At 34.0% G+C, this 70,818-nt stretch overlaps 3 pseudogenes; all 3 read right to left on the bottom strand.

Annotated features, from left to right (window-relative positions):
* Positions 1-14,152: 14,152 nt before the first annotated feature.
* On the bottom strand, positions 14,153-29,848 carry LOC149536140 (potassium channel KAT3-like; annotated as a pseudogene).
* Positions 29,849-35,777: 5,929 nt separating this feature from the next.
* Positions 35,778-40,517, bottom strand: LOC149536139 (potassium channel KAT3-like; annotated as a pseudogene).
* A 2,487-nt stretch (positions 40,518-43,004) lies between these two features.
* On the bottom strand, positions 43,005-47,710 carry LOC149536138 (potassium channel KAT3-like; annotated as a pseudogene).
* Between the last annotated feature and the right edge of the window lie 23,108 nt (positions 47,711-70,818).

The following is a 70,818-nucleotide window of genomic DNA, read 5'->3' as shown; positions in this document are numbered from 1 at the left end:
CTTTCACAGGCACACACTTCCATCCCCCCCTCTCTCTAGATCTCTCACACACACTCCCATCGCCATGTCTCTCCCCCTCTCCCACCACCTACTCTCTCTCAATCTCTCTCTTCCTCTCTATTCTCTCTCTCATCCCCTACTCTCTCTCTTTGCCACCCATATTCTCTCTCACAATCTCTCTCATACCCTACTTTCTCTCTTACACACACTCCCATCCCCCCTCTCTCTATCTCCCTCTCCCACTCCCTCTCCCTCTTCCTACTCTCTCTTAGGCTACTCTCCCACTCTCCCCTCTCCCATCCCCTACTCTCTCTCTTTCACACACACCCACACACACTCCCATCCCCCCCTCTCTCTCCCCTCTCCCATACCCTACTCTCTCTCTCTCTCTCTCACACACACACACACACACACACACACTCCTCTCTCTCATTCTCCCTCTCCCACTTTGTCTCCCACTGCCTACTCTCTCTCTCTCTCTCTCCCCCATCCCCTACTTTTAATCCCTTTCTCCCATCCCGTACTCTCTCTTTGCCACCCTTACTCTCTCTCTCACTTCTTCTCTCTCCTATCCCCTACTCTCTCTCTCTCTCTCCCCTCCCATCCCCTACTTTCTTTTTCTGCCACCCCTACTCTCTCACACACTCTCTCCCATGCCCTACTCTCTCTCTCTCTCACACACACACTCCCATCCTCCTCCTCCTCCTCCTCCTCCTCTCTCTCTCTCTCTCTCTCTGCCTCTCTTGCTCCCTCTCCCACTACCTACTCTCTCTCTCTCTCTGCCATCCCCTACTCTCAATATCTCTCTCCCATCTCATACTCTCTCTTTGCCACCCCTACTCTCTCTCCCATCCCCTACTCTCTATCTCTCTCTCCCATATCGTACTCTCTCTTTTCCACCCCTACTCTCTCACACTTCCTCTCTTTCACTCTCCCATTCCATACTCTCTCTGCCACCCCTAATCTCTCTCACTTCCTCTCTCTCCCATCCCCTACTCTCTCTCTCTCTCTCTCTCTCTCTCTCTCTCTCTCTCTCTCTCTCTCTCTCACACACACACACACACACACACACACACACACACACACACCCCTCTCTCTGTCACTCTCACTCTACCTCTCTTCTTCCCTCTCTATGTACTATTTAGCTCTCAATAGTGCATGCAAACTAAAGTGCGCACATGCTATTAAGAATCAAATTTAAAAAGATTTAAATAGCACATGCACGCTATAGCATGCACATGCTATAGGGAACACATACTATTCAAACCTTTGCATTCTACCAAGCTTAAGGCTTGGTTTTGCCTTGGGGATCCAACCCAAAGGTTTGGAGTCTATAAAATGGTTTGAGACATGTTTTGCTGCAAACATACAAAAAATGATTGATTTTTCTTATGTGCTCTCCTTCAACATTCCTTGTGGTTGAGCATCGATAAGATCAAGTTACATGACATGGTAAGTCTTTGTGTTAGCTATATAACCATATGATTTATTTTTTATTTGAACTATTTCAAGCCTTTCATCTATAATTTCTTTTGAATGTATTTCCATTTTTTTGTCAAAAACCAACATGTACTAATTGGGCTATAGATTTTAGCTTGTTCATTGAATTTTGCAACAACTTAATTTTTTAGAAACTAGACTCCATTCTACACACTTTGAAAGAAAGAAGTTTTGATTTTAGATTAGTTTTCAATCATTTATAGGGGGAGCACATAGATATTTGACATTTTTGGGATGTGTCTAGTTAGAAAATTCATATAAAAAAATACACATTATAAAATTATCCGAAAAATATAGGATAAACTACATAGTGTTAAGTAACTTTTGACCAGAGCGATTAAAGAATTTCAAAAAAAAAAGTTAAAATTTTAGGGGGGCCACACTTTGTACTATGTTATGTTTTTTTGGAATAAATAGAACCACTTTCTATGGCCCCCTTTTTAGAGGACCTTAAACTAAACCATTTAAAAAAAATTTAGTAGTTTAGAAACTAGATTCAAAAGACTACTACTTTTGTTTTTGTCGTATCTTAAAATTTTGAGCATAACTATCTTCAAATTCTTGTTGAAGTTCAGAAATTGCTGATTACAAAAAAAAGGTGTCCACTTATACCCCCTTTTTGGCACCACAACTTGGTGCACTTACCCATCATATGTTCTTGAGTCACCTACCCATTGTATAGTCATGCTTGTATATTTTTGAGTCTTATCACAAAACCCCGCATCACTAGCCAGTCTTCTATAGGAAAGTATCATTGCCCATTTTGTCATTATCCTCAACGTACTGTCACTAAGTCCTTATCATATGCTTCCTTCCTTGTACCTATATTTGGCTCATTAGTATCTAGTTATTTTGATCTCTTTAGCAAAAGGTTATTTAATCATATATTTGTTCTTTCTTCTGATCTTTAGTTTTCTCTTGTATATTTTGGAAGTTCATTTCTAGGTGATTTTAGTTGTTCCTTCCCCATGGTTGCCATGGTTTTCCATATCATTGTGTGCTTTGACTAGGGCAACTCAAGAGCATGGTTTTGACCATGATCTTTTTCTGCTTGTGATTCAGTTAGATATCACCCATGCATATTCCAAACATGTTTTCATTTATGAACACATGATTTAGTTGGGAAGTATCATTTCCACACTGATTTTTCTGAGACTCATGTGTGATTCTGGGGTAGTCCTCTTGTGCTTGTTTGAGTCATTCCTATGTAATATTGGGGAAAATGCATTGATATTCTTAGTAACCTTGGAGGATCCCTAATATTCCTATATCAAATAAAGTGCTCACACTACATGGTGGTACTTCTTCGTGAAGTACCCCACTCTCAAGCTTTCGGTACTAAAGTACTCAATAATCAAATAAATAGTGAAACATATGTATACATGTATGTCATCAAGGTACTAAAATACACATATGTGTATGTGAACTGTCTCCAATATATAAATGCATCAAAAAATATATAAAGATTTACTACTAGAGGGACCCCTCAAGACGCATACGAATAGAACAACCCTCTGATCGAGTCTCCTGTACATCCTCTTGCCGAGGTGCATCAACTGAGCCCTGCAAATATATATATACATATACATACATTAGAGTTCTATCTAAACATATATATACATGTACATGTACATTCAAATTAAATACAAACTTGCATGCATATATATATATATATATCTAATTTGAAACATTTAAATAACTTTAAACAAACTATTTAAAACTCAAGTACCTAAGCACTACCAGGTGCCTCAATAGAATCATCTCTCTTACATACATGACGCCCTGAGCCAACACTACATGTAACCATGTGCTCAACGACCTGTGCCTGCATGATTTATTATAGTTATTTTGATTACATTATATATATATATATCTAAAATAATTTTTTTAATAAATTCATTTTTTTTTAAATTTCATATATATTTAAAATTAAAAATAAAATATATATGTACTTGGGTCTTCAGAGGTGGGGGATGATCAATAGATCCCATAATATCATCTACCGATGCACTTGAGCCTAAAACTCTGACACCTACTGAACCACCCTCAACACCATGTCCAACTTCTAGTAAATCTGAGTGAAGTGGACTGTGTAACCTACTGGACCTCGATATATCCACTCATTCTCACCATTTTGTCCCATAACGAAGAATTACATGTTCATGTCTCCCCTACACACATCCATACTCACTCCTCTCCTACACAATCTCTTAGTCTCCTATCCCCTCTACCCCTGCTCCCTCACAAACCTTATCCCCCATGACCTCACCTTTCCACATCGTCCCAATCCCCTATTCAATCCTCTACACATGTCTTGTTTAAAGTTGTGCATATTGTTCCTACCCTCGTGACTGATCGGTGGTATGCGATACCCTTCTCCTACACCCAACATCTATTTCACTATCACTCTACTTCCCTTCCCTCTTGTCACCAACCGTCATCCCTACACCCCCTTTAAAATCCTTTTCTAGATTTTTTACTTTCCTATGCTCCCCTCTTCCTTTAAATCACCTATCTTTCTCACCCTTTCGATTCTTCCATCATTAGAATCTTTTCATTCAATCTCCTTATCCTCACAAATTGAGTTATCTTCATTATCACACTCTTATGAATTCTCAAATCCATAGGCTCAGGTTTCATCACCATCACTTATGTTCTTTAACATAGACTCAACATCCTAGCCCTTAGTCCACCTATCCTATTCCATATCATCCTGGCTACGAGTTTGTTGGTCCATCATTTTCCAATATCATCCTCTTAAGAGTCAATATCTCCTATGTTTTAAGTTCATTCTTTATCATAAATAATTATCCTCGATTAAGTTTTGTCTATCCTATCCCACCATCATGAATTTTCTTGTATTTTATTTTTATCATCATTGATTATGTCTATTTGTTATCTCCTAGCATCCTAGTGTTCAAAATTATTTACCATGTTGTATTATCATAGATTATGTTCCTTTACCATTATCATAATTTGGATTTATCTTATCATCTTTCCCCATCATAGAATCAGTTAATTCATCACATGTTAGATATGTTTCTCATGTTTTGTCATCATAATCTTTAGCTCACTTATCATATGTTCTCATCCTAACATAATCTTTAGCTCACTTATCACATGTTCTCATCCTAACTTTGAGTTCATTTATCCCATTTTTGGTGTTCATTTTAATTATGTACCATCACCACAAAAATCACATTCATTTTATCTTCATTTGTATTCATTTAAAATAAGTCAATATCCTAGTTTATGATCATTCTATCATCCTTTTCACATAGTTGAAAGTCTCTTTTTTAGGTTTGCATCCATTTTTCCCCATTTTTTATATATTCATATTTCATCTCTTAGGTTATGTTCTTTATACACATTTATTTCTATTTATCTTTTTCACAAGTTCATACATCTCGCATCCCTCCCCATTTTTTAGGTTCACCCTTAAATATTTTCCCTTGTTATCATAAATGTCATCATAAAAATAGTCTATCCAAATAAATCCCATCATCTAAAATCACATCACAACAAAATCTCATCATCAAAGCACATCATCCTACATCACAAATCATCAGCAATATCATATCTCTCATAATACATCACATCCCCCATTACAAATTGTCAGTAATATCATATCTCTCATAACACATTACATCCTGCATCACAAACTGTTAGCAATATCATATCCCTCATAACACATCACTTCCTGCATACAAACACATTAGTCTCTCATCTACATATAAATATATATAAACATCCACATCATAAATATAATCATGACATCATAAGTCCATACATCCATATTCCACCCCCAAAGAATGATCTAATATATATATATATATATATCATCCACAAAGAATAAATTAATAAATCACCCCCTACAAATATACCATAGTCCATCATAGTCCAGATATCTAGTATCCATATCATACATATACATACATTGGGTATGTGCCCACAAAATACATCTATAGATACATCCAAAAAATAATGAATCATAAACAATATACCAAAAATATCACTAGTCTCCCTCATTAGTTGCCTCCTCATCCCGGCCCTCATCCGTGTCCCTCTCTGCCCCTAGCACTGCTGGTGGTGGCCTCATTTATCCTCCTTCCGTACCTAAGCTCTTTGCCTCATCCCTCCTCTAACCTATCCCCTTGTCCTACCTCTGGCTCTATCTTGTCCCGTGGCTCTGACTTGTGCACTGAGACCCACTTGTCCTCTCCAATCCTCGATACTCCATCCACTCTCTCCCCCTCCTCCTTGCATACCAGTGTGGGTCCCAGATGTCCTTGACCGTGTCAGCCACCTATAATGCTCAATCTAATCCATTGGGACCGCTGCATAATACCTCCCCTGATAAAACCCTACTCTCTCTCTCTCTCTCAACTCCTTCATCTCTCCCCGCAACCTTCTCAACTCCTCCATCCCTCCGTTGACCGCCAACTATGCTCTCTAGGTTGCCACCTCCACCCTCAGTCTATCTTGCTCCTACTGCATGGCATCCATCTTGCCTCTCCAAGCTCACCACATCTAACCTCCCCTCCACCTATCCAACCTCCACTTGTAGTGTCCCCACCTCTATCCTTGCACTACATTGCACTCCTCTCGTAGTTGATCCTACTCTATCTTGAGCTGATCTCTCTCTTACTAAGTGTCTCATAGCAACTAGTTGGTAGCATCATGTGTCTACTATAGGGACACATATCAGGCTATCCATCCATCATCCCCTCTCCCTATGGATGAGTCCCATCCACCACTCCCATCTCCCCAACCTACAGGCCTCTATGTCCTTTGCTCCTCCTCCGCCCCCTGTCCCCTCTCCACCACTGGCCTCTCCTCCTACCTATCCTCTCTCCTCTACCTCTACCTAGCTAGACCCTCCTCCTGTGCCACGGTGTTTGCCCACTGCCATAGCCCTCTCACTACATATCTACCATGTTTGGCTGCTCAGGCTATCTTCCCTACCACCATGGTCGCCTTGGTCACCTTCACTCAGCCTACCAGTCTTGACTACCAGAAATAGTCTTGGTACTCCTATGTGGAGCCCACATCTGCTTCCTTATTGAACCAATCCCACTACTGTGGCTCTAACTCCTACCGGGCCTAAAGTAACCCCTCTCTCTACAGTGCTAGCCCATAATTTGATACTGGCTCATGTGTAACCGATGATACATGTTAGACTCACTTGGAGCCACCTAAACCCATCCAAACTGACACAAGGCTCTATCTGAGTAGTACTACTCAACAATGTACTCCCACCTCGAAAAAATGAAGCATTGTGATATGGTGTAGCGAAGATACTGTCCCTCCTCTGCCCATGGCCCCAACCCCATATATGGTATCTACACCACTATCCCGATCTCATCTATCTAGACTCACTAGTAGTCCACATCCTTTGTATGATGATATGTCAAGGGCTGTCCTTAGCTATAAGCCATTGGCTCCTCTGCCTGCCTATCCCTCCATCCAATTGGCTTGAATGCTGCGATGTGCTCCCATGCCCAAACTTGTAGTAATGTAGGGAAGCCTATGCTCCTCCCCTACCATTCGATTCCTTGATACACAATGTGATGTAGACCATGATATAACCCGCTTTCCCTGTACATCAAAGACCCCCACATTGTCGGTACTCCCATTTGCACTATTTACATGATCATTGGTATCAGTGCCAAAGTGACTCCTATCCCACCTGTACCCAGATCAATATACCCCAATACTAGATTGCATACATAAAAATAGATCTACCTCATTGTGACTACCTATTCCAAATGCTCATCCAATGCAAATTGCCCTTGATATATTTGATATGCTACTCTTGACCCCATCAGCCTCTATACTATTTCCTTCCTAATCATCACCCTAGTCGTCATCATGGGCATCCCTCACATAGGTAATTTAAAGATCCTATAAACATCCTCTAATGTAACTATAATATCCCTTGTTAGTAGGTGAAATGTCCTAGTCTCACTGCGCCACTACTCACACAAGGTGGTCACTGTCGCCATGTAGGTACATGTGTGGGCTAGTCTTGCTAGGTACCCCAGGTCGATGACATCTACACTCTCTTAGTCCACTGGTGTAAGCTGCTCTCTAGTGTGTAGTGCGATCACCCACCGCTTGCATGACACTAATGCATCTAGAGACCATTGCACATAAACCAGTGACATGTCAATTTTTGTTTCCATCTTTTCCTTACATATCTTCTAATCAACCCCCTCCCTCTCATCCCTCTATCCAATACCCCCTTTCCCTATGCCTCTTTCCCTGACTCCGCGTTCCTACTAATGCATTCCCGTGAGCCAATGAAACTTGCAATCCCACTGATACATGTTCCCACGGGGTCACTAGTTGACACTTTGACCCACTCAAAACCATAATGGCATTCCTGCTGACGTGTTCTTGCGAACCTCTAAAACTTGTGATCCCGCTAAAACAAGTTGTTGCAGGATCACTGTTTAACCCTTAACCTCTGAGAAACCTAAACTCGCGTCCCTGTAGCCGCATTCTCACATGACATAAACCTTGAAAAACTACTGATACATCTTATGCAAGATCACTTGACTTAGCCCTCCTAGTCAAACCCCTACCCCATTCCCATGTTGAGCCATTTCCTACTGCGAGATCATATCCCTGCTAAGATAAGCGCCTTTTTCTTAGTGGGATCTTGATCCTGCTACACTACCCTCATTCTCACAATAAATTTTTACCTGAATTCACGATCTCGTGAAGCATGCTTGTTTAGCCTATTTTCAACCTTGTCCCAAGCCATTTTTGTGGGATTGTGATCTCACCTATCCCGCTAGTGATCCTGCCAGAACTGAGTCCACGAGATCAATCTTTTGCCATTTTGGGAATGCTAAAAAAGACATAAAATAATATCTAACAAGTTGGTTTTTCAACCCTACCGATCGATCTAGTGTCTGCCACACCTATACTCATTGTACCACATCTACTCGATGCTTTGGTCGTCCAAGTGCAGCCATCATATCATCCCACTGAGAGCTCCTAGCAGAAATATCTCCTCATCTGTTTGAAAGCACATGACCCTTTTTAACCCCCCTCAAGCCACTTATAGACCCCCTCAAGTGCCTTAATTCACCTCTTTGCCCCCTCCATATCCTCTTTTTCGCTAGCCTTCTTTCTGCTATTCCTTTTATTCCCCTTTCCATCCCCTTTTTTATTCTTCCAAGTCCTCCTGCTTGCCCTAACTAACTACCACTTTTCAAGAAGTCACCGAGCCTCGTGTTCTTTCCCTACCACCTTCTTGAGGGAGCATCACATAGTCCATTATCTCCTTTTCTACTCAAAACTAGGGCAACCATGTTGCTTCAAAAAGTCTTCTTCATGTCGTTTATATTCAAACTTTTTTGAAATAGTGGTGTTTCAGCATTATGTCAAAGAGGGGCAAAATGTAGACTTCTAAATCTGATTACACAAACAGGTAATCATATTTACTCATCTCCTAGGAAATTACTAATTAAATATTTATTATTTCATTAATTAATCATCATCCCCTAGTTAATTAATTCATTTAATTAACTATAGTCCAATTGATAAAATCAAATGACAACCCAAAATCAACTTATCAATTAAATCCTTATTCTTCTATTAAGTTAAATAAATTCTCAAATCTATCTAATCTAATCCCATATCCCTTATTTATTAAATAAATCATTTAATAAAATATCCAAACCCCTAAAAACATCCCTAAAACCTACCTTTATCCCTTATCCAACCCATATACCCATACTAACCTCACTTAACCTCCTAACTAACCCATCTCATCAAAGCTAAGCCCCTTGCCTCCTAACCCCCTTCCTAAGATAAGTCTAATCCCCCTCCTAAACATGTGCACAAATTTAAGCAAGTGTTAAGACTTGCTAACCCAAGCCAAAGTCAACAAGTCTCCCTTATCCTCTTTCATCCCTATCCAAGAGCATTAAGGGCTCTTACATACCTCTTTATGACTCTTACATCCCTGTTACACACCCAACCTCCCTCATTACTCCGTTTGACCAATCCTTATCCCATCTCCTCACACTCATCCTCCTTGTGACAAGTGTCACCCCTACTCCAAACAAGCACAATCCATGTGCTCCTCTTTGAAAGCATCATATCCCTCCCTCACCATTCTTCCATCCTTGCATCTTGACCATCCATCTCTCTACCCTTTAGCCTATAAATAAAGCCATCCCCTCTCACAATCCATCAACCACCTTCATGCAAACTTATAATTCTATTTTGAGAGCCTAAAAACTACCAAAATACAATCATAATGCTGAAATCCCTCCATACCTCCATTGTTGAAAACTTCATCCTTATACACACTTGGTAAAAACTTCCATCCTTTAGAAGCTTGAGCCCAACGTGAGCATACATCTGCTATCCATCAGGGACATAGCTTCGTCATCATAGGTTATGCCCAAGGAGCTTACCTTTTGGTGATAACCTCGTTCTATGATAAGCGTTTACTTATTTGGTTATTGTGAATGCTTTTGTTAGTAATAGTATTCCTTTTACACTAACTAGGTTAAGGTGATACACATAGTAGTTTAAGAATTGTGTCTAATGATAATTTGGCTCTGAACATATTATGATTTTTGTTGTTTGAAGTTGGTATAGGTTAGATAACTGGGAGGTAACCTTTGGCTGAATTCTTAGCCTTTTTGTACTCTGGGGCTAGTTTGCCATCTTTTTGGCTACTATCAACTACTTCAAAAATAATAGTTTCACAATTTTGTACTTTTCTCATTATTAGGGCCTAAAATTGACCTCCAAAAAGTGAGTCTCCTTCCTCTACAAAATATCAAATTGGACTATAGATAAGGTCATCCTTAAACATTGCACACTAAGGGAGAAATTAAGCTTGGAAAAATAAGTCAACTTCAAGACTGTTTAACACTTCTAGCCTAGGAATCAAGCCTTAGTGTGATGTTTATACTATGAGATAGAGGAGTCATCAAACTAGTTCGCTTGTTATCTCTTGTTCATTACTTTGGGCCAAATCTTTTAGAGTTGAATAGCGTCAAAGTGACAATAGATTATTGTCTTATCAAACCAAAAAAGAACCTCAAGGAAATCATGTTTCTTAGAGCTATTTTGAAAATTGATCACACAATAAACATTGATTATAAGTGATTTTAGGATTTAATTGTGTATATCTAACATTTTTTGTTTTAAGAATTAATTGTGCAAATCTTTTTACATAGGAGTTTTAAATTATATTCTATGATCTATCAAATATAAGACGATATCTCTCTTTGTGTCATAAATTAAATTTTCAAGATTGGTAAAAATAAAAATTATCTTAGAATTGCCATACTTCAATTTCTCTTGAACATTACGATTCAAAGGTATTTACTTCTATTCTTTAAAATATCAAAGTGAAGGACATGTTCACTATTTCTATGGATCATGACAATACAACCCTATTGTCTCTATGAGTTACATTTTGATATGTAGTTTGTGGTTTAAATAATTTGTGAAGATTAAAATTTATGTTGGACACTATACTCATAGACTTTGCTTACTCTTAAACTTACATGTTTGAACAAGTAAAGTGTGAAGATAAGATCACCTGTTCTGATTCATAATTCTGAATAAAAAATGCTTCACCTATAGTATATCAAGATAAATATCAAACATTTAGATATTGAAATCAATATTTATTTAAACAAAGTTGACAGATAAACAAATTATGTAACCTGATTCATAATTCTGAATAAAAAATGCTCCACCTACAGTATATGAAGATAAATATCAAACATTTAAATATTAAAACAAATAGTTATTTAAACAAAATTGACAGATAAACAAATAAATAAATGAAAGATATTGAAAGATTAACTCTTGAACGACACATGACTTCTTGGTTCATTATCAACACACCGGCTGTTTCCAAATAATATTATCTTCTGGCAACCAGAAAAATTAATAATTTGCTATATCTTTCATTATTGCAGTCAACACATTGTCTGTATATACCAAACACTCTCTGTCACTTAACTCAAAATCTATATATAATTTGATGCATCGTTGGTTTCTTGTACATTAGAATATATTTTATAGTCCAATTTCACGTTCTGCCATCCAACGTGCACAGTTGTGCTAGTATAGAAAAAGACTCCTCTTAAAAATTATACAGGGATGACGTCATACTTGGGACCTCCGCATATTCCTCTGCATTTTAAAAACTGGCTGTGGATCCCTCTTGTCATTTCAAAAAGTGAAAGGGCATTGAAGTTTATAAACACGTTGTCTTATCCGTTCATGTGATGCATGCACTTCCATCTACATGATTCTTATCAAACCTTGTTGGCATTATAGATTTGGATATTATAGAAAACACTTCACAAGTGCGGAAGAAAAGGAATCACTTCACAAATATTTGTTTTCGTTTCTTTGGTAAAGATATCACAGATAGATATATTTCTTTATTGGTGAAGGCTCCATAATAGTTTCTGTTGAACTAAAACGAGCTATACATTCATCTGTTTGTTTAAGGATTGTTTGGTCTCCATATTCTTTCAATCGTGTATTTAGGATACATGTTCTAATTAAGTAAATTAGGAATGGTTCAAACTCTTAAATCAAATCAACATATTAAAAGTGAATTGATAAAGATTAAATATAAAATTCTAACAATTAAAACGATAAATAAATTAGTCAAAAGATATGAGAGCTCCACAAAAGAAAAAAATACAAAGCTTCGAAGACTAAAGAGAAGAGTTCATAGCCTCCTTCCAATCTTAATTTAATTTCTCTAGAAGTTTAATGAAGTAAGAAGTAACCTTTCTTAAGTGTTCATTGCTCGAAGCCAAACTAGGATTTTCAATTCCTCTCATGGACACCATTTCTTTTATTTTCCTTTCAGCCCATCTATGTTCAAGCCGCAAAATTTGGAGAGAGTCTGAAGTCATATCGATCATTTCCTTGTTGAAATTGACAATCTTTTCTAGCTTCCTATAACTCGATCTTGATTATTTTAACATTGACAATAGGAAACTATATTTATTTCTTTTCTTCTTTTGTCAGATTCAAATCAAGATGTTGTCTAACCTACTCCTCAATAAAGTCCCAATTTTTTTTTTTATTTCAATCCGCGTGCAGACAAGTTTCTTTTTTCTAAGCCAGGAGGTGTTTACGGTGGGCGGCTATATCTGGTGTAGACAACAAATAACGCGTATTCCCAAGGATTCCTATTATTTTTATTTTTATAATTTCGATTCAAGATTGATATCTATGTTTAGTTGATTTTCCGCGGGGCCTATTTTATTTATTCTCTTGTTAAACAATTTATCTATTCGCAATCGATGGATAGTTAGATAGGCAATAGTTCTGGTTCAGTCTCGATTGGATTTTATTAAAAAACATTACCGATTTCAAATTTATCATGTGCTGGAGAATCTTTGACATTTGTACAGCGTTGACCTAATATTATCTTATTAAATTTTAATTAGTATAGAGCAATAGTGTGGTCTTAGAGATCTATATCTAGCTGTTGAAATTTAATGTGGGAGATAATTTCATGATTGTGCGAAGGTGGGCTATGGATTTTTATTATGTATTAAATATTGTATTGTGTATTATAGTCTAAGATGCTACTTCTTTTGTAGCTATTAGATTTCCACAGTTCATATTGATGTCATTATGAATTTTTAGATTTAATTGTTTTCTTTTTTCTATGAACATTTTTTTATCATTTTTTATGATTCATTATTAGGATGGCGAGTTAAAGAATAAAGTAAGTGAGAAATGCAGATCAAAAGTCTTATAAATAAAGGAAAATGGCATAGCTAACAAGATAAATAAAAAGAAAGAATTATAAACATCAATAAAAATAAAAAGAGGTGAAAATCAAGATTACAATATTTCTTTAATCATGTTTATTAAATTTTATATACATAACTCCTTGGATTAGATCTAAAAAGGGAGAGGAAAATTTTACAGTAAGATTTAGTGTATGTAACAGAGATAAATATTCAATATGCTAATGTATTTTTGTACAATATTCAATGTTGAGTAGTTTAGTTAGGTACTAAAATAAATTTAATATGATCTATAAATTTTTCTTCCATTATAATGCTAGTCTTATTAGTATAGTAATTTTGAAGTATGAAAATTAAATTATTATATCCCCTTCTATCTAAAAATATGAGTACATAGCTGTCACTTTTTGTGTTTGCAAGATATATTGGTTGGAGCTGCCTACTATAGAATATGTACTATATGTAATGCTGTGCCATCATGCTATATTTTGGTAATTACAGTACTATTTAGATGACTAAGGACTTGGTCATTATGAGTAGGAATAAGCATAGAGAGATCTAATACGATTACATTAATGAGTTAGTTCATGAAGACTTGGTTCAGCTTATATATTATTTCATAAAGATTCATGTCGCTACTATCTTTATGAAGTCCTTTCTCCTGTTTGATTTTGGACATTTGGATTCCCTTTTTGATTTGTAAATTTTACACCTAGCAAAAACTTGATCTCTGATGACCTCTTTAAGTCCTTTCAACTTCACCAATAAACCAAAAACATATTGACAATTTAATTTAATTTTTTTATTTATCCTTAAGTTACCCAAATACAATTTTGCTTATAGACTTCCAAACCTCCTTCAAAGGTAAGATCAAAGTTACAAATCTATAGTAAAATGCCATAAATCGGGCAAGCAAACTTCTCTATAACATTAAATTTGAAGCAATTGGGGATTTCTTTCATGTCTAAGACAAAAAAAAGATTATCATTGTCTCTGATTACATCCACGTCTTCAATGTGAGAACCATCGATGTCCATAACCAGACTACACTGCTTCCCAAATTTTCTACCTGCATGAGATGCAATCATTTTCATTATAACTTGACATAAAATGTTAAAATTTTCTTTGTAAGCCACAAACTCGAAGGATTTCAAAATTAAATTAAAGTACACACGAAGTAAAATCTCTTACTAGCTATGTTGAGCAGATCCTCTAGTGTATTGGGCAAAAGAAGCAACTTCCCAAGCCTCTCCTCTGCATGTTCTTGTCGATGTTCCTTGGGATGATAATTATATATTATTACTCATTTTGGGTATTTGCCATATTTAATTGTTTCAATTCCTTGCGTTGAAACATTATTTTGTTCTACCATGAATGGGCTTTTGTGCAAGCCACTATATGGAGATTGATATTCACAATTGATTTCATCAGTGCAATGGGGAGCGTTGCTAGGTCTTAAATTATCATTGCTTACCGAGTTATCAATTTCGTGCCCATCTGAATTTTTCTCTGCAAATGGCAAATCTACTATAGAAGATATTTCTTCAACCATTGATTTTTTAAGTTCCTTTAAATGCTGCAATCATACGAAGAAATTGGGTTATCCTTTCTTGAATAAAATCACTTTCAATATTTCATGTCTGATTCATGTTGTTTATTAACCCCTACCTTGAGAGAATTCTTTTCAATGATTTTACCATCTTCTATATCTATTTGCACGATTCTAGTAAAATCATGGTGACCCAATCGAAGAAGCTGGCTAAGTCTTGTAGTTCTCGCTATAAATGGCTGTGGGATGTCTAAAAGTATAGCAAGCTCCCCAATCAAATTTGGAGTTCCTTGTTTCTCTAGAAGCTGTAAAACAATTATGGAATATTATTAATTTTTTTCAATTTTCTCTTATGTCCATGAATTTGAAATAACCATAATTGAAATCTCATACTGAATCAAAATTTTAATTCACAGATAATACAATTAGAGCTGTTTGTGCTAAGAAAAGAAAATTACTTTCTTGGATGTTAATGAATGCATAGTGCCCAGTTCAATTAATGAACTATTCATGATATTTAATGTTTATACTCTCTTAAATTGTTATTAATATTCAAAATTAGTGAGGACTATTTAATTGAAAACAGTACTAGCCTGTTCGGTTCCATTTGCATGTGTGAATATATCCTGCAAATAGACAGTGAGATGGGAATTTAATGTAGATGTTGATAAGTGTTTAGATGGGTATGGTGCTAAGAAAATTAGAAGTGGATCGCTAAAGATAGAAATGTAGATAAGTGATAAGATTTTTTACATACCACTGCTCCAGAAACAATTATGTAAAAATCTCTAGCAATCTGATTTTTCAAAATGATATCTGCATTTGGTGGGAAGTATTCTCCTTTCATCTCTGCAACCTTTAGATATGAAAATATACCTTTATCCATTTAAGTTTCTACATGTCAATATAAAACAAAAACAAGAAACATATTGTATAAAAGTTGAAGTAATCAGAATTAAATATAAAAATAATTGTGAAAAAATATCTACACTAGACATGTTATGAAAAATTTACATGTGGCATTGTAGTTAAAACTTACAAACTGCAAAAGCATGTTTCTTGAAACTCCATTGAAAAGGTAAGTGTTTTCAACAGTTGCTAGAAAGAGATGGTGGTAGATGTTAGAACGGAGGGCTTTAGGTAGGCCTGCCAAAGTGTCTTGCTGAAGTTCTCTTGTCTTAAAATTGAGCCGCAGCTGAGCCATCATTTGAAGCTTTATCCATTCTGGAAAATGGGTTTTTGCAGCATATTTTGAAGCCTCGTCAATTGTATGCCTCTACGAAGAAAATAATGAAACTTAAGATAAAAATGAATGAAAGCTTTACTAGAAAACATAAAATTACACATAAAGTATGTAAATGTTTGCTTACAAACATAAATGTCTTGGTTGCTGTGTGTACAAGAAGGGTGGTCATATTTCCTATCAAGTAGGCCGTGAAACCCAAATTGAAGAACAAGTAAAATATAGTAAACAATTTTTCTCTACTATTTATTGCATGTAGATCTCCATAGCCAACAGTCGTTATAGTGGTAACGGCCCAATAAATAGAAGCCACGTATCCCCTCCATATGCTTTTATCCTTAAAATTATGAATAGTACTATCAAGCCAAGTGTTTCCCTTAGCTGAATAATGTGTTGCAAGCCAATAGTAAAAACAACCAGCACTGTGCACAACAAATAGTGAAACCTACAATCAATTAAGTTTTGATAAAAATCAATATAGTTACGTTTAGCTTGAACTCTGCTGCAAAAATTAAATGTTTAGCTATAGCCACTTACAAAAATGAGCTTGACAACTCTTGTCCAAAAATAGTTGAACCGGATATCCTTTTCGAGTTTGAAACTCAATTATTGGTATCAATAAATGTTTTGTTAGCAGAAAACAAAATTTCTATTGTCCTCTATAAATCTATTGTCTAAATCATATTAATATATTTATATATCATATAGAAAAATTATTCTTGGGGAAGGTTTTGTAAATGGGGCTATAAGTAGTGCATTTAACTATGGAGGAAATCCTATAAGTTGGATTGGTATTGTCCCCCATGCTTCACCTCTATGAGGATCACCTATATCTAATGAGAGCTAAGTGTTCTACTCATTCTCACGAGAGATGGGTTAATTGTTAAGTTTCTTTAAGATTAAGCCCACTTAGCTCCAACTTGAGTGAGCTTAATTATTAAGTTTATTTAAGATTAACCACACTTAGCTCCAACTCAAGTGAGCTTAATTATTAAGTTTCTTTAAGATTAAGCACACTTAGCTCTACCCCACTTTGCTTCACCCACTTAAACATTACACAATATTGCTTAGTTCATAAAAAGTGTTAAATAGTTAAAGTTTACTTAATCTTTTAAAGATTAATTTTTCTTTAGTGTGGGATGTTTAAGGGTGACCAAACACTTGATCCCAAATAAATTTTGAATGTAAGAAAAGAAAAACTCTTTAAATGATCAACAAGAAGATTTATTATTTTCCTTATTATGCTTGATTATATAGAAGGGCTCAAGATAAGGCAATAAATGATCAACAAGAAGATTTATGGTACATAGTTTGGGATTATGTTTGTAAAATATATTGGTAGATGACATTGATGATGATTTTGTAGAGTATAGTTGTCAGTGCTGGTGAACCATTACATTGGTGAGAGTGTTTTTTTATATGTAATTGAAGTTACAACAACTAGTAAGAAGTCATAACCAATCGGTAAAGAGATGATAAATGACTAAGACAATCAGTGATAAAGCAACAAATAAAGGTCTAGTTAGTAAAAGGGAACATGTTTTGTTATTGGTGAAAGGAAAGACTATTGATATAGGCAAAGGAAAACATACAATCAACTAGTTACCATGGTAAACAAGTATAATCTAAAGGTTATTAATCAATTCTAATTAGACGGTTGAATAAGTCATGATAACAAAGATTCAATAAATTTGGACAACATAAAACATTTATTACATTGATTGAGGAATGAGAGTTGTGTATGAGTTCAAGACATTTTGTGGTGAATAAAAATGGAAACATATTTCACATTTGAAATGAAAAATTGCATTATGATTTGGGTAATGTAGTAAGGAATTCTAGCTTCTTCAAGTTAGTTAAGATCGGAAAAAAAAATTGGAGGGAAATGGAAACCCTAATTAGAATCTCATCTCAAAGGTAAATATAGTTTATATAAGGAGATAGTTTTTTTTTTTGTGTGTGTGTGTGTGTGTGTGTGTGTGAGAGAGAGAGAGAGAGAGAGAGAGAGAGATTTTTAGTAATAGTTGTGAAAAATAGTTGAATTGGTTAAGATGGGATAACAAAGCTATTTGTAGATAGGCTATAAGATTGAATCTAGGTCAAGTACATGTAATCAAGGATTTGATTATCATTGAGGAGTACATACTACATGTCAATTTTATTTTTTTGTATTCCTAATAGTTTTAATAAGTTTAAATCGCTTAATTAGGTAGTCTTTAGTAGGACTTCATTATAAATCCCTTAACATGGTGAACATAGATAACTTTAAGAAACCCCCCTTTGGAAAAATGTATAAAATTGTGGCGAATCCAACATTATTTTAGGGGCATAAAATTAATTTGAATTGGCAAAATTTTTTTTCAAAAGTGGAAAAAATAAGAGAAGTAACTAAGAGGAGAGGGTTGAATCAATTACTACAAAAATAAATCTCAGATCCCTTAGATGTCAATACAAAATAAACTCTGAAAACTAAACTCTGTTGATGCTCGAAAAACACACAAAAATGTTGTAACTTGGTAAACACTAAGAAATTCTTGGCAAATACTTATCTTGCAAATATTAATATATTAACTATGAATTATATTATTTTAACTTAGTTGCAAACACATAAGAGAAATAACATGAACATATTTGACACTGGAAGATTTAACGTGGAAACCCAATTTGGAAAAAATCACCAATTGCAACTAGTTACTAATTTTCACTCTTTTGAAGTGAGCCCTATTAGGAGCCAACCCTATTAAAGGTTAAAAAACACACTATTAGGTGTGACCTTGTTAGAGGATTTAATCACCCTGTTAGGAGTGGCCTTGTTATAGGTCTTTTGACACTTCAATAGAAATGCCACCCTGTCAGAGGATTTATAAATAGCTATTAAGCCAACTCCGTTAAGAGATTTAGATCACTACTACAACTGTTAGAGAGCAACAATGAGATGATTTGATTTCTGATGCAATTGAATTGCTGATTACATATCTCAATTCTGGCTTGTATACTTGATCCTTCTTGATTGAATATATCTTTTCAGCTTCACAAGGATACTCTACTTTATCCTTCTAATTCACTTCCTCTAAGCATCATTAAATCTTCAATTATCTTCCATGCATTCACACTTTCTCAATCTCAACTTGACCTTATATTTATATCTTTCATCTTATCAAGTCAACTAGAGTACAAATGAGAATAATTTATATTCATTTCATTAGTCAGCTAGAACCAACAAACAATTCAATTGAACTTAATATGCCAAAACAAGAAAATCCTTCGTTAGCTAACCCTGCTTGGTAGACACTAACTCAGAAATGATTTTCCTATGTTAACACAGTAAACTCGATCAACACTACATATTCAAAAAGTTCTTTTAGTAACCAAGTGAGCTCAGTTAACACCGGTCCCATCCAACATTTCCTTCATTAACTGAGTGAGCTCGGTTAATAGTCATCTTCTGCAAACTTTCCTTTATCTCCTGAGTGAACTTGGTAGACACTATTTTCTGAACTAGGCAAACTCTTTAATGCTTGATAGACATAGAAAACTATCTTAAATGCCTGAGTGAGCTTGGCATACAGTGACTAATAATAACATGACACTTTGTGTAACATCAAAGAAAATACACAATTAATCAATTGTTCCAACAATCTCCCTCTTTGGCATTGATGACAACACAACGTGTCATAATACAATGAATTTTTATTTTTTAATTTTTATATTTTGGGAGAAAGAATAAAGTAAGGAACATATCCTTAGTTTCATTCCAATTCTCATACATGAAAATTCCCTCTATCAGTGTGAACTCTTTTTTCCTTCAATTTATCCCTCTGTTAGAAAACTATGCCTTTGATATCAGATCAAGTTCATTCTCCCTCTTTGACATCTTTTTACAAAATTTCTATAAGATATGACAACAAACTTCTCCCTCTTTGACATCTCATGCCAAAGACAATAAATAGTGAATATCAATGTACCTCAAGTGCTCATTCATTTGCAATATGCCCTTGTCAATATTGCACCAACTAAATAATGATTTTCAACAATGCTCTAGTTCATACATCACTAAACTTCATTTAGTGAGCTTTAGATAGGGGAATGACCCCTAGCTTACCTCTTAGATATAGAAATGCATCCTTAGGTAATGGCTTGGTGAATATGCCTGCAATTTTTTCTTCTGTATTAATATATTCTAAGCTTACTTCTTTATCCAATTCTCTTAAGAAATGATATTTTATAGCAATTTGTTTTTTTGGTATGCATCATTGGATTCTTTTATATATTGATTGCACTAGTGTTATCAGAATATATAACCACTAGATCCTTGATCTCTACCTTCATACCCCCAATCATTGTTTGAACTAAATGATATTAGAACAATTGACTATTGCTGCCACATATTTTGCCTCTCCTATAGACTGAGAAATACAATTTTTTTTCTTGCTTGTCTAAGATACTAGTCTTTTACCAAGAAAGAATGCTCCATCATTGGAGCTTTTTCTATCATCTATACTTCCTTCCCAATCAGCATCTATGAATACTTTTAAGTCCAAATTGCCTCCTATTTTGTACCATAAACTATATTCTTTAGTACCTTTCAGATATCTCATGATTCTTTTGACTACCATCATGTGATTTTCTTTGGGATTTGTTGAGAATCTTGCCACCATACCTACTACTAATGCAATATCAAGCCTAGTATGCACTACATACTGCAATTTTTCAACCATTGATCTGTATGTGGTTTGATCTACCTCTTTGGAATAAACATTTTTGAAATTTTTATGTCTAATAGACATAGGGGTTCCAACTGCTCTTGAATCCTCCATTCTAAATTTCTTTAGTATCTCCTTCATATATTTAGATTGAGTAATGTAGATACCATCTTTCTTCTATTGAATATGCAATCCAACAAAGAATTTTATGTCTCCAAACATAGACATCTCAAATTCTTTACTCATTTCTTCTAAAAATACTTTTCAGAAGTCATCATTTCCTATGAATAAAGTATCATCAACAAATAGTCCTACCAACTCAATCTTTTTGGCTGGTCCTTCTTTGATATACAAACTACTGTTATCATTTGTTCTTTGAAAACCAATCTATATCAAGTAGTTATGAAGCCAAGCTCTAGGAGCGTGTTTGAGACCATATAATGCTTATTGTAATTTGCAGACCATGTCCTTTTTTCTCAAATCTACAAAACTTTCAGGTTTTTCAATGTAGACTTCCTCATTAAGAATTCCATTCAAGAATACATATTTTACATCCATTTGATAAACTTGAAATCCTCTATAAGATTCATATGCTAGCAAAGTTCTAACACCTTCTAATCTTGCAATAGGAGCAAATTTTTTACAATAATCAATAACTTCTTCTTGAGAATAGCCTTTACATACCAACCTTGCTTTGTATTTGGAAACTTTTCAATCTTCATATAGCTTATCTCTAAATACCCATTTTGTACTAGTTACATTTTTATCCTTGGGTCTAGGAACAAGATTTCAAGTTTTGTTCTTCTCTATTTGTTCATTTTCCTCATTCATTGCTTCAACCCAACTTTCATTATCCAAAGCATTTTAAACATTTCTAGGTTCAAATTCACCAAATAAACACGTATCTTTCAATTTATTTCTTCTCATTGTTCCATCTAATTTGTCTATAATGATCTGATCAAATGCACGATGCCTTTTGACATATCTTGCTAACATAGGTTCTTTGGATTTGGAATGAGTTTAACTAATTTTATCATGAACTTTTGTATCAAGCTTGGGTCCCACTATCTATGACTTAGGTCCATCAGACTCTGTTTTCTCTTGTAGTAGCTTAGTAGCCTCTGACTGCAAATTGGGACCTTTAAACTATGACTCAGGTTGCATTGTTTGCAACTTGGTAGTTGTTGGAGATTTTGGGGACTCGGTAGGTGAAGTCTCCTTTCTTTTAGATAGATTCAGTAGGGTATTAGGTTCATAGTAGACAAATCTTCTATAATCCTCAAGCTCTTTGCTACTTTCTTCTTCACTCTTTTCTACAAACTAATCAATTCTCACATGTGCACTTTCTATGATTTTATGAGTAGAAAAATCCAAACACTTGTATTCATTACTTCTGCAGGAGTATCCTAGAAATATACCTTCATCACCTTTTCCATCCAATTTTCCTTTTCTAGATTCTTTCCAGATATAACATTTTCTACCAAATACTTTCAAGTAGCTTACATCAGGTTTGTAGCCATACCATAGTTCATAAGGAGTTTGATTTTAGTCTTTCTTCAGTTGTACTCTATTCAAAATATGAACTATAGTGCTGATAGCTTCCTTCCAGTATTTGATTGCAACATTCTTTTCTATCATCAATGTTCTTGCACAATCCATGATGGATTTATTTCTTCTTTCACTATACCATTCTGCTGAGGTGTACCATGAGTTGATACTTGTCTTTTAATTCCTTTTTAAATGCAAAATTTATTGGAGATGCATTTATGTAGGAATTTGGCTTAGGCCATAATTCACCCAAGAACTAAAGAACTCAACACAAGCACACAGTAGACCAAAATAGACAGAGTATGATCAGAATGATGATATTCATTCAATAATTGGTTGAGAGTACACTAGGAGTGCTTGAATATAAAGGCCTTAGGAGAGCTTCTAGAATGCATAGAAGTTAGCATCATGGTATGTCATACAACTAGGCACATGTCCACCAGATATGGATTATCCTCCATTGAGCATGGGATTAGGTGCGATGATGTGAGGATAAGCCTAAAATGGTGTAGCATGCAAATAAGTGGTGTAGACAACATGTGCTAAATGAGGAGTACAGATAACTATGTTGTCATCATGACAACTCAGTGAATGATGCATACTCTTATGTTGTAGACACCATGTACATAATTAGATTTACATAACTTAATGAGAGTACACAAACTCCTAAGTGTTTCACCTAAAATAATAATAAAATAATGCAAAATAATTACATGACATGGTAAGTCTTTGTGTTAGCTATATAACCATATGATTTATTTTTTATTTGAACTATTTCAAGCCTTTCATCTATAATTTCTTTTGAATGTATGTCCATTTTTTGTCAAAAACCAACATGTACTAATTGGGCTATAGATTTTAGCTCGTACATTGAATTTTGCAACAACTTAATTTTTTAGAAACTAGACTCCATTCTACACAGTTTGAAAGAAAGAAGTTTTGATTTTAGATTAGTTTTCAATCATTTATAGGGGGGCCACACAGATATTTGACATTTTTGGGATGTGTCTACTTAGAAAATTCATATAAAAAATTACACATTATAAAATTACCCGAAAAATCTAGGATAAACTACATAGTGTTAAGTAACTTTTGACGAGAGCGATTAAAGAATTTCAAAAAAAAGTTAAAATTTTAGGGGGGCCACACTTTGTACTATGTTATGTTTTTTTGGAATAAATAGAACCACTTTCTATGGCCCCCTTTTTAGAGGACCTTAAACTAAACCATTTAAAAAAAAATTAGTAGTTTAGAAACTAGATTCAAAAGACTACTACTGTTGTTTTTGTCGTATCTTAAAGTTTTGAGCATAACTATCTTCAAATTCTTGTTGAAGTTTAGAAATTGTTGATTTCAAAAAAAAGGTGTCCACTTATACCCCCTTTTTGGCACCACAACTTGGTGCACTTACCCATCATATGTTCTTGAGTCACCTACCCATTGTATAGTCATGCTTGTATATTTTTGAGTCTTATCACAATACCCCACATCACTAGCCAGTCTTCTATAGGAAAGTATCGTTGCCCATTTTATCATTATTCTCAATGTACTGTCACTATGTCCTTATCATATGCTTCCTTCCTTGTACCTATATTTGGCTCATTAGTATCTAGTTATTCTGATCTCTTTAGCAAAAGGTTATTTAATCATATATTTGTTCTTTCTTCTGATCTTTAGTTTTCTCTTGTTTATTTTGGAAGGTCATTTCTAGGTGATTTTAGTTGTTCCTTCCCCATGGTTGCCATGGTTTTCCATATCATTGTGTGCTAGGGCAACTCAAGAGCATGGTTTTGACCATGATCTTTTTCTGCTTGTGATTCAGTTAGATATCACCCATGCATATTCCAAACATGTTTTCATTTATGAACACATGATTTAGTTGGGAAGTATCATTTTCTTGTAGATAACCCAACATCATTTCCACACTTATTTTTCTGAGACTGATGTGTGATTCTGGGGTAGTCCTCTTGTGCTTGTTTGAGTCATTCCTATGTAATATTGGGGAAAATGCATTGATATTCTTAGTAACCTTGGAGGATCACTAATATTCCTATATTAAATAAAGTGCTCACACTACATGGTGGTACTTCTTCATGAAGTACCCCACTCTCAAGCTTTCGGTACTGAAGTACTTAATAATCAAATAAATAGTGAAACATATGTATACATGTATGTCATCAAGGTACTAAAATACACATATGTGTATGTAAACTGTCTCCAATATAAAAATGCATCAAAAAATGTATAAATATTTACTACTAGAGGGACCCCTCAAGACGCATACAAACAGAACAACCCTCTGATCGAGTCTCCTGTACATCCTCTTGTTGAGGTGCATCAACTGAGCCCTGCAAATATATATACATATACATACATTAGAGTTCTATCTAAACATATATATACATGTACATGTACATTCAAATTAAATTAAACACTCATGAATATATATATATATATATATATATATATATATATACATATATATCTAATTTGAAACATTTAAATAACATTAAACAAACTATTTAAAAATCAAGTACCTAAGCACTACCAGGTGCCTCAATAGAATCATCTCTCTTACATACATGATGCCCTGAGCCAACACTACATGTAACCATGTGCTCAGCGACCTATGCCTGCATGATTTATTATAGTTATTTAGATTACATTATATATATATCTAAAATAATTTTTTTAATAAATTCATTTTTTTAAAATTTCATATATATTTAAAATTAAAAATAAATTATATATGTACTTGGGTCTTCAAAGGTGGAGGATGATCAACAGATCCCATCGTATCATCTACCGATGCACTTGAGCCTAAAACTCTGACACCTACTGAACCACCCTCAGCACCATGTCCAACTGCTAGTAAATCTGAGTGAAGTGGACTGTGTAACCTACTGGACCTCGATATATCCACTCATTCTCACCATTTTCTCCCATAACGAAGAATTACATGTTCATGTCTCCCCTACAAACATCCATACTCACCCCTCTCCTACACAATCTCTTAGTCTCCTATCCCCTCTACCCCTTCTCCCTCTCAACCTTATCCCCCATGACCTCACCTTTCCTCATCATCCCAATCCCCTATTCAATCCTCTACGCATGTCTTGTTTAAAGTTGTGCATATTGTTCCTACCCTCGTGACTAAGGTCATGACTGATCGGTGGTATGTGATACCCTTCTCCTACACCCCACATCTGTTTCACTATCACTCTACTTCCCTTCCCTCTCGTCACCAGCCGTCATCCCTACACCCCCTTAAAAACACTTTTCTAGATTTTTTACTTGCCTATGCTCCCCTCTTCCTTTACATCACCTATCTTTCTCACCCTTTAGATTCTTCCATCATCATAATGTTTTGATTCAATCTCCTTATCTTCACAAATTGAGTTATCTTCATTATCAGACTCTTATGAATTCTCAAATCCGTAGGCTCAGGTTTCATCACCATCAGTTATGTTCTTTAACATAGACTCAACATCCTAGCCCTTAGTCCACCTATCCTATTCCATATCATCCTGGCTATGAGCTTTTTGGTCCATCATTTTCCAATATCATCCTCTTAAGAGTCAATATCTCCTATGTTTTAAGTTCATTCTTTATCATAAATAATTATCCTAGATTAAGTTTTGTCTATCCTATCCCACCATCATGAATTTTCTTGTATTTTATTTTTATCATCATTGATTATGTCTATTTGCTATCTCCTAGCATCCTAGTGTTCAAAATTATTTACCATGTTGTATTATCATAGATTATGTTCCTTTACCATTATCATAATTTGGATTTATCTTATCATCTTTCCCCATCATAGAATCAGTTAATTTATCACATGTTAGATATGTTTCTCATGTTTTGTCATTATAATCTTTAGCTCACTTATCATATGTTCTCATCCTAACTTTGAGTTCATTTATCCCATTTTTGGTGTTCATTTTAATTAGTACCATCACCACAAAAATCACATTCATTTTATCTTCATTTGTGTTCATTTAAAATAAGTCAATATCCTAGTTTATGATCATTCTATCGTCCTTTTCACATAGTTGAAAGTCTCTTTTTTAGGTTTGCATCCATTTTTCCCTATTTTTTATATATTCATATTTCATCTGTTAGGTTATGTTCTTTATACACATTTATTTCTATTTATCTTTTTCACAAGTTCATACATCTCGCATCCCTCCCCATTTTTTAGGTTCACCCTTAAATATTTTCCCTTGTTATCATAAATGTCATCATAAAAATAGTCTATCCAAATAAATCCCATCATCTAAAATCACATCACAACAAAATCTCATCATCAAAGCACATCATCCTACATCACAAACCATCAGCAATATCATATCTCTCATAATACATCACATCCCACATTACAAATTGTCAGTAATATTATATCTCTCATAACACATTACATCCTGCATCACAAACTGTTAGCAATATCATATCCCTCATAACACATCAGTTCCTGCATACAAACACATTAGTCTCTCATCTACATCTAAATATATATAAACATCCACATCATAAATATAATCATGACATCATAAGTCCATACATCCATATCCCACCCCCAAAGAATGATCTGATATATATATATCAATATATATATATATATATATATATCTTCCACAAAGAATAAATTAATAAATCACCCCTTACAAATATACCATAGTCCATCATAGTCCAGATATCTAGTATCCATATCATACATATACATACATTGGGTATGTGCCCACAAAATACATCTATAGATACATCCAAAAAATAATGAATCATAAACAATATACCCAAAATATCACTAGTCTCCCACATTAGTTGCCTCCTCATCTTGGCCCTCATCCGTGTTCCTCTCTGCCCCTAGCACTGCTGGTGGTGGCCTCATTTATCCTCCTTTCGTACCTAAGCTCTTTGCCTCATCCCTCCTCTAACCTATCCCCTTGTCCTACCTCTGGCTCTATCTTGTCCTATGGCTCTAACTCGTGCATTGAGACCCTCTTGTCCTCTCCAATCCCTGATACTCCATCCACTCTCTCCCCCTCCTCCTTGCATACAAGTGTGGGTCCTAGATGTCCTTGACTGTGTTGGCCACCTATAATGCTCAATCTAATCCGTTGGGACCACTGCACAATACCTCCCCTAATAAAACCCTACTCTCTCTCTCTCTCTCTCTCTCTCAACTCCTTCATCTCTCCCTGCAACCTTCTCAACTCCTCCATCCCTCTGTCGACTACCAACTATGCTCTCCAGGTTGCCACCTCCACCCTCAGTCTATCTTGCTCCTACTGCATGGCATCCATCCTGCCTCTCCAAGCTCACCACATCAAACCTCCCCTCCACCTATCCAACCTCCACTTGTAGTGTCCCCACCTCTATCCCTGCACTACATTGCACTCCTCTCATAGTTGATCCTACTCTATCTTGAGCTGATCTCTCTCTTAGTAAGTGTCTCATAGCAACTAGTTGGTAGCATCATGTGTCTACTATAGGGACACATATCAGGCTATCCATCCATCATCCCCTCTCCCTATGGATGAGTCCCATCCACCACTCCCATCTCCCCAACCTACAGGCCTCTATGTCCTTTGCTCCTCCTCCGCCCCCTGTCCCCTCTCCACCACTGGCCTCTCCTCCTACCTATCCTCTCTCCTCTGCCTCTACCTAGCTAGACCCTCCTCTTGTTCCACGGTGTTTGCCCACTATCATAGCCCTCTCACTACATATCTACCATGTTTGGCTGCTAAGGCTATCTTCCCTACCACCATGGCCGCCTTGGTTAACTTCACTTGGCCTACCAGTCTCGACTGCTAGAACTAGTCTTGGTACTCCTGTGTGGAGCCCACATTTGCTGCCCTATTGAACCAATCCCACTACTATGGCTCTAACTCCTTCCAGGCCTGAAGTAACCCCTCTCTCTACAGTGCTAGCCCAAAATTTGATACTGGCTCATGTGTAACTGATGATACATGTTAGACTCACTTGGAGCCACCTAAACCCATCCAAACTGACACAAGTCTCTATCTGACTAGTACTACTCAGCTATGTACTCCCACCTCCAAAAAATGAAGCATTGTGATATGGTGTAGTGAAGATACTGTCCCTCCTTTACCCATGGCCCTTACCCCATATATGGTATCTACACCACTATCCTGATCTCATCTATCTAGACTCGCTAGTAGTCCACATCCTTTGTATGATGATACGTCAAGGGCTGTCCTTAGCTATAAGCCATTGGCTCCTCTGCTTGCCTATCCCTCCATCCAATTGGCTTGAATGCTGCGATGTGCTCCCATGCCCAAACTTGTAGTAATGTAGGGAAGCCTATGCTCCTCCCCTACCATTCGACTCCCTAATACAAAATGTGATGTAGATCATGATATGAACCCCTTTCCTTGTACATCAGAGACCCCCACATTGTCGGGACTCCCATTTGCACTATCTGCATGATCATTGGTATCAGTGCCAAAGTGACTCCTATCCCACCTGTATACATAAAAATAGATCTGCCTCATTATGACTACCTATTCCAAATGCTCATCCAATACAAACTGCCCTCGACAGATTTGATATGCTACTCTTGGCCCCATCAGCCTCTATACTATTTCCTTCCTAATCATCACCCTAGTCATCATCATGGGCATCCCTCACACAGGAAATCTAAAGATCCTATAAACATCCTCTAATGTAATTGTAATTTTCTTTGTTAGTAGGTGAAATGTCCTAGTCTCACTGTGCCACTTTTCACACAAGGTGGTCACTGTCACCACGTAGGTACGTGTGTGGGGTAGTCTTGCTAGGTACCCCAGGTCGATGACATCTACACTCGCTTAGTCCACTGGTGTAAGCTGCTCTCCAGTGCGTAGTACGATCACCCACCGCTTGCATGACACTAATGCATCTAGAGACCATTGAACATAAACCAGTGACATGTCAATTTTTGTTTCCATCTTTTCCTTACATATCTTCTAATCAACCCCCTCCCTCTCATCCCTCTATCCAATACCCCCTTTCCCTATGCATCTTTCCCTGACTCCGCATTCCTACTAATGCATTCCCGTGAGCCTATGAAACCTGCGATCCCACTGATACATGTTCCCACGGGGTCACTAGTTGACACTTTGACCCACTCAAAACCATAATGGCATTCCCGCTGACATGTTCTTGTGAACCTCTAAAATTTGTGATCCCGCTGAAAAAAGTTCTTGCAGGATCACTGTTTAACCCTTAACCTCTGAGGAACCTAAACTCGCGTCCTTGTAGCCGCATTCTCACGTGACATAAACCTTGAAAAACTACTGATACATCTTATGCAAGATCACTTGACTATGCCCTCCTGGTCAAACCCCTACCCCATTCCCATGTTGACCCATTTCCTACCGCGAGATCATATCCCTGCCAAGATAAGCACCTTTTTCTTAGTGGGATCCTGATCCTGCTACCCTACCCTCATTCTCACAATAAATTTTTACCTGAATTCATGATCTCGTGAAGCATGCTTGTTTAGCCCATTTTCAACCTTTTCCAAAGACATTTTTGTGGGATTGTGATCTCACCTATCCCGCTAGTGATCCTGCCAGAACTGAGTCCACGAGATCAATCTTTTTCCAATTTGGGAACACTAAAAAAGACATAAACTAATATTTAACAAGTTGGTTTTTCAACCCTACCGATCGATCTAGTGTTTGCCACACCTATACTCATCGTACCACATCTACTCGATGCTTTGGTCGTCCAAGTGCAGCCATCATATCATCCCACTGAGAGCTCCTAGCAGCAATATCTCCTCATCTGTTTGAAAGCACATGACCCTTTTTACCCCCACTCAAGCCACTTATAGACCCCCTTGAGTGCCCTAATTCACCTCTTTGCCCCCTCCATATCCTCTTTTTCGCTAGCCTTCTTTTTGCTATTCCTTTTATTCCCCTTTCCATCCCTTTTTTCATTCTTCCAAGTCCTCCTGCTTGCCCTAACTAACTACCACTTTTCAAGAAGTCACCGAGCTTCATGTTCTTTCCCTGCCACCTTCTTGAGGGAGCATCACATAGTCCATTATCTCCTTTTCTACTCAAAACTAGGGCAACCATGTTGCTTCAAAAAGTCTTCTTCATATCGTTTATATTCAAACTTTTTTGAAATAGTGTTGTTTCAACATTATGTCAAAGAGGGGCAAAATGTAGACATCTAAATCTGATTACACAAACAAGTAATCATATTTACTCATCTCCTAGGACATTACTAATTAAATATTTATTATTTCATTAATTAATCATCATCCCCTAGTTAATTAATTCATTTAATTAACTATAGTCCAGTTGATAAAATCAAATGACAACCCAAAATCAACTTATCAATTAAATCCTTATTCTTCTATTAAGTTAAATAAATTCTCAAATCTATCTAATCTAATCCCATATCCCTTATTTATTAAATAAATCATTTAATAAAATATCCAAACCCCTAAAAAATCCCTAAAACCTACCTTTATCCCTTATCCAACCCATATACCCATACTAACCTCACTTAACCTCCTAACCAACCCATCTCATCAAAGCTAAGCCACTTGCCTCCTAACCCCCTTCCTAAGCTAAGTCTAATCCCCCTCCTAAACATGTGCACAAATTTAAGCAAGTGTTAAGACCTTCTAACCCAAGCCAAAGTCAACAAGTCTCCCTTATCCTCTTTCATCCCTATCCAAGAGCATTAAGGGCTCTTACATCCCTGTTACACACCCAACCTCCCTCATTACTCTGTTTGACCAACCCTTATCCCATCTCCTCACACTCATCCTCCTTGTGACAAGTGTCACTCCTGCTCCAAACAAGCACAATCCATGTGCTCCCCTTTGAAAGCATCATATCCCTCCCTCACCATTCTTCCATCCTTGCATCTTGACCATCCATCTCTCTACTCTTTAGCCTATAAATAAAGCCATCCCCTCTCACAATCCATCAACCACCTTCATGCAAACTTATAATGCTATTTTGAGAGCCTAAAAACTACCAAAATACAATCATAATGCTGAAATCCCTCCATACCTCCATTGTTGAAAACTTCATCCTTATACACACTTGGTAAAAACTTCCATCCTTTAGAAGCTTGAGCCCAACGTGAGCATACATCAGCTATCCATCAAGGGCATAGCTTCGTCATCATAGGTTATGCCCATGGAGCTTACCATTCTTGGTTTGCCTTCGTTTTGGTGATAACCTCGTTCTATCGTAAGCATTTACTTATTTGGTTATTGTGAATGCTTTTGTTAGTAATAGTATTCCTTTTACACTAACTAGATTAAGGTGATACACATAGTAGTTTAAGAATTGTGTCTAATGATAATTTGGCTCTGAACATATTATGATTTTTGTTGTTTGAAGTTGGTACAGGTTAGATAACTGGTAGGTAACCTTTGGCTGAATTCTTAGCCTTTTTGTACTTTGGGGCTAGCTTGCCATCTTTTTGGCTACTATCAACTACTTCAAAAATAATAGTTTCACAAGTTTGTACTTTTCTCATTATTAGGGCCTAAAATTGACCTCCAAAAAGTGAGTCTCCTTCCTCTACAAAATATCAAATTTGACTATAGATAAGGTCATCCTTAAACATTGCACACTAAGGGAGAAATTAAGCTTGGAAAAATAAGTCAACTATGATTGTTTAACACTTTTAGCCTAGGAATCAAGCCTTAGTGTGATGTTTACACTATGAGATAGAGGAGTCATGAAACTAGTTCGCTTGTTATCTCTTGTTCATTACTTTGGGCCAAATCTTTTAGAGTTGAATAGCGTCAAAGTGACAATAGATTATTGTCTTATCAAACCAAAAAAGAACCTCAAGGAAATCATGTTTCTTAGAGCTATTTTGAAAATTGATCACACAATAAACATTGATTATAAGTGATTTCAGGATTTAATTGTGTATATCTAACCTTTTTTGTTTTAAGAATTAATTGTGAAAATCTTTTTACATAGGAGTTTTAAATTATACTCTATGATCTATCAAATATAAGACGATATCTCTCTTTGTGTCATAAATTAAATTTTCATTATTGGTAAAAATAAACATTATCTTAGAATTGCCATACTTCAATTTCTCTTGAACATTACGATTCAAAGGTATTTACTTCTATTCTTTAAAATATCAAAGTGAAGCACATGTTCACTATTTCTATGGATCATGACAATACAACCCTATTGTCTCTATGAGTTACATTTTGATATGTAGTTTGTGGTTTAAATAATTTGTGAAGATTAAAATTTATGTTGGACACTATACTCATAGACTTTGTTTACTCTTAAACTTACATGTTTGAACAAGTAAAGTGTGAAGATAAGATCACCTGTTCTGATTCATAATTCTGAATAAAAAATGCTTCGCCTATAGTATATCAAGATAAATATCAAACATTTAGATATTGAAATGAATATTTATTTAAACAAAGTTGACAGATAAACAAATTATGTAAACAGATTCATAATTCTGAATTAAAAATGCTTCACCTACAGTATATGAAGATAAATATCAAACATTTAAATATTAAAACAAATAGTTATTTAAACAAAATTTACAGATAAACAAATAAATAAATGTAAGATATTGAAAGATTAACTCTTGAACGACACATGACTTCTTGAGTCGTTATCAACACACCGACTGTTTCCAACTAATATTATCTTCTAGCAACCAGAAAAATTAATAATTTGCTATATCTTTCATTATTGCAGTCAACACATTGTCTGTATATACCAAACACCCTCTGTCACTTAAACTCAAAATCTATATATAATTTGATGCATCGTTGGTTTCTTGTACATTAGAATATATTTTATAGTCCAATTTCACGTTCTGCTATCCAACGTGCACAGTTGTGCTAGTATAGAAAAAGTATCCTCTTAAAAATTATACAGGGATGACGTCATACTTGGGACCTCCGTATATTCCTCTGCATTTTAAAAACTGGCTGTGGATCCCTCTTGTCATTTCAAAAAGTGAAAGGGCATTGAAGTTTATAAACACGTTGTCTTATCCGTTCATGTGATGCATGCACTTCCATCTACATGATTCTTATCAAACCTTGTTGGCATTATAGATTTGGATATTATAGAAAACACTTCACAAGTGCGGAAGAAAAGGAATCACTTCACAAATATTTGTTTTCGTTTCTTTGGTAAAGATATCACAGATAGATATATTTCTTTATTGGTGAAGGCTCCATAATAGTTTCTGTTGAACTAAAACGAGCTATACATTCATCTGTTTGTTTAAGGATTGTTTGGTCTCCATATTCTTTCAATCGTGTATTTAGGATACATGTTCTAATTAAGTAAATTAGGAATGGTTCAAACTCTTAAATCAAATCAACATATTAAAAGTGAATTGATAAAGATTAAATATAAAATTCTAACAATTAAACTGATAAATAAATTAGTCAAAAGATATGAGAGCTCCACAAAAGAAAAAAATACAAAGCTTCGAAGACTAAAGAGAAGAGTTCATAGCCTCCTTCCAATCTTAATTTAATTTCTCTAGAAGTTTAATGAAGTAAGAAGTAACCTTTCTTAAGTGTTCATTGCTTGAAGCCAAACTAGGATTTTCAATTCCTCTCATGGACACCATTTCTTTTATTTTCCTTTCAGCCCATCTATGTTCAAGCCGCAAAATTTGGAGAGAGTCTGAAGTCATATCGATCATTTCCTTGTTGAAATTGAAAATCTTTTCTAGCTTCCTACTAACTCGATCTTGATTATTTTAACATTGGCAATAGGAAACTATATTTATTTCGTTTCTTCTTTTTTCAGAGTCAAATCAAGATGTTGTCTAACCTACTCCTCAATAAAGTCCCAATTATTTTTTTATTTCAATCCGCGTGCAGACAAGTTTCTTTTTTCTAAGCCAGGAGGTTTTTACGGTGGGCGGCTATATCTGGTGCAAACAAAAAATAACGCGTATTCCCAAGGATTCCTAGTATTTTTATAATTTGGATTCAAGATTGATAACTACGTTTACTTGATTTTCCATGGGGCCTATTTTATTAATTATTTTGTTAAACAATTTATCTGTTCGCAATCGATGGATAGTTAGATAGGAAATAGTTCTGGTTCAGTCTCGATTGGTTTTTATTAAAAAACATTACTGATTTTAAATTTATCATGTGTTGGAGAATCTTTGACATTTGTATAGCGTTGACCTAATATTATCTTATTAAATTTTAATTAGTATAGAGCAATAGTGTGGTCTTAGAGATCTATATCTAGCTGTTGAAATTTATTGTGCGGAGGTGCGCTATGGATTTTTATTATGTATTAAATATTGTATTGTGTATTATAGTCTAAGATGCTACTTCTTTTGTAGCTATTAGATTTCAATAGTTCATATTGATGTCATTATGAATTTTTAGATCTAATTGTTTTCTTTTTTCTATGAGCATTTCTAATCATTTTTAATGATTCATTATTAGGATGGAGAGTTAAAGAATAAAGTAAGTGAGAAATGCAGATCAAAAGTCTTATAAATAAAGGAAAATGGCATACCTAACAAGATAAATAAAAAGAAAGAATTATAAACATCAATAAAAATAAAAAGAGGTGAAAATCAAGATTACAATATTTTTTTAATCATGTTTATTAAATTTTATATACATAACTCCTTGGATTAGATCTAAAAAGGGAGAGGAAAATTTTACAGTAAGATTTAGTGTATGTAACGGAGATAAATATTCAATATGCTAATGTATTTTTGTACAATATTCAATGTTGAGTAGTTTAGTTAGGTACTAAAATAAATTTAATATGATCTATAAATTTTTCTTCCATTATAATGCTAGTCTTGTTAGTATAGTAATTTTGAAGTATGAAAATTAAATTATTATATCCCCTTCTATCTAAAAATATGAGTACATAGCTGTCACTTTTTGTGTTTGCAAGAGATATTGGTTGAAGCTGCCTACTATAGAATATGTACTATATGTAATGCTGTGCCATCATGCTATATTTTGGTAATTACAGTACTATTTAGATGACTAAGGACTTGGTCATTATGAGTAGGAATAAGCATAGAGAGATCTAATACGATTACATTAATGAGTTAGTTCATGAAGACTTGGTTCATCTTATATATTATTTCATAAAGATTCATGTTGCTACTATCTTTATGAAGTCCTTTCTCCTGTTTGATTTTGGACATTTGGATTCCCTTTTTGATGTGTAAATTTTACACCGAGCAAAAACTTGATCTCTGATGACCTCTTTAAGTCCTTTCAACTTCACCAATAAACCAAAAACATATTGACAATTTAATTTAATTTTTTATTTATCCTTAACCTACACAAATACAATTTTTCTTATAGACTTCCAAACCTCCTTCAAAGGTAAGATCAAAGTTACGACTCTACAGCAAAATGCCATAAATCGGGCAAGAAAACTTCTCTGTAACATTAAATTTGAAGCAATTGGGGATTTCTTTCATGTCTAAGACAAAAAAAGATTATCATTGTCTCTGATTACATCCATGTCTTCAATGTGAGAACCATCGATGTCCATAACCAGACTACACTGCTTCCCAAATTTTCTACCTGCATGAGATGCAATCATTTTCATTATAACTTGACATAAAATGTTAAAATTTTCTTTGTAAGCCACAAACTCGTAGGATTTCAAAATTAAATTAAAGTATACACGAAGTAAAATGTCTTACTAGCTATGTTGAGCAGATCGTCTAGTGTATTGGGCAAAATAAGCAACTTCCCAAGCCTCTCCTCTGCATGTTCTTGTCGATGTTCCTTGGGATGATAATTATATATTATTACTCGTTTTGGGTATTTGCCATATTTAATTGTTTCAATTCCTTGCGTTGAAACATTATTTTGTTCTACCGTGAATGGGCTTTTGTGCAAGCCACTATATGGAGATTGATATTCGTAATTGATTTCATCAGTGCAATGGGGAGCATTGCTAGGTCTTAAATTATCATTGCTTACCGAGTTATCAGTTTCGTGCCCATCTGATTTTTTCTCTGCAAATGGCAAATCCACTATAGAAGATATTTCTTCAACCATTGACTTTTTAAGTTCCTTTAAATGCTGCAACCATACCAAGAAATTGGGTTATCATTTGTTAAATAAAATCACTTTCAATATTTCATGTCTGATTCATGTTGTTTATTAACCCCTACCTTGAGAAAATTCTTTTCAATGATTTTACCATCTTCTATATCTGTTTGCACAATTCTAGTAAAATCATGGCGACCCAATCGAAGAAGCTGGCTAAGTCTTGTAGTTCTCGCTATAAATGGCTGTGGGATGTCTAAAAGTACATCAAGCTCCCCAATCAAATTTGGAGTTCCTTGTTTCTCTAGAAGTTGTAAAACAGTTATGGAATTTTATTAATTTTTTTCAATTTTCTCTTATGTCCATGAATTTGAAATAACCATAACTGAAATCTCATACTGAATCAAAATTTTAATTCACAGATAATACAATTAGAGCTGTTTGTGCTAAGAAAAGAAAATTACTTTCTTGGATGTTAATGAATGCATAGTGCCGAGTTCAATTAACAAACTATTCATGATACTTAATGTTTATACTCTCTTAAATTGTTATTAATATTCAAAACTAGTGAGGACTGTTTAATTGAAAATAGTACTAGCCTGTTCGGTTCCATTTGCATGTGTGAATATATCCTGCAAACAGATAGTGAGATGGGAATTTAATGTAGATGTTGATAAGTGTTGAGATGGGTATGGTGCTAAGTAAATTAGAAGTGGATCGCTAAAGATAGAAATGTAGATAAGTGATAAGATGTTTACATACCACTGCTCCAGAAAAAAATTATGTAAAAATCTCCAGCAATTTGATTTTTCAAAATGATATCTACATTTGGTGGAAAGTATTCTCCTTTCATCTCTGCAACCTTCAGATATGAAAATATACCTTTATCCATTTAAGTTTCTACATGTCAATATAAAACAAAAACAAGAAACATATTGTACAAAAGTTGAAGTAATCAGAATTAAATATAAAAATAATTGTGAAAAAATATCTACACTATGCATGTTATGAAAAATTTACATGTGTCGTTGTAGTTAAAACTTACAAACTGCAAAAGCATGTTTCTTGAAACTCCATTGAAAAGGTAAGTGTTTTCAATAGTTGGTAGAAAGAGATGGTGGTAGATGTTAGAACAGAGGGCTTTAGGTAGGCCTGCCAAAGTGTCTTGCTGAAGTTCTCTTGTCTTAAAATTGAGCCGCAGCTGAGCCATCATTTGAAGCTTTATCCATTCTAGCAAATGGGTTTTTGCAGCATATTTTGAAGCCTCATTAATTGTATGCCTCTACGAAGAAAATAATGAAACTTAAGATAAAAATGAATGAAAGCTTTACTAGAAAATAGAAAATTACACATAAAGGATGTAAATGTTTGCTTACAAACATAAACGTCTTGGTTGCTGTGTGTACAAGAAGGGTGGTCATATTTCCTATCAAGTAGGCCGTGAAACCCAAATTGAAGAACAAGTAAAATATAGTAAACAATTTTTCTCTACTATTTACTGCATGTAGATCTCCATAGCCAACAGTCGTTACAGTGGTAACGACCCAATAAATAGAATCCATGTATCCCCTCCATATGCTTTTATCCTTAAAATTATGAATAGTACTATCAAGCCAAGTGTTTCCCTTAGCTGAATAATGTGTTGCAAGCCAATAGTAAAAACAACCAGCACTGTGCACAACAAATAGTGAAACTTGCAATCAATTAAGTTTTGATAAAAATCAATATAGTTACGTTTAGCTTGAACTCTGCTGCAAAAATTAAATGTTTAGCTATAGTGACTTATAGAAATGAGCTTGACAACTCTCGTCCAAAAATAGTTGAACTGGATATCCTTTTCGAGTCTGAAACTCAATTATTGGTATCAATAAATGTTTTATTAGCAGAAAACAAAATTTCTATTTTCCTCTATAAATCTATTGTCTAAATCATATTAATATATTTATATATCATATATAAAAATTATTCTTGGGGAAGGTTTTGTAAATGGGGTGTGCATTTAACTATGGAGGAAATCCTATAAGTTGGATTGGTATTGTCCCCCATGCTTCACCTCTGTGAGCATCACCTATATCTAATGAGAGCTAAGTGTTCTACTCATTCTCATGAGAGATGGGTTAATTGTTAAGTTTCTTTAAGATTAAGCCCACTTAGCTCCAACTTGAGTGAGCTTTATTATTAAGTTTATTTAAGATTAAGCACACTTAGCTCCAACTCAAGTGAGCTTAATTATTAAGTTTCTTTAAGATTAAGCACACTTAGCTCTACCCCACTTTGCTCCACCCACTTAAACATTACACACTATTGCTTAGTTCATAAAAAGTGTTAAATAGTTAAAGTTGTCTTAATCTTTTAAAGCTTAATTTTTCTGAAGTGTGGGATGTTTAAGGGTGACCAAACACTTGATCCCAAATAAATTTTGAATGTAAGAAAAGAAAAACTCATTCAAAACAAATGAAATTATAGGTGGGAAGCAGCATCAGGTGGTTTGCTTAGATTCAACCACCTGTTATTCCAGAACAAACATCTGTATTGCTAAGATACTTTCAAACATGTGTATTGCATCTAAATTAACACAAAATCTGCGGCAAGTTAGTATTGGGTACGAATTCTTTTTTAACACAAAAAATATATAACACAAATGTTTGCAAGCAGAAAAATAATAAGGAAATCAACAACAATGGCGGCACTGAGAGAGCAATTTCTTTACACTTTTTTCTTGATTTCACTTGTCTCTGCATGTTGTAATGTCTTGACATAGGTATTCCCTTTTGCCTCACCCATCGATTAGATTTCTAGGACAAATTAAAACTTTACTTGTTTTGATATAAAACTTTGTTGGTTTTGTGTGATTGCAGGGGAGATGCAGCAGCAGATGCAAATCCAAGTTTTGCAAAGGTGTGATTTTTATATTCACTGTTGGAATGCCATTTACATAAACACTTGACTAAAATTCTGACTGATTGGTTGTATTTTTTCTAATGGTAGAAGCTCCGCTTCTAAGGTATGGAAAATATTGCGGGTTATTTTACACAGTTGAACCAGATATCCTTTTTGAGTCTGAAACTCAATTATTGGTATCAATAAATGTTTTGTTAGTAGAAAATAAAATTTCTATTGTCCTCTATAAATCTATTGTCTAAATCATATTAATATATTTATATATCATATAGAAAAATTATTCTTGGGGAAGGTTTTGTAAATGGGGCTATAAGTAGTGCGTTTAACTATGGAGGAAATCCTGTAAGTTGGATTGGTATTGTCCCCCATGCTTCACCTCTGTGAGCATCACCTATATCTAATGAGAGCTAAGTGTTCTACTCATTCTCATGAGAGATGGGTTAATTGATAAGTTTCTTTAAGATTAAGCCCACTTAGCTCCAACTTGAGTGAGCTTTATTATTAAGTTTATTTAAGATTAAGCACACTTAGCTCCAACTCAAGTGAGCTTAATTATTAAGTTTCTTTAAGATTAAGCACACTTAGCTCTACCCCACTTTGCTCCACCCACTTAAACATTACACACTATTGCTTAGTTCATAAAAAGTGTTAAATGATTAAAGTTGACTTAATCTTTTAAAGCTTAATTTTTTTACTCTTAAACTTACATGTTTGAACAAGTAAAGTGTGAAGATAAGATCACCTGTTCTGATTCATAATTCTGAATAAAAAATGCTTCACCTAAAGTATATGAAGATAAATATCAAACATTTAAATATTAAAACAAATAGTTATTTAAAAAAAAATTTACAGATAAACAAATAAATAAATGTAAGATATTGAAAGATTAACTCTTGAACGACACATGACTTCTTGATTCATTATCAACACACCGGTTGTTTCCAAATAATATTATCTTCTAGCAACCAGAAAAATTAATAATTTGCTATATCTTTCATTATTGCAGTCAACGCATTGTCTGTATATACCAAACACTCTCTGTCACTTAACTCAAAATCTATATATAATTTGATGCATCGTTGGTTTCTTGTACATTAGAATATATTTTATAGTCCAATTTCACGTTCTGCCATCCAACGTGCACAGTTGTGCTAGTATAGAAAAAGACTCCTCTTAAAAATTATACAGGGATGACGTCATACTTGGGACCTCCGCATATTCCTCTGCATTTTAAAAACTGGCTGTGGATCCCTCTTGTCATTTCAAAAAGTGAAAGGGCATTGAAGTTTATAAACACGTTGTCTTATCCGTTCATGTGATGCATGCACTTCCATCTACATGATTCTTATCAAACCTTGTTGGCATTGTAGATTTGGATATTATAGAAAACACTTCACAAGTGCGGAAGAAAAGGAATCACTTCACAAATATTTGTTTTCGTTTCTTTGGTAAAGATATCACAGATAGATATATTTCTTTATTGGTGAAGGCTCCATAATAGTTTCTGTTGAACTAAAACGAGCTATACATTCATCTGTTTGTTTAAGGATTGTTTGGTCTCCATATTCTTTCAATCGTGTATTTAGGATACATGTTCTAATTAAGTAAATTAGGAATGGTTCAAACTCGTAAATCAAATCAACATATTAAAAGTGAATTGATAAAGATTAAATATAAAATTCTAACAATTAAACTGATAAATAAATTAGTCAAAAGATATGAGAGCTCCACAAAAGAAAAAAATACAAAGCTTCGAAGACTAAAGAGAAGAGTTCATAGCCTCCTTCCAATCTTAATTTAATTTCTCTAGAAGTTTAATGAAGTAAGAAGTAACCTTTCCTAAGTGTTCATTGCTCGAAGCCAAACTAGGATTTTCAATTCCTCTCATGGACACCATTTCTTTTATTTTCCTTTCAGCCCATCTATGTTCAAGCCACAAAATTTGGAGAGAGTCTGAAGTCATATCGATCATTTCCTTGTTGAAATTGACAATCTTTTCTAGCTTCCTATAACTCGATCTTGATTATTTTAACATTGGCAATAGGAAACTATATTTATTTCTTTTCTTCTTTTGTCAGATTCAAATCAAGATGTTGTCTAACCTACTCCTCAATAAAGTCCCAATTATTTTTTTTATTTCAATCCGCGTGCAGACAAGTTTCTTTTTTCTAAGCTAGGAGGTTTTTACGGTGGGCGGCTATATTTGGTGCAGACAACAAATAACGCGTATTCCCAAGGATTCCTAGTATTTTTATAATTTGGATTCAAGATTCATAACTACATTTACTTGATTTTCCGTGGGGCCTATTTTATTTATTATTTTGTTAAACAATTTATCTGTTCGCAATCGATGGATAGTTAGATAGGAAATAGTTCTGGTTCAGTCTCGATTGGTTTTTATTAAAAAACATTACCGATTTTAAATTTATCATGTGTTGGAGAATCTTTGACATTTGTATAGCGTTGACCTAATATTATCTTATTCAATTTTAATTAGTATAGAGCAATAGTATGGTCTTAGAGATCTTTAGCTAGCTGTTGAAATTTATTGTGTGGAGGTGGGCTATGGATTTTTATTATGTATTAAATATTGTATTGTGTATTATAGTCTAAGATGCTACTTCTTTTGTAGCTATTAGATTTCCACAGTTCATATTGATGTCATTATGAATTTTTAGATCTAATTGTTTTCTTTTTTCTATGAACGTTTCTAATCATTTTTTATGATTCATTATTAGGATAGAGAGTTAAAGAATAAAAGTAAGTGAGAAATGCATATCAAAAGTCTTATAAATAAAGGAAAAAGGCATAGTTAACAAGACAAAGAAAAAGAAAGAATTATAAACATCAACAAAAATAAAAAGAGGTGAAAATCAAGATCACAATATATTTTTAATCATGTTTATTAAATTTTATATGCATAATTCCTTGGATCGGATCTAAAAAGGGAGAGGAAAATTTTATGATAAGATCCTAGTGTATGTAATGGAGATAAATATTCAATATGTTAATGTATTTTTGTACAATATTCAATGTTGAATAGTTTAGTTAGGTACTAAAATAAATTCAATATGATTTATGATTTTATCTTTCTTTATAATGCTAGTCTTATTAGTATAGTAATTATGAAGTATGAAAATTAACCTATTATATCCCCTTCTATCTAAAAATATGAGTACATAGCTGTCACTTTTTGTGTTTGCAAGAGATATTGGTTGGAACTGCCTACTATAGAATATGTACTATATGTAATGTTGTGCCATCATGCTATATTTTGGTAATTACGGTACTATTTAGATGACTAAGGACTTGGTCATTATGAGTAGGGATAAGAATAGAGAGATCTAATACGATTACATTAATGAGTTAGTTCATGAAGACTTGGTTGAGCTTATATATTATTTCTTAAAGATTCATGTTGCTATTATTTTTATGAAGTCCTTTCTCATGTTTGATTTTGGACTTTTGGATTCCCTTTTTGATGTGTAAATTTTACACCCAGCAAAAACTTGATCTCTGATGACTTCTTTAAATCCTTTCAACTTCACCAATAAACTAAAAACCTATTGACAATTTAATTTAATTTTTGATTTATCCTTACCTACACAAATACAATTTTTCTTATTGACTTCCAAACATCTTTCAAAGGTAAGATCAATGTTACAACTTTACAACAAAATGCCATAAATCGGGCAAGTAAACTTCTCTCTAACATTAAATTTGAAGCAATTGGGGATTTCTTCCATGTCTAACACAAAAAAAGATTATCATTGTCTCTGATTACATCCACGTCTTCAATGTGAGAACCATCGATGTCCATAACCAGACTACACTGCTTCCCAAATTTTCTACCTGCATGAGATGCAATCATTTTCATTATAACTTGACATAAAATGTTAAAATTTTCTTTGTAAGCCACAAACTCGTAGGATTTCAAAATCAAATTAAAGTATATACGAAGTAAAATCTCTTACTAGCTATGTTGAGCAGATCCTCGAGTGTATTGGGCAAAAGAAGCAACTTTCCAAGCCTCTCCTCTACATGTTCTTGTTGATGTTATTTAGGATGATAATTATATATTATTACTCGTTTTGTGTATTTTCCATATTTAATTGTTTCAATTCCTTGCGTTGAAACATTATTTTGTTCTACCATGAATGGGCTTTTGTGCAAGCCACTATATGGAGTTTGATATTCGCAATTGATTTCGTCAGTGCAATGGGGAGCGTTACTAGGTCTAAAATCATCATTGCTTACCGAGTTATCGGTTTCGTGCCCATCTGAATTTTTCTCTACAAATGGCAAATCTACTATAGAAGATATTTCTTCAACCATTGATTTTTTAAGTTCCTTTAAATGCTGCAACCATACCAAGAAATTTGGTTATCATTTGTTAAATAAAATCACATTCAATATTTCATGTCTGATTCATGTTGTTTATTAACCCATACCTTGAGAAAATTCTTTTCAATGATTTTACCATCTTCTATATTTGTTTGCACGATTCTAGTAAAATCATGGCGACCCAATCGAAGAAGCTGGCTAAGTCTTGTAGTTCTTGCTATAAATGGCTGTGGGATGTCTAAAAGTACAGCAAGCTCCCCAATCAAATTTGGAGTTCCTTGTTTTTCTAGAAGCTGTAAAACAATTATGGAATTCTATTAAATTTCTTTGAATTTTCTCTTATGTTCATGAATTCGAAATAACCATAATTGAAATCTCATACACAATCACAATTTTAATTCACAGATGATATTCGATTGTAAAAATCTAATATGACTAGAATCATTTGTGCTAAGAAAAGAAAATTACTTTATTGGATGTTAATATATGCATAGCACCCAGGTCAATTAACGAACTATTCATGATAGTTAATGTTGATACTCTCTTAAATTGTTGTTAATATTCAAAAATAGTGAGGACTGTTTAATTGAAAACAATACTAGCCTGTTCGGTTCCATTTGCATGAGTGAATATATCCTACAAATAGACAGTCATGAGATGGTAATTAAATGTAGATATTATAAGTGTTGAGATGTGTATGGTGGTAAGTAAATTAGAAATGGATCGCTAAAGATAGAAATGTAGACAAAGGATGAGATGTTTTACATACCACTGCTCCAGAAACAATTATGTAAAAATCTCCAGCAATCTGATTCTTCAAAATGATATCTACATTTGGTGGAAAGTATTCTCCTTTCATCTCTGCAACCTTCAGACATGAAAACATTCCTTTATCCATTTAATTGTTTGCAGTCAATATAAAACAAAAGAAAAAAATACATATTGTATTAAAGGAATCAAAATTAAATATAAAATTAGTTGTTAAAAAATATCTACACTATGCATGTTGTTATGAAGAATTATATGTTTCTTTGTAGAGAAAACAAACGTACAAACTGCAAAAGCATGTTTTTTGAAACTCCATTGAAAAGGTAAGTGTTTTCAACAGTTGGTAGAAAGAGATGGTGATAGATGTTAGAACGGAGGGCTTTAGGTAGGCCTGCTAAAGTGTCTTGCTGAAGTTCTCTTGTCTTAAAATTGAGCCGCAGTTGAGCCATCATTTGAAGCTTTATCCATTCTGGCAAATGGGTTTTTGCAGCATATTTTGAAGCCTCGTCAATTGTATGCCTCTACCAAGAAAACATTCAAGCTTAAGATAAAAATGAATGAAAGCTTTAATAGAAAACAAAATATTACACATAAAGTTTGTAAATATTTGCTTACAAACATAAACGTCTTGGTTGCTGTGTGTACAAGAAGGGTGGTCATATTTCCTATCAAGTAGGCCGTGAAACCCAGATTGAAGAACAAGTAAAATATAGTAAACACTTTCTCTCTAGTGTTTACTGCATGTAGATCTCCATAACCAACAGTCGTTACCGTGGTAATAGCCCAATAAATAGAAGCCACGTATCCCTTCCATATGCTTTTATCCTTAAAATTATGAATAGTACTATCAAGCCAAGTGTTTCCCTTAGCAGAATAATGTGCTGCAAGCCAATAGTAAAAACAACCAGCACTGTGCACAACAAATAATGTAACCTGCAATTAATTGAGTTTTGATAAAGAACAATATAGTTACGTTTAACTTGAATTCTGGTGCAAAAATTCAATGTTAGCTATAGCGACTTACAGAAATGAGCTTGACAACTCTCGTCCAAAAATAGTTGAACCGGATATCCTTTTCAAGTCTGAAACTCAATTATTGGCATCAATAAATGTTTTGTTAGCAAAAAACAAAATTTCTATTGTTCTCTATAAATCTATCGTCTATATAGATTATTTAACTGATAATTTTTTAAATCATATTAATATATTTATATAGCATATAGAAAAAATATTCTCGGGAAGGTTTTGTAAAAAGGGCTGTAAGTAGTGCGTTTAACTATGGAGGAAATTCTATAAGCTGGAATAGTATTGTCCCCCATGCTTCACCTTTGTGAACATCACCTAGATCTAATGAGAGCTAAGTGTTCTATTCATTCTCATGCGAGATGCATTCCTTAAATCACTACTCATGAAACAGAACTCAATGAGTTTGACTCAAAAATTACATAGTTAAATCGTGATAGCAATGCCACAAATTATACTTGTAATAGATGTGTAGTTTTCAAGTCGAATATATTAATCTATGTTTCATAAGTAGTGGTCCACAAGTTCCCATTTTTCATACAAACTAACATTCCAAGCAAGTCACTCATCTAAGTACTACTCCACCTCCATTGAGCTTAATTATTATGTTTCTTTAAGATTAAGCCCACTAAGCTCCAACTCAAGTGAGCTTAATTATTATGTTTCTTTAAGATTAAGCTGACTTAGCTCCAACTCAGGGGAGCTTAATTATTAAGTTTCTTTAAGATTAAGCCGACTTAGCTCGACCCACTTAAACTTCACACGCTAAGCTTAATTCATAAAAAAAAGTGTTAAATAGTTAAACTTGACTTACTATTTTGAAGCTTAATTTTTCCTTAACGGGTGATGTTTAAAGGTGGCCCACTTAATTTGCAACCCATCTAAATTTTTTAACAAATGTTACATCAAATCAACCATTCAGTATAAAACCCATTTAGCTCATCAATTGAAATACACTTGAGTTGGTGTAATGTCACCTCTATAAACCTCCCCTAAATTACAATGACACTACATTTACCATTCATTATGATAGAAAATAAATAATTTTAAGACCACTCTCCATAAAATATAATCAATGATTTTAACCCTAAAACAATGCAACTGAATTCTTTTAACAATATTTTAACTTGTTCAAATAACAACATCGTAAAAAAAAAAAATCTATTTTATTAAAAACATATTAAAATAGAAAACTATTTATTAAAATGTAAACTTGCTTTGCAAAGTACGAAGGGATTAAAAAAAAAAACCTACCTCGAAAAAAGCTCGCTAACTCTTCGTAATCGCCACAGGCGCAACATATTAAGAAAGATAAATAACTCATGACTTGCATTTCCATTTTCTGTGAAAGCGAGATAGATTATCTGAAATGGAATTGTGGAGGCCAAATCCAATATAAACCCTCTGCAAACATAACTGCCTCAACATACCACAAATCATAGAATCAGGGTAAGAAAACAATAGATCTCATCTCATAATTTGAAAAAATTCAGATTAAGGTAACAGGTTTATTGAGAATAGTGACTTACTGAATTGCAATTTTCCTGAAATCCTCGACAAGAAGATATGTTGTCATGTCGAGGTAAGCAACAAAGAACGTGACGACGATATCGATAGCAAAGAAGGCATTAACAATGTTGTCCACCTTAAACAGTGGACCCTTGTTAACCTTCCTAAATGCAAACTCAAACGGTGAAACCCACGCTGTATACGCCACCAATACAATCAACCAATTCTGCCACCACCTGAACATTACACATAGTTCTAATCTTTTAGATAAAATTGTGTGTTTTGTTTGATTCAAAGTTTTGTATCAGATATCTTCATCTTTTTCTTATGATAATGAATTAGTAAGAAATGGTTCTAAGCAAGGAAAGCTATATTACAGATGATTTCAAGATCTGATTTTTTAAGGCGCGGGGAAACAACTGTTTACAAGCATTTAGAAAGACAGAGATTTTTTTACTGTCAATCCAAAACAGTCAGTGATATTTTTCAATCCATATAGAAAACTCTGTGATTTTTAACAGATCTAAGAAGTTTTGGGAAATATAAGATTTTACCCATAATGGCGATGATAAGGTGGGATGATCCATTTCCGAAAGCGAGTAGAAGAAATATCAGGGGAGCTTCCAACAGCAGGCAGGATACCGCTTGAAACAGAAGCAAACACAGAAATTGAGCGCTTGGGTTGTCTTTGTGATGCAGGTTCTCCTTCCATTCTTCGTGTGTAATCTCTGTCTTGCTCCAATTACAAATTTCATTTCACGAGCTTTGACCTCTGATCTATTTAATACCATTCCCACGAACTCTGCAATTGCTCCATTATTGGAGCTTGAAATGTGTAGTCTCCCTTCATTGAAAAATATTAAATCTAATTGTAGATGAGATAGTGCTCGTCATCATTTTTGTGTTTAGGGCTGATCCCAATGGAGATCCCTTAACGGGGTCAAAGAAACAAATCTTTTATTATTATTATATAATATCAGTTGTCTTCCAAACCCAACAAGAATCACAAGTTAACGTTTTTCTTCGAGGAACTTATGGGAATTACAGACACAAGATTGGGTACCCTGAAACCGCGTAAACGAAACACTTTTTTATTTTGAATTTTGAATTTCTCCCCCTGTATTGAAATTACGGATTCAAGATTTTCATATATGTTGTGGAATGCCGTTATTAGTGGAAATAAATAAATGTGTTGGACAAATGATAATATATAGTTGAAGGAATAATCGTTTATTTTTCTTAATTTTCGATAGCTTTTAAGTCCGGTTTAAGGACGATTTATTTTTTAGTATTAGAAATTTTAAGGGCAACTCTAAAGGTTTGGTTTATAATATTAAGTGAATCAAATTTTATTGTATTGTTTTTGAATTTTTGTTGTTGTTGTGCTTGTATATGTAAATTTATTGTTGCAAAACGATCGAAGATATATAAACATAAATATTTATAAACAATCAATATATTCAAAATTAAATATATTTCAAAATATTATTTTTAATTTGAATAAAATCTTTAATATTATAATTGATTGTAATATATATATATATATATATATATATATATATATATATATATATATATATATATATATATATATATATATATATATATATATATACACTATTAAGAATATTAATGAAACAATTAATTTATTTTAGACTCCATTATAGTATTTTGCTTACAGAAAATGATAGTTTTCTTAAAATTCAATCATAAAAATTTAATTTATTGAAATTTGGTTTCCCAACGGCAACAAATCTGTGGTCAATGTACTCCCTCAGGAACCTGGAGCCCTGTTGAGTAGTAATCAACACACCGACTATTTATCAATAACATTATCACTCTACCATTTAAAATTTAATAATTTGTCGTATTCAACACACAAACGATTAATACAAAACCTTATCTCTCGCCCAGTTTAAAATCTAATAATAATAATTAGCTCTATAATTAGTTGTCTTGTTCGTTATAGTTTGCATTTCATTTATTTTCACTTGCATAGCTGTTGCTATGTAAAACAAATTCTCTATTAAAATTCTATTACTCGGATATCATATTGTGAACCCAAATATTTCTGCAATTGTTGAATTACTTGTCATTAAAAGGTTTAAAAAACTAAAAATTGTTTTATCATACGAAATACTCCAGAGTAGTCAATGGCAGTCACAAATATTTATATTCCTTGCTTCGGGAAATATGCCGATTATTGGGAGATGAAAACATTATATATTAGTACTCTTTTTTTGCTCAAATTATTGGATTTCGAGTCTAATCAAGGTTGTTGATGAATTGATCTCAAGCCTATCAATAATTGAGTGATAATATATTCTAATAACACTTGGGTGGTTCTGAGTTTATTTGTTGGTTTCTATTATAATGAGGAAACAATTTTATAATTAGTTGACCAATAGTATTACAAACATTTTTCATTTATAAAAAAGTAAAAATATTTTTTGACATCTAACTTAGATTTGTCAATTTATTTGGGGTAACAAAGATTGAACCATTATATCGTTGAAGCTGATTGTTGTAGAAGACTCTTATTAGACAAGTATAATAAATTATAAAATATTAAAATATTTATATTGCACTATTACACCAATGATATATAAGACAACTTGAAATGCAAAAAAATGATTTGAAGAGCCAATAGAAGAGGGACTCAACCTTCCCCTTCTACCAACATTGTAGTAAGATATTTCTAAATTGCAAATTCTAGAATAGAGGAAATTCCTAAAATGATTAATTTCATAACTCATTTATTATTTATCACCCTTCTCAATGATTTTGAAGTTTTTTTCGTTTGGTCATATATTAACATACCAATGTTGGACCCATCTCTTGTGTTGTTGTACATGCTAATGATTAACCAATTAAATAAAATCTTTGTAGGATGTATCAAAGGAAACATTCCCTACTATAGAGGAACTTTATGCTAACCCCCTTGGCATGTGTTGGCATGAATGCCAAACTCAAGATAATCAGATGATCTCTCTACATTGATAGTAAACATTATTAATATTGATAATAGTCAACAACATTGAAATTTATCATTACCATGTGAATATTTGTACGAATCAACTTTTTCACTATCATGACAAGGCATAAACATTTAGTTTCATTCATACTCACATTGGATTGAAATTCTTCACTAAGACTTGGTATATTGTGACATATTAGATTGATTCATATGACAGATTGATACTTGAACATGATGATGTTGTTATGATTGGATATATCTTAGCACACTCACTCCATGATAATATTGGTTGCAAAGGTTAATAAATTAATTCTTATCTTCCCTAAAAGAGTTCTATTACTATACAAATAGGGATGTTGTGTATGTATGCATTAAACAATTGAGAGTGATTCTTAGTCATCAAAATAAGACAAAAATATAAGTCACTCTAAGTGACAATTGACACTTTGATATATCTTTCTTAAAGGTTGAAAGTGAGAATGCAAATGTTTGTAAGGCATCAATGTTTAATAGTTTGAAATAAAAAAGGGAGTTTTGATCCCATCAACATTAAAGATTTTGAAAAAGGTGTAAAAGATGTTTTTCAAAGAACATATTTTTTTAAAAAAAAATTATCAAGAAGTTTTTAAGTCATTAAAAGGATGTGATAAAAGAGAATTGAAAAAAATAATTATTTTCCTTATTATGCTTGATTATATAGAAGGCCTCAAGATAAGGCAATAAATGATCAACAAGAAGATTTATGGTACATAGTTTGGGATTATGTTTGTAAAATATATTGGTAGATGACATTGATGATGATTTTGTAGAGTATAGTTGTCATTGCTGGTGAACCATTACATTGGTGAGAGTGTTTTTTTATATGTAATTGAAGTTACAACAACTAGTAAGAAGTCATAACCAATCGGTAAAGAGATGATAAATGACTAAGACAATCAGTGATAAAGCAACAAATGAAGGTCCATTTGGTAAAAGGGAACATGTTTTGTTATTGGTGAAAGGAAAGACTATCGATATAGGCAAAGGAAAATATACAATCAACTAGTTACCATGGTAAACAAGTATAATCTAAAGGTTATTAATCAATTCTAATTAGATGGTTGAATAAGTCATGATAACAAAGATTCAATAAATTTGGACAACATAAAACATTTATTACATTGATTGAGGAATGAGAGTTGTGTATGAGTTCAAGACATTTTGTGGTGAATAAAAATGGAAACATATTTCACATTTGAAATGAAAAATTGCATTATGATTTGGGTAATGCAGTAAGGAATTCTAGCTTCTTCAAGTTAGTTAAGATCGGAAAAAAAAAATTGGAGGGAAATGGAAACCCTAATTAGAATCTCATCTCAAAGGTAAATATAGTTTATATAAGGAGATTGTGTGTGTGTGTGTGTGTGTGTGTGTGTGTGTGTGTGTGTGTGTGTGTGTGTGAGAGAGAGAGAGAGAGAGAGAGAGAGAGAGAGAGAGAGAGAGTTTTTAGTAATAGTTGTGAAAAATAGTTGAATTGGTTAAGCTGGGATAACAAAGCTATTTGTAGATAGGCTATAAGATTGAATCTAGGTCAAGTACATGTCATCAAGGATTTGATTATCATTGAGGAGTACATACTACATGTCAATTTTCTCTTTTTGTATTCCTAATAGTTTCAATAAGTTTAAATCCCTTAACTAGGTAGTCTTTAGTAGGACTTCATTATAAATCCCTTAACATGGTGAACATGGATAACTTTAAGAAACCCCCCTTTGGAAAAATGTATAAAATTGTGGCGAATGCAACATTATTTTAGGGGCAAAAAATTAATTTGAATTGGTAATTTTTTTTTCAAAAGTGGAAAAAATAAGAGGAGTAACTAAGAGGGAAGGGCTGAATCAATTACTACAAAAATAAATCTCAGATCCCTTAGATGTCAATACAAAATAAACTTTGTTGATGCTCGACAAACACACAAAAATGTTGTAACTTGGTTAACACTAAGAAATGCTTGGTAAATACTTATCTTGAAAATCTTAAGATATTAACTATGAATTATATTATTTTAATGTAGTGCCTGCCCCTAAGTTACATTCTTGATATCATTGCCAAACTCTTTTAGGCCAATTTATGTTTGATGATTAGTATTATTATTTTAGAGATTATCAGATGTTGTTTTACACTCAGTTTATTATATGATGAGATTACTTGGTACTCCATATTTCATGCATGTATGATGATTATTCAATGGTCTCAGTTATTGATGATGATTAGTTAGATGGTTTATTATTCCATGTGCTTTTTATGGATAGTTACCCCATACTGCATGTGTATGGTGTGCGTGTTTGTTTTATTTATGTATGATGTTTCTGATGTGGTTAAGGAAGGGAGGCGTAGTTACCTGCTAGATGGGATCTACACGATGCACCACTTCCTGCCATTGTCTGTTTAGCTTAGAATATTGTGTTTGTACATGCGTGGATTTTAAGCAGGTTGCAGGTACCGGGTATCGACTTCCCTGAATTGTCAGGATGAGCGTACCCTATCGCATTGTCTCAATGGTAAGAGAGGGGAGATAAACTCTTAAGTCCAATCCCTAAACCCTTTAGCCAATTGTCCTAATTGATAATTAGGACAAGTACCTGAGTTAAGTACCCTCCGAATGCATCAAATGATGTAATTTCGGGATTATAACCCTTTTTGTTTTGATTTAGTATGTGTTTTTCTATGTAGGGTTTTCATATGTTGTTTATGAGTCCTTGATGTGTTTTCTATTAATTAAGTCTAATTAAAAAGATTAATTAATGATTTAATTCAATAGAGAATTATTATGATATCTTTAATAATTAATTAATTGAGAAATTAATTAAATAAAAGAACTAAATTTGGAGATTAAAGTTCAAAGATAAATTTAGAACAGGATAATAATTATTTAATTTAATAATAATATAATTGGAGTTCATTTTTAAATAAATGCTAAATATTATTGTTAATTAAATTAATTAAATATGTTATCAATTAAGTTTCTAAACTTAATTTAAAAAGTTGAAAGACATTAAATTATTAAAGGATTTTAGATCGCATGATCTAAGAATGAGTTTAAATTTGAGTAATAAATTAAAAGATTAAATTATAGAAATTAATAATGTTATTTTAATTTCTTAAAAGTGCACATGAGATTAAAGTAATAAATTAATTTAAAATAGAAGTCAACTATAATATTAAATAAAGTTATTTAATAAATCAACTTAATGTGCATGAAAGTTGAATGCAAAATAAAAGAAAAGATAATAAAGGTTAATTTGGAGTTAACTGAGTTGTGGAGTCTTCTCGGGTAAACGCACAATTAGTGCCCCGATTTGAAGAGAAATTTCTTATCAAAACTTTGGAGGTTCATTTTTGATATATACAAAGTTGGACGGGAATTTTTGGGGAGACAACTTTTGGAAGCAAATTTCAGAAGGCTAATGCCAAAAGAAAGATTTTTGGAAGAAGGTTATTAAGAGGAGTGAATTCTCTTACAGTTCCTGGAAATTGCATAATAGCATCAGGATCAGGTAGGGTCTTGTGTTTTTGATTATCAATTAAATACACAATTATCCTTTCCTGTCTTCTTCGTGTCTGGGGTTTGTAAATTTGAATTCTCTATGATGAATGTTTAAACATTACAATATTGGAATTTATCAGATGCTTGTCAATAAACTTCTGTATACATGAGATTTAAATGGGAAAGGGTTGAATCTAATACCAAAATTCTAAATTAGAAGTTCGGATTGAATATATTTCTATACCAATTTAATGAAAGAGGCAATTCTTTAATATATTTATATATTATATATTAAGGAGGAATTGAGTTAGTTTATTTATAAATTTATATATATATATATATATTTAAATGAAATTAAATTTTAAAAATAATAATAATAATAATAATATTTATAGATATCGATTTAAAAACAAATCGCTATTTTTTTTATATAAATTTAATGTTTTAAGTGGGGGGGAGGGAATCACCCCGTACCCACCCCCACTGCCGACGGTCGACAGTACCTGCATCGCAGGTACTGCGGCAGAGCTGACGGGCTTTAAACGTGATTTTTTTTTAAGGTTGTTTTGTTATTTCATTTTTTTTTTTATATTTATAAATTTTATTATTTATAAAAAAAATAAAATTTATTATTAATTAAAATTTTTAATTAATAAAATTTTAATATATATTAATTAATAAATATTTTAATCTTTATTAATATTTGATAATTAAATAATAATACATTTAACATAGTTTGTAAATATTAATTTATTAATAATTTTGAGTTAAATATTAATAAATTAACAATTAATAAATAGATTAAAATAAGTAATTAGAACAAATGATTATTGATTAATTTAATAAAATTAGTTTAATTAAAGTTAATTAATAATGAATGTTAATTGATTAAATGGTAGATTTGAAATATTGACTTAATGGGAGTTATTATAAAAATGGGTTAATCGTAAGGGGTAGTTATGAAAACTTAGTTACTTGAATTCAACATTAAATTGAAACATAAACTTTACCTTAACTCAATTATATACTTTCAAATCCAATCTCTGAGACTTTGATGTTTTCTATGTGTTCTCTATATTTTGGGGTTGTTCTAGTATTGACCAGTTTAGGTTGTTACCAGAGGCTCGAGGTTGTGAATGTGATGTCATGATGATTTGGTCTCAATCTTTCTTAACCCGACCATGGTAATGTGATGAAGTGCTCTATGACATGATTGTGTTTACTATTTGTTATTGCTTTCCAGTTTCCTTGTGTGAAGCTGAGATGTACGTATTTGAGATACTTGACTTAACCATTTTCGAGTCTCGATCAGTTATATTTGATAACCATTTTTGAGTCTCAATCAGTTATACTTGGATTGCTTTTCGGTCACTTGAAAGGACTGAAGTGTTTGTTATGTTCTTGATGATGTCATGTTTTGACTTGACCATTTTGGAGTCTTCGATCAGTAGTGTAATTTACTATTGGGATACTTTCTGGTTTCTCATTGGAGAACCATTGAATTTTTTGATTTATCATTGATGCCTTCAGTTGTTGATAGAGAACTGTCGTGATCATATGATTATTAATTGATGCTTATCTGTTGCTCATGAAGAACTGATGTAATTTTTGTGGCTTATCTTTTATGATGTTTTTCAGTTGCTTGTATAGGACTGAGGTGATTTTATTATGATTCTTTGATTTGTGATTTCATGAGACTAGGGTAGGTTATCTATGTGTAGTGTCGGGAAGTGGCTTGCAATGGGGATCGGGGCCCTAAGAGGCTACCTGGAGTAACCCATTGTAAGTTGTTTTAATAAGTGAAAACATTTACACTAAATGAGAGAAAATGAACCTAACAAGATAATTGTATGTTCTCTCCCATGCCTTGAGTGCTAGTACAGACTAGGATGGGGTAGAGAGAACGCTTGGTTACGAACTTGCATTCCATAGTAGGCCTCGTCAGTACGAGAGGATACTAGTGGCCGCAGGATCAGTAGGGACCCGAGATTCCTAAGGGATTGCTCGGGTAATTTCTACATGACTTTTGCAATGACACTTTCCCGCTTGCATATTAGGTTTCCTACATGTCTTGTGGTACCTATGGGTTTAGATGTTGATCTTTTTAGGAACCCTTGAGTTAGCATACTTATAGGATTTCCTGGACTTAGAGAGTATTTATGATTATAGGTTTTGTTATCCTATTTGGGACTTGAGACTATCTCCTCAGTGCGGTGGGAGTGGACCATTTAGGCTCCATGCGGTCAAGTGGTAGTGCTTTTACTCTTACCATTGAGATCCGTTTCGTGGTCACCGTGGCTGGAGTTCTCGTGATTGGCATTTACCTTCACTATGTTCTTGGATTATTATGATGGATGGTTAGATTTTATGATAGATGTTTTATCATTTTGGATGTATGGAGGTATCATGTATGGTGAATAGTTTCATATATTTTTAATGTACTTTGTATCATGGATTCGTGGAGGTTGATGCATTTCTATTTTTAAGTATGTATATTCTTTTAAGCCTTTCATACCCTGTGACTTGTACAGTGGATGATTGAGCATTCCGAATTAATTTGCCAAGGAGCATTTGGAACAAATGTATATTATGGACATTGGAGTTTCTGATTATTCTTTCATACGTATGTGATAGTTGTTAGACTTAGAATTAATTAAATTTAAACGTGACTCAACATCTTGGGATCCTTAAGAAATGTAACTTGCGATGTATGTTTGTCGATGATTATATGTTATTGCTTCTGCTACTATGTGTTTGATGTGTATGTTATACATTCTTACTTTAAAAAAAAAAATGTGTAGCAAACTTAGTGAAACTTTAGGTTAATTCTTTTGGATCCCTTGGCAGGGCATTACATTTAACTTAGTTGCAAACACATAAGAGAAATAACATGAACATATTTAACATTAGAAGATTTAACGTGGAAACCCAATTTGGAAAAAATCACCACTTGCAACTAGTTACTAATTTTCACTCTTTTGAAGTGAGCCCTATTAGGAGCCAACCCTATTAAAGGTTACAAAACACACTATTAGGTGTGACCTTGTTAGAGGATTTAATCACCCTGTTAGGAGTGGCCTTGTTATAGGTCTTTCGACACTTCAATAGAAATGCCACCTTGTTAGATGATTTATAAATAGCTATTAAGCCAACTCTGTTAAGAGATTTAGATAACTACTACAATTGTTAGAGAGCAACAATGAGATGACCTGATTTCTGATGCAACTGAATTGTTGATTACATATCTCAATTCTGGCTTGTATACTTGATCCTTCTTGATTGAATATATCTTTTTAGCTTCACAAGGATACTCTAGTTTATCCTTCTAATTCACTTCCTCTAAGCATAATTAGATCTTCAATTATCTTCCATGCATTCACACTTTCTCAATCTCAACTTGACCTTATATTTATATCTTTCATCTTATCAAGTCAACTAGAGTACAAATAAGAATAATTAATATTCATTTCCTCAGTCAGCTAGAACCAACAAACAATTCAATTGAACTTAATATGCCAAAACAAGAAAATCCTTTGTTAGCTGACCCTACTTGGTAGACACTAACTTAGAGATTATTTTCCTATGTTAACCAAGTAAACTCGATCAACATTGCATATTCAAAAATTTCCTTTAGTAACCAAGTGAGCTCAATTAACACTGGTCCCATCCAACATTTCCTTCATTAACTGAGTGAGCTCGATTAACAGTCATCTTCTACAAACTTTCCTTTGTCTCCTGAGTGAACTTGGTAGACACTGTCTTCTAAACTAGGCAAACTCTATTGTGCTTGATAGACATAGAAAACTATCTTCAATGCTCGAGTGAGCTTGGCATACAGTGACTAATAATAACATGACATTTTGTGTAACATCAAAGACAATACACAATTAATCAACTGTTCCAACAATCTCCCTCTTTGGTATTGATGACAACACAACGTGTCATAATAAAATGAATTTTTATTTTTTATATTTTTATATTTTTGGAGAAAGAATAAAGTAAGGAACATATCCTTAGTTTCATTTCGATTCTCATCCATGAGAATTCCCTCTATCAGTGTGAACTCTTTTTGCCTTCAATTTATCCCTCTGTTAGAAAACTTCTATCTACTACAAGTTCTTTTCATAGAAAACTATGCCTTTGATATCAGATCAAGTTTATTCTCCCTCTTTGACATCTTTTTACAAAATTTCTATAAGATATGACAACAAACTTCTCCCTCTTTGACATCTCATGCCAAAGACAATAAATAGTGAATATCAATGTACCTCAAGTACTGATTCATTGTCAATATGCCCTTGTCAATATTGCACCAACTAAATAATGATTTTCAACAATGCTCTAGTTCATACATCACTAAAATTCATTTAGTGAGCTTTAGATAGGGGAATGACCCCTAGCTTACCTCTTAGATATAGAAATGCATCCTTAGGTAATGGCTTGGTGAATATGTCTGCAATTTGTTCTTTTGTATTAATATATTCTAACCTTACTTCTTTATCCAATTCTCTTAATAAATGATATTTTATAGCAATTTTTTTTTTTTGGTATGCATCATTGGATTCTTTGATATCTTGATTGCACTAGTGTTATCACAATATATAACCACTAGATCCTTGATCTCTACCTTCATACCCCCAATAATTGTTTGAACTAAATGATATTAGAACAATTGACTATTGCTGCCACATATTTTGCCTCTCCTATGGACTGAGACATACAATTTTTTTTCTTGCATGTCTAAGATACTAGTCTTTTACCAAGAAAGAATGCTTCATCATTGGTGCTTTTTCTATCATCTATACTTCCTTCCCAATCAGCATCTATGAATACTTTTAAGTCCAAATTGCCTCCTATTTTGTACCATAAACTATATTCTTTAGTACCTTTCAGATATCTCATGATTCTTTTGACTACCATCATGTGATTTTCTTTGGGATTTGTTGAGAATCTTGCCACCATATCGACTACTAATGCAATATCAAGCCTAGTATGCACTACATACTGCAATTTTTCAATCATTGATCTGTATGTGGTTTGATCTACCTCTTTGGAATAATCATTTTTGAAATTTTTATGTCTAATAGACATAGGGGATCCAACTGCTCTTGAATCCTCCATTCTAAATTTCTTTAGTATCTCTTTCATATATTTAGATTGAGTAATGTAGATACCATCTTTCTTCTTTTGAATATGCAATCCAACAAAGAATTTTATGTCTCCAAACATAGACATCTCAAATTCTTTACTCATTTCTTCTAAAAATGCTTTTCAAAAGTCATCATTTCCTATGAATAAAGTATCATCAACAAATAGTCCTACCAACTCAATCTTTTTATCTGGTCCTTCTTTGATATACAGACTATTGTTATCATTTTTTCTTTGAAAACCAATCTATATCAAGTAGTTATGAAGCCAAGCTCTAGGAGCGTGCTTGAGACCATATAATGCTTATTGTAATTTGCAGACCATGTCCTTTTTTCTCAGATCTACAAAACCTTCAGGTTGTTCAATGTAGACTTCCTCATCAAGAATTCTATTCAAGAATGCATATTTTACATCCATTTGATAAACTTTAAATCCTCTATAAGATGCATATGCTAGAAAAGTTCTAACACCTTCTAATCTTGCAATAGGAGCATTAGTTTCACAATAATCAATAAATTCTTCTTGAGAATAGCCTTTACATACTAACCTTGCTTTTTTTTTGGAAACTTTTCCATCTTCATATAGCTTATCTCTGAATACCCATTTTGTACCAATTACATTTTTATCCTTGGGTCTAGGAACAAGATTTCAAGTTTTTTTCTTCTCTATTTGTTGTATTTCCTCATTCATTGCTTCAACCCAACTTTCATTATCCAAACCATTTTAAACATTTCTAGGTTAAAATTCAACAAGTAAACATGTATCTTTCAATTTATTTCTTGTCATTGTTCTATCTAATTTGTCTCTAGTGATCTGATCAGATGCACGATGCCTTTTGACATATCTTGCTAACATAGGTTCTTTGGATTTGGAATGAGTTTCACTAATTTTATCATGAACTTTTGTATAAAGCTTGGGTCCCACTATCTATGACTCAGGTCCATTAGACTCGGTTTGCTCTTGTAGTAGCTCAGTAGCCTCTGACTTCAAATTGGGTCCTTTAGACCGTGACTCAGGTTGCATTGTTTGCAACTTAGTAGTTTTTGGAGATTTTGGGGACTCGAGAGGTGAAGGCTCCTTTCTTTCAGATAGATTTGGTAGGGTATTAGGTTCATAGTAGACAAATCTTCTATAATCCTCAAGCTCTTTGCTACTTTCTTCTTCACTCTTTTCTACAAACTAATCAATTCTCACATGTGCGCTTTCTATGATTTTATGAGTAGAAAAATCCAAACACTTGTATTCGTTACTTCTGCAGGAGTATCCTAGAAATATACCTTCATCACCTTTGCCATCAAATTTTCCTTTTCTAGATTCTTTCCAGATATAACATTTTCTACCAAATACTTTCAAGTAGCTTACATCAAGTTTGTAGCCATACCATAGTTGATAAGGAGTTTGATTTTAGTCTTTCTTCAGCTGTACTCTATTCAAAATTTGAACTATAGTGCTGATAGCTTCCTTCCAATATTTGATTGCAACATTCTTTTCTATCATCAATGTTCTTGCACAATCCATGATGGATTTATTTCTTCTTTCACTATACCATTTTGCTGAGGTGTACCATGAGTTGTATCTTTATCTATTAATTCCTTTTTAAATGCAAAATTTATTGGAGATGAATTTATGTAGGAATTTGGCTTAGGCCATAATTCACCCAAGAACTAAAGAACTCAACACAAGAACACAGTAGATCAAAATAGACAGAGTATGATTAGAATGATGATATTCATTCAATACCTGGTTGAGAGTACACTAGGAGTGCTTGAATATAAAGGCCTTAGGAGAGCTTCTAGAATGCATAGAAGTTAGCATCATGATATGTCATACAACCAGGCACATGTTCACCAAATATGGGTTATCCTCCATTGAGCATGGGATTAAGTGCGATGATGTGAGGATAAGCCTAAAATGGTGTAGCATGCAAATCAGTGGTGTAGACAACATGTGCTAAATGAGGAGTGCAGATAACTATGTTGTCATCATGACAACTCAGTGAATGATACATACTCTTATGTTGTAGACACGATGTGCATAATTAGATTTGCGTAACTCAATGAGAGTACACAATCTCCTAAGTGTTTCACCTAAAATAATAATTAAATAATGCAAAATAATTAAATAATGCATTAACCTAAGTAAAACTTCAATAAGTAAATACTTATTTACACCAACACCCCCCCTTAAGTGCAACTTAGGGGAATGCCCGTGAGCTTACAAAATCTAAGATGAAATTCAATATGGGTCCCAGCTACTAGGCCATGTTAGGTACCCATGTACATAATGATATGCAATCTCCCATAAAGCAGGGAAAGAGGGAAAACCTCATGGGAAAAACCCTCCCCCCAAAAGAGAGATAAATAGGGATGCATGGATGGATGGAGTAATCAAGACCCCCCCATTACGACATACATCCAGTATATACATAAGAGAATGATGAGAAGAGGAAGAGAGACATGATAGGCTCCCCCTGTGCCCCCCCCCAAAGAAGAATGCCAAATAGTGACTGCTCCAATGAAAAAGATGATCCAAGTCTATAGAATGGTGTTCCTCCCCTTAGGAAGAAACAATGCCAAGGGTACAACTGAGATGCTTCTGCTGTGCGTGGAAAGAATCCCATGGACGAGTGATGTCCTTGAAACCTACTCAACTGAATGAAGAACTTGTCCCAAAGAGTTGTCTATCTCTGCAACTAATGAAGAACCCTGCTGCAACTGCTGATCATAAGTATCCACAATCACTTCAACCTGTGAGGATCGATCATGTAGAGAATGAAGAAGAGATTCGGATGGAGCCCTTGTGACAACTGAAGAAGGTAATTCTACATCAATAAGAAGAGGAAGATCATGAATACTATCCCGCAAATCTATCACTAAACCTATATCTGGAAGACTGAATGTACCTTGCTGTTCTGGACCTATCATTGTGGCGATGTATGCATGTGGACTGAACTGATGAAGTGACCTCCCACTGCAACTATCGATAGAACCCCATGTATCTGAATCTGTTGAAGCACTATCGCGAATGTCACTATCAGTATCCACATTGTATGATGTGCGGAGAGGAGTAGAGGACAAGCTTGAAGAATTTTTCTCAAAGTATACATCCTTCTCGACAAAAATCTGATATGTCTTAGGATCTAGAAGTCTATATGCCTTCACACTGTCTTCATAACCAGTGAAGATACAAGGCTAAGATGATTGTTCTTTGTATCCCTTGGAAGATTTCTTTGCCCATGTAGGACAACCAAAGACTCTGAAGTGTGTCACAATATGTTTTCTGCTGCACCATGCCTCAAAAGGAGTTTTACCATCTAAGGCTGGATGAGGAGAATGATTAAGAATGTAAGTGGCACTAGAGATTGCTTTGACTTCTAATATGGATCGAGAGACTTGGCAAGAATCATGCAACTTGCCATAGACTTAAGAGTTCGGATCCTCAAAGCTGCAACATCTGTCTTATGCGAACTGAATGCTGAAGGAGTATGAAGATCAATGCCCTCATGTCTGCAAAAGTCCTTAAGTCTTTTATTCACATCCATTTTTCCATTGTCCATGTGGAGTACTTTGATGGCTTTTTTGGATTTCCATTCAACATGAGCCTTGAAGGCCAAAAATTTGTCCAACACTTCATTCTTGTTATGTAGAAAGTAGACCCAAGTGAACCTTGAAAAGTCATCAACTAAGGTAAGTATGTAGCGACCCTGTCTAGATGCAAAAGGACCTACTAATACCATGTGAACCATTTGTAGAACACCGGTTGCTCTAGAAGACTTCCATCTCTATAACTTCCCCTCTGAATGCATATATACTGAATCTGTTGAACATTCACCCTTAGAAAAGTTGATTTGAGGTAGACCTTTCACCATGTGGTATGTGCAAAGTTGCTAAAGGTAGCGGTAGTCAAGATGACCATACCGCTCATGCCATAATTGCATGTTTGAATTAGATTGTGATAACAAGGCCTTTGAAGGAGTCTTGGGCACAAAATGAGAGAAAGAGTACAACCTCTTGTGATCATTCACTTTCCCCACTGCAACCAAGGAATTGTCTTTAAGACTATGCACCTGAACAGAGTCTAGAAGGAACTCAACTCTATGTCCATCTCCAAGGTGAGTGATTTGGTAGATTGATAGGAGATTCAAACTTAAGTTTGGAACATAGAGAACTTCTTGAAACTCTCCATTTTCCATCTCCACGTTTCCTTTTCCTTCAACTACCATTTTGCTATCATTTCCCATGAAGATGTGCGGTACCTTTGAGTGATTCATTGAAGAAAAATCCTCCTTTGAAGAACCCATGTGATATGAGGCACCTAAGTCAAATATCCATTCCTTTGAAGAGTTTGCATTTGCCATGAATGCTTGCTCTTTGCCCTTTGAATTTGAAGATGACCCTTTATCCTTATAAGCATTAGGCAATGGAACATTATGTTTCCTTATGATGTTAGTCAATTCATCAATCTTTTTAAGATAACACTCATGCTCTTCATGACTTGATTTCTTGCAATAAGCGCACTTCTTCTTCTCCTTATTATTGTCCCCGTTCTTGGGTGAATTCTAGCCTAAGCCAAATTCTTCTTCTCCTTTGAAGAACCCATGTGATATGAGGCACCTGAGTCATATATCCATTCCTTTGAAGAGTTTGCATTTTCCATGAATGCTTTCCCTTTGCTCTTTGAATCTGAAGATGACCCTTTATCCTTATAAGCATTAGGCAATGGAACATTATGTTTCTTCATGATGTTGGTCAATTCATCAATCTTTTTAAGATAACACTCATGCTCTTCATGACCCGATTTCTTGCAATAAGCTCACTTCTTCTTCTCCTTATTATTGTCCCCCTTCTTGTTGGAATTCGAGGACTTTCCTTGTTGATTGGATTGTGGTGTTGACTTATCTGCATCCTCAAATTTGCTCTTCCATTTCTTTTTACCCTTTCCTTTGTTTGAAGACTATCCAGCTGAATGTTGAGAACCCTCATTGGTGGCCACCAATGCTTTGGACTGAGGTGTTTTCAGAATCCCAATTGATTGCAACTTCTTTTCTTCATCATCCAATAGTTTACCATATTCATCAAAAGTGACTTTCTTGTAGGCAGACCCTAAGGTAGTCTTTGAGGTGTTAAAATAAGATACAAATGTGGAATACTCTGATGGTAGCTTGTTATGAATGAGATAGATCAGTTTGTCATCTTTGATAGAACTCCCACAATTAGTAAGCTTCATCCTTAATTCATTCATCTTGATGATGAAATTCTGTATTGAGTCATACAACTTAGGATCTAAGGATACAAGCTCATCTTCAATTTTGAACACATCCTCTTCAGACACTTTCCCATAAAGGTTTTCGAGGGTATCCCAATCTTCCTTGGATGTAGTACATTTTTTGATTTGATACATGATTTTATCATTTACCCCCAAACATATATCACCTAGGGCTTTCCTATCCATTGCTACCCAATTTGAAATATCACTTGCAAACACATTATCACCTGCTAGTTTAGGAAGAGTGCCATCTACATATTGTAAAACTCCATTATGCATTAAGTGATACAACATTTTGATTGACCATGAAGCATAGTTATGAGGAGTTAATTTAGGAAACTTAAAGTTGCCCATAATGCAAAAAATGAAAGAAAATTGCAGAAAAGAGAGAATACAACACCAAGAACACCCCCTGTTTTCACTAAATCAAGAAACCCCCCCACCCCCCCAAAAAAAATAGATGCTTTGGGCACTTTATCAGTAGTGCAATTACAATAGGCCACTTGCCAATTTTGTCCTTCATGGACTTCTGATTTTGCTTGTTACAACTTCTATATGGAGTACAAAATTGAAACTTTACAATGTGCTACAATTCTGAAGCATTACAAAGCAAAGAAAGGCCCTATTGTTGAAAGTGACAATTTTGTCCACACAACCCTATAATCCAATGCCAAATCTAGGAATTAGACAAAAAAATGCACTTTCAAAAAAAACAAACCTATTTTTGACTCCAGATGTGCATGTACGGAGCATTTGAAGTTGCAAAATGTAGGATTATCTAGGTACAGTCACCAAAAAACATAATTTTTGAACAATTCATGCACCAAAACCAGAAAATAGTTGCACCACTAAAAAATATAGAAAATTCTACCTAATTTCAAAAAAAATTGCACCTGATTTGGAGTCCGGATGTGCGAGTTATGGCCTCCCAAAGTCGAACTGCAAAAACTAAAATAAATCTGGAGAGGGGTTGCATTAGTGAATGAGGGGGTCAAATTTGATGGTCATGCAGCTTGAAATGACGTCCAAATGGGCATTAAATTTAACATAAGGAATTGATGATGTCATCATCTTCTAGCCCTCTCATGATGTCAGCAAGACGTCAAGATGACATCAAGTGTACAGAGAGTACCAAAATTTTCTACGTGGTGCTGACTAGGATTGAAGGTCAGCATGGTGGTATGGGACAATTATGTCCATGTGGCACAGCTCGATTGGAAGGCAAATTCTTGCTATCCTGTCTTCGTGTCCTGATAGTTGTTGTCACGTATGCAGATGACTTTATCGTCACTGCCTATGACATGGCCCGCAGGAGTGAGTTATCACCTACCGCATGGAGTGTGGCTTGAGGTGCCACATAGCGTGGGGAGAAGGTGCATCCGTAGTGATTACAGTCTGCCAAAAAATGTTTTTTGATGCAGGATTTTGCTATTGTGATGTTGAGAGTTCTCTACGGGCAATACCAGAGTTTCTCAATAGTCCCACATGTGTGGGGTTTGTGAATTCTTTGTGCTTTTTATATGCAAGTCCACGGTGTCTTAACCAAAGAGTGCATGGATTTGAAGGGTGGCCGTTGGGTAGGAGGTGGTATGGCAGATTTGATAACCACTAAATTATATTGTCTAACCCGAATGAATATAGCTCGTAGAATATTAATATAATACCCTGCGAAACAATTAAATTCCACCACCAAAAATACAAAGCCGAGTCAGGGTGTCACTGCCCAGTTCGGCAAAAAAAATTTCTCTGCTTGGGAAAAATTTCAAAAAATAATTTTGAAAATACCAGATATGAAAATAAATTGCAGAGAAGAAATTGAATGCAGATCTGAAAAATAAAACAATCAATCAATAAATTAACCATAGCTGAAATGCAAATCAGGGCCTAAGGGTTCCGATTTGTAAAAATTTTTTGCCTCACGATCAACTTTCACCAAATATAAGCAAATTTATAGTCAATCTTCACTGAATCGACGCTCTAGATGCAACGATGAAGTCATATCTGACTCTAGACGCTCCCAATTTTTGTGAATCCTCTAGATTTGTGTCAAGGTGCTGAAGCATGAACGGTCTCAAACGGCTATGTGATGAGAATCCCCCTCAGCTCTGATACCATGTAAGAATTTGGCTTAGGCCAGAATTCACCCAAGAACTAAAGAACTCAACACAAGCACACAGTAGACCAAAATAGATAGAGTATGATCAGAATGACAATATTCATTCAATAACTGGTTGAGAGTACACTAGGAGTGCCTGAATATAAAGGCCTTAGGAGAGCTTCTAGAATACATAGAAGTTAGCATCATGATATGTCATACAACTAGGCACATGTCCACCAGATATGGGTTATCCTCCATTGAGCATGGGATTAAGTGCGATGATGTGAGAATAAGCCTAAAATGGTGTAGCACGCAAATCAATGATGTAGGCAACATCTGCTAAATAAGGAGTGTGGATAACTATGTTGTCATCATGACAACTCAGTGAATGATGCATACTCCTGTGTTGTAGGCACCATGTGCATAATTAAAGTTGTGTAATTCAATGAGAGTACACAAACTCCTAAGTGTCTCACCTAAAATAATAATAAAATAATGCAAAATAATTAAATAATGCATTAACCTAAGTAAAACTTAAGTAAGTGTAATAAGTAAATACTTATTTACACCAAAAATTCACCACCTCTGTCTAATGTCAAACATTCCAACTTCCTTCTAGTTTCTTTTTCTACTCTTGTCAAATACCATTTGAAAAATTGAAAAGCTTCATATTTTTCTTTTAGATACATTACAATCATCATTCTAGAATAGTCATCAACAAAAAGAATGAAAAAATTTTCTCCACTGTAACTCTCTATTCCAATAGGTCCATATAAGTCTATATGCACAAGCTCTAAGAATTCTTCAAAATCATAGTTCTTGCTTTTGAAATTAGTCTTTCCCATCTTACCAATTTGACAATTTTTACACAGATCCATATCAGGTTTCCTCAAGCTAGGAATACCTCTTACTCTTCTGTGTTCACTTATCTTAGCTAGATTATTAAATTTTGCATGACATAATCTTTTGTGCCATAACCAACTTTCTTCTACTTGAGCAATAAAATATAAACTTTCACTAAGATCAATATAAAATAGTTTTCCTTTTGTTTGTTTGCTAGATCCAACTAGATTTCCTTTTCTATCTAGCAGTTTGGCCTTCCCATTCATAAATTCTACTTTGAATCCAGTGTTATTCAACTATGCCACACTTAGTAGATTATTCTTTAGTCTTTCAACCCAATAAGCATTATCACATTAAGTTCATTGGTTAATGAAATACATCCTTTTCCTTTTATGCTACAAGGTTCATTATTTTCAAATCTCACACTACCACCATCATAATATTCCATGTCCTCAAACTTTGTTTTGTCTCTAGTCATATGATGTAAGCAACCATTGCCAATAATCCATGTATCATTTTTGCTAACATGAGAGATAAGTGCCATCTCATCTATTTCATCATCTATTTCATCTTTTACAACAATGTATACCATTTCATCTTCACTACTATCTAAGTCTTTAGCCATAAAACAAGATTTCTTACCTTTGTCTTTGTGGTCCTTGTAGTTCTTGAATTCAATCTTGCATTTTTACTTATTTATTGTCTTTTCATCCTTGTTTTCTCTATTTGGGCACCTTGTAGTAATGTGACCAAATTCTTCACAAGAAAAATAGATTAGAGGAATCTTACCTTTGTACTTACGTCTACTTTTGGAATATTTCTTTGCAAGTAGGGCTTCAACAACCTCAAGATCACTGCTAGAACTTTCTTTCATTTCTCCTTCACTTCCTGATTGATTGACCTTTGATTTCTTACTCTTTTTCTTAAGTGAGAGTTTGGATTTATATGCAGAGTCAATACCTTTGGAGCTAGGAACATAGTTATCATGTTATCCAACTCAAAAGTTGTCAATCTTCCAACTAGAGCATCCAAAGTTATATTACTATTTGGATCACATCTCATCTCTTGAATAGTAGATACTCCAATTTCATAAATAGGAAGAAGGGTTTTGAGTACCTTTCTTATAACTATTTTGTTATTAATGTCTCCTCTAGATGCTTTGATTGCATTCACACTTGCTTTGATTCTTTCCACATATTTTGTAATGTTTTTATCTTCTCTCATTTTCATCTAATCAAATTGAGCTCTGAGACTTTTTGCTTTAGCTCTTCTTACATTGTCATCTCCTCCATAATTTTCTTTCAATTTGATCCACATTGCATGAGCTATAGTATATCTTTTGACTTCATCAAATTCAACATAACTACGAGAAAATGCAATATCAATCATCATGATGTTATGATTTTTCTTTTCAGCAATGTCTTCAATTGATAATGTTTTAGTAGGAGTCTTGTATTCAATATCAAGATAATTATAACCTGAATCACTGATAGATGTTAGATGTAACCTCATAAGTCTTTGTCATGCTGCAAAGTTGTCTCGATTCAACTTGGGAATCTCTCTTTTGTAAAACATCCTGATCTTTAGCTTAGATCCTTGAAACCTTCTCTACAAGCATCAAAAGCTCTGATACCAATTGTTGAAAATATAAGAGGAGTAACTAAGAGGGGAGGGGTGAATTAGTTACTACAAAAATAAATCTCATATCCCTTAGATGTCTGTACAAAATAAACTCTGTTGATGCTCAACAAACACACAAAAATGTTGTAACTTGGCAAACACTGAGAAATTCTTGGTAAATACTTATCATGTGAATGTTAAGATATTAAATAAAAATTATATTATTTTAGCTTAGTTGCAAACACATAAGAGAAAGAGAATGAACACATTTGACACTAGAAGATTTAACATGGAAACCCAATTTGGGAAAAATCACCAATTGCAACTAGTTACTAATTTTCACTCTTTTGAAGTGAGCCCTATTAGGAGCCAACCCTATTAAAGGTTACAAAACACATTATTAGGTGTGACCTTGTTAGAGGATTTATAAATAATTGTTAAGCCAAATCTGTTAAGAGATTTAGATCACTGCTACAATGGTTAGAGAGCAACAATGAGATGACCTGATTTCTGATACAAATGAATTGCTAATTACATATCTCAATTCTGGCTTGTATACTTGATCATTCTTGATTGAATATATCTTTTCAACTTCACAAGGATAATCTATTTTATCCTTCTAATTCACTTCCTCTAAGTATCATTAGATCTTCAATTATCTTCCATGCATTCACACTTTTTCAATCTCAACTTGACCTTATATTTATATATTTCATCTTGTCAAGTTGGCTAGAGTACAACTTAGAACATAATTAATATTCATTTCCTCGGTCGGCTAGAACCAACAAACCATTCAATTTGAGCTTAATATGCCAAAACAAGAAAATCCTTCATTAGCCGACCCTACCTAGTAGACACTAACTTAGAAATATTTTTCCTATGTTATGTTAGGATAAACCACGGACAGAAATAAAAACTACATGCAAATATAACCAATAACAGAAAATAATAGAACACACAGAAATGAACACAAGGCACCAAGATTTAACGTGGTTCACCCAGTCCCTGGGCTACGTCCACCAAACAGCAAGTTCGATCTTATTACAATCTAGTGATTACAACCTGATTACAATCCGTAATCCCTTACAGCTCAATACCGCCGCAAGAACCAATTTCGTATCACCACATATCAAAAATACCCAACCCTAAGCCCTTTTTATACAAGTATTAAACCGCTTTAGGGTTATAACATGTTGGCCATATGTCGGCCATAATATGTCGGCTACCATGTCGATGTCGGCTACTTCCAACCCCGAACCCCACTATTTATGAAGTATGTACAGTACTTTCCTGATCAGTCACCACAATCTAACATGTTAACCAAGTAAAATCGGTCAAAACTACATATTTGCAAAGTTACTTTGGTAATCGAGTGTGCTCAATTAACACTAGTTCCATCCAAGATTTCCTTCATTAATTGAGTGAGCTAGGTTAACACTCATCTTTTGTAAACTTTCCTTTGTCTCCCAAGTGAACTTGGTAGACACTATCTTCTGAACTAAGCAAACTCTGGAATGCTCGGTAGACCTAGAAATTTCTCTTCAATGCCTGAGTGAGCTCAACATACATTGATTGATAATAACATGACATTTTGTGTAACATCAAAGAAAATATATAATTAATCAATTATTCCAACAAAAACCCTATTTAATGACCATTAGATGATCCTAATCAATGGTCTAAATCCCATTTTGGGGTAAAAAGTTAAAGTACAACAAGTTTCAAAGAAAGTTTTTGAAATAATGACACTTGTCCATAGTATAATCTATTTTGGGCCAAAGATGAATTCTTACAAAAGTCTTCAAAATAGAGATAGTTGTCAAATATATGTACTTTACCTATAACATGACTTAAAGTTTTACAATAGATTGGTGAATGTGACCATCAATTAAGACATTCCTCAAAAATTGTGGGTGAAAATATTTAATTTACCATGTGAAAAATTTAGATTCCATTGGAGAAGTCATCATCGAAATAAAAATAATTATGTATCATTATTGACATTTGGTCTAAGCATGCAATCTTGTTTTTGTAAATTACAAGCGATGTCGCAATCCAAAAAATGCTAAATTTAGCCCTAATGAGTGAAATTAGCCATTTGGCAAATATTTTCCACTAAAGTAAACCCTGATGGTGAACACTATATAAGTGGGATTAAAATACTCTAACAAGATAATCTCTAATTAGACTTGAGATACTTCTAACAAGGTATGAACACCTCTTCATGGGGTGAGTTGCCAAAAATTTGACATATTGTAAGCTTCTAATAGAGAACTATTTTGAACTGTAGTAAGAAGATTGTGGGTGTCATCTCTACCGTGGTTGAACTGAATGTACACAACCCTACATAACACCTAGGTCAAACTACCTACCTAAATAATAATATAATAATGACAAAATACCTTAATTAAGGATTAATATAGCCACAAGTTGACTATTCA

This window comes from Cupressus sempervirens, chromosome 10 (assembly GCF_028749045.1).
Source record: "Cupressus sempervirens isolate cs-2001-9-10 chromosome 10, ASM2874904v1, whole genome shotgun sequence".
Classification (NCBI taxonomy): domain Eukaryota; kingdom Viridiplantae; phylum Streptophyta; class Pinopsida; order Cupressales; family Cupressaceae; genus Cupressus; species Cupressus sempervirens.
This window is presented reverse-complemented; position numbering and strand designations above follow the sequence as displayed.